Source organism: Tyto alba, unplaced genomic scaffold (assembly GCF_018691265.1).
Source record: "Tyto alba isolate M040663 unplaced genomic scaffold, T.alba_DEE_v4.0 Super-Scaffold_10, whole genome shotgun sequence".
In the NCBI taxonomy this organism is placed as follows: domain Eukaryota; kingdom Metazoa; phylum Chordata; class Aves; order Strigiformes; family Tytonidae; genus Tyto; species Tyto alba.
Genome location: NW_024881262.1, coordinates 5,026,421 through 5,088,238, shown reverse-complemented (window position 1 = coordinate 5,088,238; position 61,818 = coordinate 5,026,421). Strand labels below are relative to the sequence as shown.

Below are 61,818 nucleotides of genomic sequence, written 5' to 3'. Positions count from 1 at the left end.
GTTAATTACTTTTTGTCGTTCGAATGCAATCTGTATAGATAGTACAGTCACTGATTTGCGCTTGGACCAAAAAGTCTGCAGCATATTTAATGTTGCGTTGAACCACTGTTTTCTACCAGAGCCCTTTCTAGAAAAAATTAACTGGCCGAGGGATAATCTGGCTTTTGTCAAGTATTCAGAGACGATGGGTCCATGAGGCAAGTCTGTTCATTCAGGCAGGTGATTGCGAGCTTTTATAATTTATTTCCCCCACCATTAGAAATACTTAAACAGAGCAGTTGCATTAAACAGCATTTCTCTGACTGCTGCCCTGTGTCCTGCAGTCAGTCGCTGGCGGAGAGGTCTCTCCTCAGGCCACCTATCGATACAACATGGTACCAGCAGAGCACTGAGAGTAGGTGGTCACAACACTAAATGAATTTCATTATCCTGCAAAGGTTGTAAATCTGACATCAGAAGGACAGAGTGAGATGAGTAGGGAACTTCAGAGAGGAAAAAAAATAGGCTCTAGTAAACTGAACTACTAATTCACTGGCATAAAGCAGTTTAGCTGTAATGCTAGTGACATCGGTAGAGGTGCTTTGGAACTGCAGTTGATTCAGACTTCAGAAATAAAAATCAGGATAAAATATGTAGTCAATAAATTGAAGATTTCCCAAGTATTCTCACTAACGACAGCCAAAAGAACACAAGTGACTTAAAAAAATCATCTATATCTCTGACATGCTAACCACACTGAAAAGCAGAACGTCAAACATTTTATATTTTCAGCTCCTGGCAACAATTTATTAGAGAGCCAAAAGATCTCATTGGTACCCTATCTTTTAAATAGCTTTTTTTCATGTTGTGGTTTTGAAATTATTTTTATTCGGTATTACCCTTTGAAGAAACTCCTAAGGTTAACAGACAGATTTGCCATGCTTATGCTGAGCTGTGTTTTAATTTTTTTGAGTAGTCCCTGATCCTGTTTGTGATGTTAAGCGCATTTTAGAGGTGGAATGAATTTGGTCATAAATCACTGCACATGCCTGAGTTGCAGAAGGATAGATTAGGTCTTAATGCTGAAGGGGTGGCTTCGTTTTATTTTCTACTCTCTACAAGCAGGGTCGATAGCGGAGTCAGTAGCCACCAGATTGTATTTATGGTGGGGAGCAGGATATGAAGCGTTACCATGTCTGTCTTTCTGTTGTGCTGCTCATCTGGAGGGTCAGATCTGGGGTACATTTAGGTGGAGGTGTGTTGGTATGCAGTATGCAGGAAGAGAGTGCATGGAAAAAAAAAACAAAAAACAAAAAACAAAAACCAACCCAAAAATACCAAAACAAAAAGGGGGGGGGGGGGGGGGCAAGAGGGGAAAAAGAATAAGAACTTTGCTATCTCTTTTTTTTCCACACACTCTTCAGCCTTCTTTACTGTGCCTGTATCTGCTGGTACCTTCCACCTGGTGTGGTTTGCCATAAAATGACAAGACATCCTCTTTTGTGTGAACCTGATGAGGATGCTGCCAGTTTTTGCAGGCATCTAACTTCTTTACCCATCACCTTTACAAAGCTCGCACTAACAGGCTGTTTGGAAGGGGAGATGGTCGTTGATCTCTCTCAGCTTTCTGTTTCATTCTAACCAGACCTCCAGGCATAAGGGCAGCGTTGAGAACATTGCAACTCATTCACAAAGCAGCATCGGTGGCACCGGACCATGAATTTCAGGAGATTAGGGATGTGTTTTGTAGATGGCTACAACGCTATTACACAGATGCTTTATGTTGTTCAAATGAAGGTGGCACTAGCAACATTTGTTTTGGGGGTGAGGAATTGTCCCTGCTTTAGCCACTTTTGTCTGTCACACCATCAAAAAAAAAAAAAAAAATTTACATTTAATCTTGCCAATGTCCTCTACCTTCAGGAAGGATTCATTGTGAAAGAATGATATTGCCATAGCAACAAGGAATTTTTTCAGATGGCTATAAAACTGGTGGATTTCCAAGACACAAAAGCTTGTTCAGAGCCCAGAAGTACCTGGATAGAAAACAAAACAGATGGTAAATTCTCTACAGCTTTTGCGGAATGATTTTTTGCCAGTTAGTCTCCACTTTCCCCTATGTCCTAAATGTTTGTTTTACAATGAATTTGTGATCCGTGACAGATTCAAGACTGTGCTCGGTGGAATTGGAAGTCAGCACCACCGGCACCTGTTCACATGAACGGCTAATCTGTAAAGGACAGGAAATTTGCTAAGCTGCTCTGAAAACATCAGTGATCTTCTTTAGGTTCTCAGCCCTCGGAAGCATTTCTTAATGCTGTTATAGAAAATGATATTTTCTAAAGCTTAAGGAGTTGTGATTATTGAGAACTCATCAAGCAATAAGTCTCTGTCTTGTAAATGACTTGGAGCGATGTACCCGGCCATTACTGCAACCTGAAATTTGACTCTTTCAGGCACATTTTCTTTGACTAGGAAGAGTTTTCAACTCTGAAGGATGGTGCGCTAACACAAAAATAACAACCTACTTCTGCAGAAGGACACATACTGCCATGTATCACAAATTCTTGCCGTGAACACAAATTATTTTCACATATATCAACACTTCTGCTCACACAAGCAAAGAAATTTTTTCTTCTGATAGGAGTGAAAGGCTTCTGTAGACAGACTCCGTGTGGTACTATTTTAATTTTATTTAAGAGATAATGGCTGATGCTATTGCAATTTTTTCGTAGGCAACATTTGCAAATTTTGTTACAACTCTTCTACTGGGCAAATAATTAAAAAAAAAAAATTCTGCATGTAAACGTTGGTCTGGTTAGGCTTGTTCTGGTGAGTTCCCCTGCCCAGGGGAGGAGTGCACCAGTGTCAGCACAGCAGCTGCTCATAAGCAGCTTTGGTAAGAAAGAGTTCTCCAGCCCTGAGGTATCAATGTGTCATTTTTCCTAGAGAATGAGAACCAGTTATTTTCATATAAATGGGGTCCTCTGCATATATCAGGTATTAGTTATTGCCTTAATCATCACTTGCTAGACATAACTTTTTGCCGTTATTCTAGCCCTTTTTCTGACAGTCATGAGAACTGTCAGATTTTGTAAAAGTCACAGAAGAGGAGGCATCCAGCTCAGTCTTAACATTTCTGCATAAGGTGAAGCTGTAAAAGTGGTCAAAAAAATGTTTTACAGTTCAGCTGATTTGAGACTGACTTACTGATATTCAGGAGGAAGAGGCTGAAGTAAGTCTTTGGTTATGTAACACATTTTTGGTATTGTACTTCTATTATCTTCTGTTGGTTTTCACGATGTAAAAATTGAAGGCTTAACATAAAGAAATTATGAGGATATTTGTGGTATCTAGCTCTCATCTTGCTTCTCGTAATTTAATGGGATTTTTTCTGCTGGTTTTGATGAGCAGAGGCTCCTGGACTCATTGCCACCCAACCCAGTGAAGACAAGAAGCTCTGCTCTGGGCATACCGAGAGCCCTGCTCGCTCGACATGTCAGTATTCAGTCTGGGAGCAAAGAACTGGAAGAGTCCTTCCCTGCACAGCACCAGTAAACCCTGGGCTGCTGGGGTTTTTTACTGTCCCTTGAGAATGTTAATTTTGCCTTGAAGTTAATTTCTCTTCTAGTTTTCTGGTCCTTAAGCTGCTTGGCAGTTTGTTTTAGTGTAGAAAAAGTGATTTGCTACACCTAGCAAGGGTGCTAGGAGGGAACTGGAGATAACCTGACTTTATTTTTATGATGGAGTTTGCTAGTATCAGATTTTAATTTGTAAACAGCACGCTTTCAGTTGTAAACCACAGTTCTTGAACGTATTCATTGTCACTTAAATGGACCATTTTAAGTCTTCCATTTGCCAAATGCCTGCAGGGGAAGTAGTAACTCCAGTTAAAACAGAAAATAGTTACAGTATGCCCTGTGCATAAGTTCTAAAATGAAATGCCGTGTCTTGAGTGGAAGAAGTTAAAACCACCCGCTATTTCAAGCCAGTTACTATCGGTAATTGTTTGTGCGAGGCCCTTAAAGGAAATGCGTATTGCACAGTGTCCGTATAAAGACTGAGGCAGATTTTCTCCTTATTATTTTTGTTTGTCTTTAACTTGTGATTTAACAAAGTAGTTTACGAAGATGTATCGCTGTTCTTTGCTGCACAGTGAACTTCAAAGCAAGGGCCGTGGGACAGTGGCCTGTGGTGGCGGATTCCGACTCTTGACCCTGCTTCCAACTTGCGAGGGAGAAATGCAGCATCTTGGGTAGTAGATTTTAAAAAGGGAAAAATACAAGTTCTTTCTTCCCTCAGTGGAGAAGTGACTTATTCTAACAAAAGAATGAATCCCGTACATCTGTATTAGAATAGAGCAGAAATCTGTTAGGCTATTTGCTTTATCATATCAGATTTAACTGGTATTCAGCTACTCCTCCTTCTCACAGCAATTTTTCTGCTAAGATTTTTCACTGTCTCAGAATAAAATTAGACATTAAAACAAACAAGTACTTACACTGGAATGTTTTTCAGAAAGAATCCTAATTCCTCATCCCAGCTTTCCTTGTTTTTCATCCAGAGACAGTTCAAGTCCTTTACAGCTACTGTAGTAGTGTTTGGCACTGACAAAATGGGGAATAGTAATCATGTCTCATTTCTTTATTTCACTACTATTAGGCAGCATTTTTGGGGCTTTTTTACGGCACCAGATGATGGCAATCAGCAAATGGATGCTGAAGGGGAGACAGGAAATTCCCCACACCCCTTCACACTACTATTTTTAACTATGTGCCTTTAATGAAAAAAAAAAAAAATTCTACTGTTTTATGATGTGAAAACTAAGATATTTCTTAAATTATGAATTTGAATCAATGGCAGATAATTTGTTGGACGTGCAAATGGATGCCATAAGAAGCATAATTTCTGTTTTTAATGATTACACAGTCGGTATTTTTATTGGAGTGTCTTCAGAAATATTTATGGAGAGTCTCAGATTATGATCAGCATTTAGTAGAACGATGTAGGTCTCTTTGAAAGCAAGGAACTGTATGAAGAATGTAATATCAGTAATTGTACCTTAAGTAGTAGTTCTCTATTGAACAAATGCTGAATAAGCCCCAACGTGTAGCACAAAAGCAGTCAACTTCACATCAACTTGAGAGATGTGCAGTAGCAGTTTGACTATAATACACATTATGTGTTTAGTTTTCTCTTGTTCAAACAAATAATAACTGCAGGTAAGGTCAGCTTAATTGGGTAGGAAAATGGAATTGTTAATGTTCTGTGGCATTACATTTCACTGTGGTATTTTCTAACGCCAAGGACATTCAGAAACTGATGAAAACCCAAAGTTCACAGTAATGATTAGCATTAAGTAAATTTTCCTTTCCTTTGAATATGTAGGCTTCATGCTTTTTGGGGAATGCTGAAAAAGATCACAAAGTGGAAGAGGTATGGAATAATCACCTAAACGTAGTAAGATGTAATTTTGTGACATTACAATCTCATTATTAATAGTTAAGTACAGTTTTCATTCATTATTAAAAATATATAAAACTTGAATTTCAGAATACAAACTCTGTTTCTCCAGCAGCTGATTCTTTGCCCGTGCAACAATTGTCTCTTCATCTTAATACAACTATCACGGAGATGTATTTGAAATCCATACTAATTAATTCATGCACACTGTGACTTGATATCTAATTCTTTCGTCAGCTTGCTGGAATTGGAAGGAAACGTCTGATCTTATTTCTGTGCTGGAATGCTTTTTACATGAATTCTCCAACAGTGAGATCTTCACTTGTATTTACTTGCAGGACTAATGTTTAAGTCTCTAACTCTGTCATGCCAGCAGAGATGATTAATTTCTATTGCTTTTTGGGACAAAAAAAGGACTCCAGTGAAGCTCTTCTACAGTGAAGCTTTTTTTTTTTCTTTCTTTCTTTTTTTTTCTTCTTTTGTTCTTAATACAACAGCTGTTTTGTGCTTGCTTGTTTATTTGTTGAATTTTTTAAGACAGAACGTCAGTTTTTTCCCTCCTTATTTGTGGTATTGTCAGCAATATCCTGATAGATATTCCATCTTGTCTTTTCTCGGTAATGATCCAATAACTAGACTACAAAGTTTACACTATAAAGACATTTTTGTTCATAGCCAAATATCTAACATATGCTAACTGCTTCATCTAAAATTCTGTTGGAGCCATGACCAAGGTTATAATTTTAACACAGACATAGTTAGCAGCCACCCCCTTTATTTTAGGTAGTTATGAGATAGTAAGTACTTTTTTGTGGGCTCTACTAGGGTTTTACTCGGAGAGAGGGCTCATTTGTAGGCAACCAATGTTTACAATGATTACATTCAATTATGGCATTTTGTAAATAGTTTTCTGCGAAAACCACAGCAAGAAATCTATCTCGTAAAGACCTTTGGCATCTCTAGCAGCATTCAGGCAGAACTGAGATACCCAAGTCCAAAATTATAATGTAAACCCATGGAAAATAGATCATTGATAGTGATACTAAAGTTCCTTAAGCATCACAGTTCAGTGTCTGCCCGAGGTGTCCCAGTCTGATTAGCTTGCTGTTCACAACTGCCTAACATAACGGGGATCCAAAGCCCATCTCTTTTTGAAGTTCATAGGCCTAATCTCTTATTCATTATCAAAGCAGGCACAATACAAAAAATAAAAAAATTAAAGGTGGTCACTTAAAAAGAGGCCAGCAGTGACAGTTGAGAACAAAGCACAGAAACAGAGCCTGAAGGCGGCCTGGAAAAACCCCACTGCTAATAGCGAGAGTCAAGGGTGTTTCTATCTCAATTGCTAATTATGGAAAGGAGGGTCTTCTGGGAGGTCAAAAATGTTCATTTGAGACCTCTTTAACTGAGAAGATCAAGGGACAAAGTTTTCCCCTTTTTTGGAGGGATATGGAGCAGAGTTTTTTAGAGGTGGACACTTGTAGCTCTTAAAATGAGAACAAGAAAGAAATTCTCACATAGAATGAAATAATTTGCACAATCATTGCTTTAGATCAGCTTCCTGAGATGCTTTCCTCGCCCATCCATTGTGCACTGCATTTAGCTTAGCCAGGGATACAGATACCACGCCAGGAGCTGTGTGCCTAAAGGGAGCTAAGCATATCTGTTATTAAATTGTTGGAGGAGAGAAATCCTTTGAAAGTTTACGTCTTGCAAACTTTTACAGAACTAATAAAAGTCATTTCTTTAGACTTTCTGAATTCTGAAGGCCTGCTGCAATTCAAGAATTAATTACAGAACTGGAAAAGTTGCAAAGGTCTTTTATAATGGAGAGTTTCCCAGCAGCTGGAACACAGTAATCAGGCAAGTTCTTTTTTTATTTTTTTATTTTTTTTTAACATAACAAAGACTTTGACTACGCAGGAATCAGTTTTGCTCCATCACCTTTTCTGACCCAGCTAGCACTGACTTCAATGCTACTGACTCCAGTAGCATTTGTCTGTTGATCACAGTGCTTTCTGTACAGCTTGTTAAAAGTTATGCAGCAGGTTAGAAATGACAGCAATACGACATGTGCTTCTAGGAGCCAATATCCCTAAAAGCACAGAAAAACAGCATCTGAGCTTTTGATTCTTCTTACTTCAATATGCCATTGCAGTGGTTTAGCAATAAAAGGATTTTAATACAAGCAGACCAAAACATCCTTATCACATTTTGCACGTAGTCTACTAAATATATAGAAGCTGGAACAAATGAGCAGTAAAAGTCTAGCAAAAGTTGGCAAGACTGCAGTCGTGCAAAGCGTAGTAAAAGCAAAAGTGCAGACTTCCACTAGATGGAATTATTTTGATGATTATATTGAAAACCTTCTTCTCTAGAGCAGCATCTCTCTCTCTCTCTCTCTCTCTCTCTCTCTCCTACAGACGTGCAAATAAGCAATATTTCCTCGTATTTGTAAGCAATTCCACTGGAAGTTCTTTGAAAAGATGGTATGCCGGCATTCTGGCTGTAAAACTTGACTGTGATTGGCATTCCTTTTTGTATCTTATTCTTTCACTTTTTTATATATGTGAAATAGTTGCACTATTGCTACTACAGCTATAGGAAATAATCTGGTATTGCTGTTAAAGCTAATCATTATTCACATATAAACTGCCCATTTACTATTTCTCATATCCAATTTTTGAAGGATATATGGATGATGACATAGAAACAGCCTGGCAAGTCTTTGAAGAAGCTCCACAAAGCTATTACAGAAATAAATTGCAAAACTGAGGTGCGCTCACTAACTACATCAAGTGAATGTCAATATATAAATTTCAGTTGAGGATTTCTTAGTTTCAGTCTTTCTAGGAAGTCTGTGCATATAATTGTAAACAAAAATAATCTTGGACTTACTATCGCCTGCTTCCTTTTTTTTTTCTCATTTCAGAATGGAAAGAAACTGAGATGCTGCAGTTGTGAAATTTGAAGGAAAAGGTTATTAGCCACTTCAAGCATCAGAATTGCTCAGTTCTGTTTAGGTAAGTGCTGCCCTAAACCAGCTAAGACCTATATGAGACCTTTATTACCAGTCAGTCATGGAAAGGTAGCAACAGTCTTACAAACGGTTGTATGAAAAGCAGCACTAAGAGACTTGGGGATCTCAGATAAGAAAGTAGTGCTGTGAGTCTGAGGAGAAGAAGAATGGATGCAAGATGAGTTTAGGCTCACACCTGTATAACCCTGGGCATTTAAAAATGTGTTTTAGATCAGTAACTGGGGAGGAGAAGGAGCAAACCAAATTCAGCTCATCTTTCCCTAAAAACCCAACTGCCCGTTCCCTGTCTACCCAGAGAAAAATTGCTGTCCAAGTGTTTGAATACAGTACTGACATGGTAATCTTCAGGCTTGATGACACCCACACCTGGAAAAAAGCCACTGTTGGTACTAAACATGATAGCAAACCCCTCTCAACAGTGGATATCACTGCGCTTATCTTGCCATCCTGCTTTTCACACCAATTCTCTGCTGAAAAGCCTTCAAGAAAAGGCCTTTCATATCTAAGCTTCTCAGAGCTTTGGGCATAAGAGACCATTTTGATTTATGATGGTGAAGCTTTTAAGCAAAAGGGAAGGATGATCCTGGGCTGAGGTGGAAATTTCAGGGGGCTCAAATGTGGAATGTTTTCAAGGCAATGCTTGCCACCTGGCCTCAGCCTGTGATCAGCGAGTAACTCTTTTGCTTCTTCACTGTAATATCTGCCTACGAACAAGAAGTTGTTTCATCTTGCCTATAGTTTGGGCAAAGGTGCCACTTCTATTTTTTAATACTTGAATGCACTCGAATGCTTTAACACTTTTTTTATGAAAAGCGAAGGCTGTCTCAACACCCAGACAAACAAATGATTAAACAAAGGAAAACAGCTGTGTTGTCTTTGGCTATAAAACAGCAACTAAATGGTTAAGTCTTTATAATTTCTTAAGTTATTTTAGTACATCTATAACTTAATTTGCTTTGTACCGACCCTAGTAAAGGCTGCTGGTTTCCATCTTCTGATCTTTTATTTTCTTTTATTTTCTTAGGGTTTTGCCATGAAAGCTACTTTAATCGTTGTAGATAAATCTTCAGGTTTTGTTTTGGTTTGCTTTTTTTTTCTGTCTTTTAAGACTTCAGCTGTCTTAAGTCTTCCCATTTCATCATGTTTAAGTATTTTAGACAATTTGAAGTCCTATTTATAAATGGGTATGATTAAGATTAGGCTCTAATAAGCGCTAATCTTTCCCTCCAACCAGGGAGATAAAGCCTGTCTTAAACCTGAATGGCTTAAGACAAGTTCATTTTTTTTATCCTTACAAAGCGAACAAATAAAACACTATCCAGCAGCTGTATTCACTGGAAGCACTGAAGATAATCCCTTCCATTTATTACTGCAAAGTGCTTTTCTTTGTAGGTATCAGCCTGCTTTACCTTCAGATGTATAGGTTGCAGATTATAGACCTGCCTGGAACTTGGCAATGAAATCTGAAACTCACCTGGCCTCACAAAAAAATCTGAGATTTAGCTCTGGTTTTTGATACTTTGGCTTGAATTTGGGGTGAAGCAGGGCCAATAAAGGCACTAGTGTTTTTTCTTCAAGGCATTTGTAAGCACAAATTAATCACCCAGTCTTCACATCACCGCTCAAGGTGAAGAGTGTCTCTTTTTGTCAGGCTGTGCTGGTAAACTCCGATGCCTTCACGTGCGTTCCTCTGTGCAGTTTTGAGTTCATTTCTGCATGTGCTTAGCTGAGCCCAAGGTTGGGCTCAAGGTTTTTAATCAAACAAGGAGCTCTGGCTGAGCAAGGAAATCCCTATTTATGAAGAATGCTAAAAAATTATTGAACATGACAGTGTAGCCCTGGAGTTCTGGGAAGTGTGAAGGGCAGTTTTGACGGTAAACCGAACATATAATAGAGACCTTGATCTCAGGGTTTTTACTGAATGACAGGCTGAAAAGCTGGAGTATTTTATGACACTAAGAATGAGCTTCAGCCCACTGACCACAAGGGTGAAGTAAGCTCCTTGGATAACTGGCATCTTGCCACCACTGTCTTCCCTGACTGTCCCCTGAATGCTTGGGTTTGTCTTCCCAGCCCTCTCCTGCCAAGCAAAGAGGATTATGCTGTTCAGCGGTTGGCCAGCATTTAAATAGCTTTAATAATCCAGACCATCTTAAATGGGATCTGACATGACTAAAAGTATAACATGCTCCACAGCTGATTGATTGGTAGCTTTCATTCCATAGATGTATCTGCAGCCAAAAATGGCGGAGGAAGAGGGAAAACAAGGTTCTTGCTGCATGACAAAATGAAGCAAATAATTCACAACTAGTAACTAATGTGATCTCCTTCTGAAGACTAAAAATACCTTGCTTTTATTCAAAGTGTATTACTAGTGCATGGTCAGGTAAGTAAAATTATGTTATTTCCATTTCTGGCCTGGTCATAAGAACAAGATGTTCCAGAACAAATTTGAGGTTCATTTCCTGCAAATACTGGTTTATGAGATTTTAAAACTGGCTTTTGGTAAATGTTCATGAAAGTGCAATTTGAACTGCACGCATGTTTGTAGAAAGTGAACAAAGGGAGCTTGAGAAAAGAACAGAATTATATTTTCTGTTCCTTCTTCATTTTCTGTATTAACATAACTCAGAGCTCTCCAACCTCAGAAAGCTTGAAATCTTGGCTCTGTGACCTCACCTCCAGAGGAGGTGGTGTCTCTGCTGTAGGCACCCTGGTGCTAGAGCCCACCACTGTTGCAGAGAGGACGAGGAGAGTGATGCTTCCGAAGAGGAGCCTTCTCTCCTACTTTGGCAGCGTTCCCCTACAGCCCACCTCCCCGGACTGGCATGCAGCTGCACCCAGCGACTCGTGTCCTCTGTGAGTGGCAGGAGGCTGGATGGAAGTAAAACTGGCCAAATCGAGCCAGAGGGCCGCAAACTGTTTCATAGTTATCTGTCTCAAGGGCTGAGCCTTATGGTATGGAAACGTGGCCAGGGAACGCGACACAGGGATTTGACTAGGAATGCCCAAATGCCTGGTTTTCATCTGTCTAGAAACTGCCCAGTACTGAACTCAGCTGAACTTCTTACTTTCCCACGCATCTTTCAGCTCTGCATCTTTCAGCTCTGCAATGAGCAGGCTAGGTCCTATGTACCTTAGCTAAAGCTAAAGAGGAAATCCATTTAAAAACGTCTTATGAGTTTCGGAGTTCCTCAGTCCTGATGCAGTAAAAGCTGCTTCCAATTATTCCACAACAGGAATAAACAGCCTCGTACTTTGTTTGAAACTGAAGCCTGAAACAAATTTAAAGGATTGCAAATCCAAGTAGGAATGTGGGTTGGTACAACCCCTAAAAGTCAGTCTTGGTAAGGTTCTTTCCTGTCTGCTCAGGTGTTCTTTCTAACTGTAGCTTTAAATTCAGAGTTTCAAAAACAGCTTAAAAATCTTTTAATAAGGACTGAATAGACAAAACCCACAAAGTTAACAAATCTGGTTTCCCTTGTCGAGCAGTATGAGAACAAAGGTAGATAACAGCAACAGGAATAGCCTTAAGAAACACAGAAGGTTTATAACTTAGAGCACAACTCCACCAGATGGCTTTTAGTTGAATTTCAGTTGTTCTTCTCCTTATAAACTTTACACTTACTTTCAAGAAAAGTGACTCTGGGAGAAATTAGGCATGCACTCCTATGTTTTGTGTGATATACATTTGTGAAAGTTGATTGCAAAAATACAAAATTATGGTTTATTATGAAAATCAGATCTAAGTAAATGAAACAAACATAGAACTGAACACCAGAGAAGACACGTAAAATGGCTGAAGCTTAAATAATCTAATTATAAACATGGTGATGTATAGGATGCCAGCATCAAATTCTGCAATACTTCATATCCCATGTATGTAAATCTAATGATCCAAACCTCATACAAAGCAGGCTCTTGATACTCTTCCAGCTAAAGTACTAGATCCAAAGCTTACAAAGTCAGTATGAATCATTTAAGTTTTGGAAGCTGAATGCCAATTTTTTTGCAGAAAATTATCTTACATATAAACTAAAAGGAAAGCCTTGCATTTTTCCTAGCTGAAACTTTATAATTAAAAGTAGTCTTGAATATTGTAACAATGATTGGGACATAATTATCTAGAATAATGTATTACTGCTACATTAAAGACAACAGGTAAGTATCACATGTAAAATGCCTTTCAGTAAGGCATTATCATAGAATATGGGCTATGAGGAACTGTATTTACGTGGCTACTAATGACATGGTTTTTCTACAGGAAAGAACATGTGTAACTGCTCCAAAACAATGTTCCAAAAAAGGTCCAGAATACACAACGGCTGTTGCTAATGGCGCAGTTGCGCTGTGGAGACTGCTCTGCTCCGTCACAACACGGACAGGACAGAAGGACGCAGATGCCGGGGTTTAGAGTGATACAGCTTCCTCTGTATTCAGCCACTGGTTGTTTCTAAAGGTGAGGTTCATGTAAACTTCTTCTGAAAATAATCTTTTTTCCTTATGCCAATGTCACTTTTTACTCTGAAGTCCTCATTTACTGCCAGGTAAGAGAGCCTAAGATGGCTCCAGTCTTCACGGTCTTTGGAATTATTTTGTTAAAAAGATAGTAATTTATTTCCACTTTTTCACCAAAACATTTTTGGTCAAACAGAAAACAACTCCAAATTTGTTTCAAAGAAGAGAGCATTAGGACGTATTTTTAGATAGATACACATTATGCAAACTACGGTTCCTTCTCAAGATCAAAAAATCCGTATGTGTTTCCACAGGCTTTCAACACAAATTGCCTGTCAGGGTAAAATCTTGAGAACTGTACTCTAACTAGGATGATGAAGGAAAATTACTGCCAGACAGATTATATAGTCAAGAAAAACCGTGTAAGTTATTTTGTGCCTCCTAGCTTGAATACATATGGGACAAATGCAAATTTTCCAAACAAAATACAGCTTAGAGTGCATAAATTTCAAACAGATAATAGTTTGCACTTATTAAAGCTTCACTTGGATCATAAACAGTGCTTTTTCCTGAAATGTCAGCTTTTCCGTAAAAACTGTTTTTTCCCCTAAAGGAGCATCAATTATAAATAATGATCTAGCCACTAAAATTGAAAGGGCTAGACTTGAAGCAAATAAACTGAAAAAATATTATTAAAAAATTATCTTGCCATGCACTCTAGTTATCCTTTGAGGGGATGGCATGGGAGTTATTGCTTATTGGCAGATACATAAATACTTGGTCTGGAACAGCCAAGAAGTCATGCACAGATCTACAACCGCATGTACCTACAGGGTGGGCATAGGTTGAGCTTTTCTGAAAAATTAAATGTCACAAGCAAGCCCTATAGCTGTCTGGGTCCCGAGCACTAACTAAAAGTTAGTCTTAGCAGCGGATAATGGGATAACTCGTATGAAAAGCTATTCAAAGCCTCTTTGCACTCAGCTAGGTTGATTTAGATTTAGCTGCTCAAAGCATGGCACTAAATCAGCAGACAGAGTGTATTGGTGCCTCCCGAGACGAAGTTCTGAATAAATGATGTTAGAATAAAAACAGGGAAGAGCCCAGATACAAAGATAAACCGAGGCACGTTTTGCAGTGGCTTTGGGAATAAAGATTGAAATGAGATGGGAACGCTTGCGGCAGCAGCAGGACATGGGTGCTGAGGAGTGGACGTGGCTTCTTTTTGCAGCACAGCTCTGCACCAAATGGATTTATCTACCGAAAGGTAGCTCTATCTCTGCTGGAATGGGCGGACAGTCAATATATTTTGAGACAAATCCCCCCCGGCCAAGCTTTTCAGGGCATTGCCTATCCCTTCTGCTGGGAGGAGCGCAGTTTGCATAGGCAATAGCGTGAAAACACCAGCCATTGTATTTTTGTTTTCATTGTAGAAAAGCCTTCGTGCTTATGTTGGGGAGAAAAATGTGAAGAAACTACATCCTGAAAACTTCGAAGTCAGGGCATAGAAGTGCTGTAAGCGTGCTCCCCTTTCGGGATTTTTGGAGGGGCTTGCGGGCCCGATGGCTGTTGACAGTGCGTGTGGTGGCCGCAGAGGCACATCTCCTTGCTGCAAAGGGACATTCAGGGTCAGCTTTAAAGGCAGTGAGTGAAATTTGTGGCCCGGCCAGCTGGAGGGAGCCAAGAGAGGCGGAAGCCTGCCTTGGCTCCCCTTCAGCGCTGACTGCAGCCCGCAGCTCCGGGGCCACACAAGGCGGCCATGGCCGCCGACTCCGTGGCGGGCGGAGACCCCCCCGCCGCACGGAGTAGTCTCTTCCAACATTCCCCCCACCTCCCGCCTAGGGTCAAATGGACTCTCCTCGCCGCGCTGCCATGGGAACGGCGGCAGCGCTGAGGGGAAGCGGGGCCGGAGCGGCCCGGCCCGATCCCCGGGGGGGTGAGCGGGGAGCCGGGCCGCGGGGGGACCCGGGGGTGGGGGGTTCCCCACAGGGGCTAAGGCTCCCGCCGAGCAAGCGCGTCCCTCCCAGGGAGTTGCCGCCCGCCGCTGGGCTGAGGGAGCGTGGGGGGGGGAGAGGTGCGAGCGCTGCCAAGGCCTGTCCGGGAACCCGTCGCCTCACAGCTGGAATTTGTGATCGTCCTCAACACTTTTCTCTTTCTCCCCCACCTTACAGCTTTCTGGGTTTAGGGTGAAATTCTAGGCAGTTTCCTGCTTCCCTGTCCTTCCTACCCCGTGCATCAGTCTTTTTAAAAACAGAGCCATCAATAACGAAATAAACAAAAAAAGCCCACTGCTTTGACAGCAGGTTGGTGGGTTTGTTTTTCTTGGAGTTTGGTGATATTTTTTTTTTTTTTTAATTTTTAATACCATTTTTGTCTCTCCTTCTGGGTTGTTCTGTATTTTCTTACAGCTGTCTTCTGGACTGACTGAAATCTGTGAGCCCTGCTTAGCAGAAACTAGAGTTTGATAGAAGCATTAAAGGCAAGTACTGACTTTGGTCCATTCATTCACTTGGTTTTATCCCCACCTGCTGCTTCACTTGCTCTGTTTGCTTCTGGGCAATGCTTTTGCTGGAGTTCACAAGGCAATTACTGTTGCTATATAATGTGGATGATAAGGCATGATCTCATGTAACATACTTGCTAAGGTGATTATTTTTTTTTTTTTTTGTAGACTTAATGGAGACACAGAGATCCATTCTGCTAGTGTCTTTCATGTTTGAAGTTACTTGAAGTTGAAATAATAGGTTTTGGTTAAACTATGGAAGTTTGGTTAAACTGCAAGATGAGCAACTGGTAGAAGTAGGTGTTGACTTCTCAGGAGTCATTGAGACAATACATCTTTCCAGTGTGTGACAAAATTGCTCAGTATGGGAAAATAATTAAGGGAAGGTATCATTTTGCTATTTTAATCAGGGTTTCATGATTTTATTTGATGCATGTTGTATACAGCATTAAACGGAAATGGAGAATTTGTTTAGAAATAGTGAAGTTTGAAATGGTTGATGTCACAGATAATCGGGGCATGGAAAATACGAGTTTACTGTGAGAGACTGAGATTACATTAGCATAACTGACTGCTGGATTTAGATTAGTTGTTAGGTGCAGATTTATAAGGCAATCAAAGTTTGTACGGTTTTTTTTGGTGTTTTTTATTAATGTGACTTTTTTTTTTTTTTTCCCCCACTAATCAGTGAAATGTTAAATGCTTGGAAGGACCAGAGGTCTGAGAGTTTCAGTTGATATAATTAATGGCAAATGGGTGGAGAGAACTGCTAGATGAATTTTTTGTTGCCCTAAGAATTCTTCTTCAAATGAAATAGTTTGGTTTGAATTATTAGTAAGTGGATAGGACTCAGTCTAGCATGAAATCCATGTTCATGGTTATGATAATTGGGTATGGGCTATTATGTGTACAGTAGTATCCCTTTGGATTTTATGGGTTTATTGATGTGAGAAAGCTTTTGGAATTTAGTCTGCTCTAGTTAAACTCCTGTAGTTTGAAATAAACTGCAGCCATCTTCAGCTGTTTTTAAGTTATAAAGCTATCTTTAAACTGATTAGGAAGAAATTTGAGCTAAGCTGAGATACAGGATGTATGGAATTTGTGTTCATTTAGCTATGCAGGCTTTAAAATTGACTTAAATTTCATTTAGCAGTTTCTGGTTTGTTCAGTTGTACTGCATACCTACTAGCAGCACAGAGGAATCTGCTAAAATGATGAAATTTGAGTATTAGTGTGTGTAGAAGAGCAGGCAGAAAGGACGTGGGTAATTAATGCTTGATTTATTTATGTTGATGAGCTGCTTTATTCTTTGCCTCTCTGGAAAATTGTCGTACATATTAAAGGGATTAGTTAAACAAAAAGCACACAGAAAAAGGGAACTCTATATTTAAATGACAAGTCTGTTTCAAAGTACAGAGTTTGTTTCAGAGAAGTTTGGGTTTGCCACATTTGTCCTTGCCTTTGGTGGCCTTCCCTGGCTGTCCCGACAGCCTGTCTCCTGGGTACTTGAGGACAAGCTAAGGGTGAGTATTTCCCCAAGTCGGGTATGTTTAACTGTGAGTGTTGCAGTCTCAGGGATTAACAGCAGTTCTTATAAAAAGTAGGATTATGTTCTAATACCTGGTAAATGAATTTAGGTATTTTTTTAGAACAATTCAGGTTGTTGATCACCTTCTCTCTATCCCCTGTTACTTATAACTTGATGCTTTTTTTTTTATCCACTCAGTATTACTGTCTTCCTGAAACTTTGTAGACGGTTTTATCGCTGATAGTATCACAAGTTTTAAGTTACCTCTTTAAATATTTGCTTCCAATGGAATATGTTAAAGTTTATTTAAAAATATCATTTATAGGAGTTAACTGCTTTCCCTTCTTGAGCTTGGTAAGCTGGCTTCAGTCATTTACATCTGTTTTTAGTATTAGATAGTCCTTGGGCTACGTCAAAACCAGTGTGTTATCTCTGCCTGTCTAGAGGTGCTAGTCCTGCTAGCACACATTCACCAATAGAAGAATCATCTTCTATTCTAATAGAATCTTGTTTTATCTGAGAACGTGATAAAAGAATGATGGGTTTTAAGCGATAAGAAAAAAAGGAGTGCTTGTTTTTTCCAGCACAGTAAGGAACACGTTTTGTGCGCACATCTGACATTTCTGTCAGCACGGAAATGTCCCTGCTTTTAGGTTCCGTGGCACCAGCTGTTTTAACTGTTGGTAATGTGCCATTGGCAGGTGTTTTGCCTCATGGATGGAGGTATTATTTGGACACATTTTAACTGTATTAATGGTTATTTTCAGGTTTATGTGCAAACAGGCAGCTGAGCTGTTGCTGTTGAGATCAGTTACACATTCGGTGTATTTCAAATACTGAGCTTCCCCACATCATTTCAATTAAATCCTGCTTTCAGCTGGAATCTGATAGCCAGCAGTTGAAGAACAGTTTCCAAAGTCCTGTTAGCTATAAGTCTCTGGACCATAATGTTTTTTTATCTTTTCCATGTGCATCCCAGCAGCACAAGTAAACGTTCAGCTTTGGCACTGTGCTTGAAATCGAGTGTTGGCATGTTTCTTCCAGCAGCCTGCTTAGTCTGTACTAGTTATGCTGCAAACATTCTAGCGCAGGTAGGGTATGCATGTTAAGCTTCAGTTTGGACTCCGTGCTGTATGAACTTGCTTGTTGGAAGAGTATTTTACAACCTGGGGAAAAAAATTGTCTTTAAAATATCACTGTCTTGGAGTTTTGAGAGCAGGGAGTAACTCTGCTCTGCGAGTTACCGTATTGTCTTGTATCAGTCTGTATATGACACAGGACATTTATCTTTCCAAATCAGTTGAGATGGTTTGACTTCATAGCCATTGATACAATTTTCTCTTTCGCTGTGCTTTCTGTGGGTTTGGTTCAAGAAAGCTGTGTTTTATTTAATATTAAACTGCTTTCATTGAACTTTAGGGAATCATCTGAATGAAACAGACAAGTAAATCTTTTCCCTGGTATCATAACTGTAATAAAAAGTTTTTCTTTCACTTAAATTTAATTTAGAGTTGCTCTAGGGTTTTATTGGTACTTCATATAAACAAGTTCTGTGCTCCATTTCTCTCCTATGCACTAATAATTTTGGATTTGTAACAAGTTTTTACTGTTTTAATTTCAATCAAATTCCCATTTCAACAGGTTGCTAATTGTAGATCAGTGAAATTCTCTTTTTTAGAGAAGATCATACTGGGCATCATGAACAGCAACAATTTTGTAATACTCCCAGGCTCAAAAACTGGAACCTCTGTGAGGTTAAAAGCAAAGTAAGTGCATTTTATCTGATTGTGATAGAGATGTTATTTCATCATTTTGAATAAGTTTTAATGCAACATTAAATAGAAGAGCTTATTTGTGTAAGAGCAAGAAGAATCATGATGTTTCTTTTCTAGTGTTTTCCCTGTGGTTTTATCCTTAAGCCTCTCTTTTCTTAGGCTTTAATCTACTTTCTGAGTAAGTTCTAGGTTTTATAATTCTATATATCTAACATATATACTTTGTAAACAAGCAATACTAAAGAATTCACTGGGATAGTTTATTTTAATATAATTATGCAAGAAACCTTTCTGAATACAGGCACAATTGTATCAGTTTTATGTTGGCCACTCTAAAGTTTGGATTGGAGTAGCCATATCACTGTCAGCATACCCCTCTGTAATGAGGTATTCTTGTGTCCCTGAGTTTGCACCTGGCCTGCCCTAAATTTTCCAGAACTGTTTTCAGTCTTGCTGGGAGTTAGAATGGTGATGTGCCTTTAATGACAAATTTTTAAACTTTTTTTTTTCTTGCCGCTTTAAACTTCCTCAGGTACCTTACTGTCTTTCATGTAATTTCTAATGAATATTTTAATACTTTAATTCCTCCAGAACTGTCAGAGAATTGCAGTCGGAGAAAGTGCAGTTGGAAGCAGAAAACAAAGAGATGGAGAAGAAATTAAGGCAACTACAGTCAAACATGAGCAGAGAAAAAGAAGAGAGAAAGTAGGTTAAATTTCTGTTTCAAATAGAGGAATCCAATGAGATGCTCCCTTGACATCTCCCCCTGCCCCAGATGGGATCTCTTGCCAAGTCTGGAATTCACAGTAGTGTTCAGTCTCCTCTCTCATCTTTCTTCCCGCTGATAAATGTGCTTTCTTATTCTTATCCTATTGCTTTCTTATTTTTAAACTCTCATGTGATTTTTTTTTTTTCTTTTGGAAGTAGAAAACTAACAAATCCTTCTTGGCAGGGATATTCCTTCAGTGGCAGAGATCCTTCTTCCTCATTTAATCCCTCTTGTCCCTTTCTCCCCTGTCCAATCATATTTGTCACCTTAGTTTTAAAGCAGGAGACAGAAAGTTTCTCTTCCATTATTTCAGTCTAATTTCCTGAAGTTTCTAAAGAGGATGCTGTTCTTCATCTTTGATTAATGCTTTGATCCTGTGTTGCATGCATCTGTGTAGCTTCTCAGAAAGACATCTGTATGATGGAAAACATGACTTGGAAAGTAAGCGTAATGTAATGAAGCAAGTGCTAGGGTGGAAGTTTAAATCTCTCAGCTCTGTTACTGGCTCACTCTGAATGCTAGCAAATCTCTGCAAGATCTGCTTCCTTTTTTTTGTATTTCTGCCTGACATACCATGACACTGGAGGTACAAGTGCCTTGGATACCTTGGTGCTTTAGTCTTGGTAATGCTAAGGGTCTGCTGTTTGCAACTCTGTAAACTTTTGCTTGAGCTGTTGAGGTAATTTTTTCCAGAGAACATGGGGCACTTTTTTCCCCACATTGTTCTCCTGCAGTTGTTCTTGTCTTGTTCTCATGGTCCTGTACCTTCAGACCCTGATAGTGTTGTTATGGTGAGCTCACACGACAGGAATCGTTGGTATTTGCACCATTGGTGGGAAGATCATTCCTCTTTCCTCCTCTATGTTTTCCTTACCCCTTGTTTTGTATACTTCAGTTTGTTTTGCTCTATGTTTGTTTTTCTGTAAAACAAAGTAGATCAGTAATTTGAAAACTTGCTAAATATTATGCAGCATAGTATTATGCTGCATGCTAGAGCCAAAGATCACTGTTTAATCTCCTTTAGTCTTGAATTCCTCTTGACTATCTTCCATGTTTGTCATAGTAGTCAATATCTAAACAGACAGTCACCAAAATCTTAATTGTAGGTATGTGTTCCTGGCTTATTAAAAGATGCTGGCCTTTTGCTGTGCTGGATGAATGCCCTGGAGCAAATTGGGACAAGGAACACTTGTCTGAAGTGTGTTCCTGTTACATTTTTATTCTTCTAAAACCAACCTCAGAGAATTGATGGGATTTTCTTATGTTTAAAAACTTAGACCAATTTGATGGTCTAAAAATAAGTACTTTCGTATACATTTAATGTATTATTTACTACTATTAAAGTAGATGTGTGAAGCAGGTTTCAGTGGAAGGGGAGGTGTTTGTGTTTTGGGGAAGTGATGATTGTAAAGACAAATATTTTAGTGATGCTCTGTTCTTATTTAAAAAACTGAAGAAAAACCTTTATGCTTCTCTTGCTTACAGAAGACATCATTTGTAAGTTCTTCCTTGTTCTTGGTTCATAGGAAATCAAGTGCTTATCGTTGGAAATCTGGACAGGCAGGACCAATAACCATCCAAGCCCAAGTTTTGTCACAAAGCAAAGAAAACAATAATAAGGTAGTAAACTATCAGTATATTTGCAGGTAAAGCTATTTAAAACAAAACAAGATTTAGAACTAGATTTATGCTACGGAACATGGGAGTTTTAAATACTGTAAAAATAAAAGGTTAATCACCTTCTGAGTAAAACTTCTAATGGTTTATTTTTCCATGCCAAGCTTATGGTTTCCTTTGAACTGGAGGAACATAAAGTTCTTTTTGGTGATTTGTTTTTTTAATTGCAATATATAGCAAATTATCATCACTTCTACAGATTTAATATTGTAAGTCTAATTTGGTAGTGAGGGAAGTCATCAGAAGCCTGTCTTTCAAAGCTCTTATGTCCATTATGAGTTTCAAATACAGGGCTTCATGTGAAATTTTGAAGTTCTCTATCTTCATAGATAAAAGCTATAAGAAAGGCATACAACATTAAAATATACTACAGTTAAAGTTTTTCTTTAACTTAGTCACTGTGTAATGGCATCTGAATTCACAGTGGAGCTTCCATATGACTCTGTGGTTCATTCTCTCCTTCCCCCCCGAATCTGCGTGTCCTATAAAGCTTTTTTATGATGCTTCTGGATTTCTTTCAGTAAGTACACAAGAAGACTGAGAACCCAGCTTGCCTCTTGACCCACAGTAACTGGAAAAGTCTTACATTCATCCCTTGAGGACTGGTGCCAGTTGGTCAAGTGTGGGTTAAACAGATCTTGAAGCATTCTCTTGGACAAGGACTGGAGTCAGTCCATTCTCATGGACTGAGATTGAAGGCTTCTGAGCATTTTAAAATGTGGAATAGGTTTATCAGTTGGCTCTTGTTTTATGATGTCCTTGTTCAGTCCTAAAAGGAGGGATGTAGAAATTCGCTGATGGATCGTGGAAAATTTGTTCTCTTTTTAATATGTAGACAATGGGGTATTTTCCCCTTATTTCCTTTTGGAAATGACTATGGAAATTTTGCTCAAGCTCTCAAAAAATATTAAGGATAAGGCAGGCATATGGGAATGGTAAAAGTTGTTCAAATTTGTAAGTAGCTGAAGACTGGACCTTGTAGGGAGTGTTACCACTTTGAACTGTAATAACTTAGTATTTAATTCTCCGGTGAAATAAATTTATAATTTTAATAGCTTAGGCTCTTGTCCTCGAGGCTTTATACGTCACGGAAGCAAGCATTGGGTGTATCCATCATCAAATAATGTTCACGAGTGCCGTTAAAATACCAGTTGTGATAACAGAGCTTATGTTCTTTACTTGTCCCATGAATTAGTACGAAAAATCTGTAGGGGATCCCCAAATCCAAACTATTTCAACTTAGAGATACTTCCTCTTTCCTTTAGCAGACATTGATGAGTCTGGAGAGGCGTGCAAATTGGACCAAGTGGGACATAAAAAGAGAGTTTTCTCTTATGATTTTTTTTTTTCTGGAAGCTAGCCTACATATGCTGTGTTGAAATGAGAGCTGTTAATTAAGAGAGACCATTTGAAAGTGGCTGAAATAAGGCACACATAAGTCTGAAGAAAAAAACCAGACAATGACAACCTCAGACTAAGCTGTCGCAGTTCCTATTTGAAGTCTTTTGAAGCAGCAGCAGTTTGGTGTGAAGGTCTTCTCAGCCAGTACACTCAATTTCAATAAAATTGCCTACTTGTCTATGATGAGAAGAGAGGATCAGAATGAAGAGGTTTTCTTTAACCCACCTTTTTCTCTTTCCCCTTCTCTGAAACAAGCAACTCAGAGCTGTTACTACTTCAAAGACTTCAGATTTCAGCTGTGATGGCTAAGGAGAAGATGCATGGGACAGAATTTTCGAAAGGGCAAAATTAAAATGCCTGAAGATGCATAAGAATGCGTAGAGGAAAGTGAACAATTAGCGTGGGCTCTGTTTGCAGGGAAAAAACAGAGAAGCAAAAATGTTGAAAATGATTAGTTACTGGGGTTCTAGTTCATAGAAGGGTAATGAGGAGAAGCAGGAGGTAAACAAACCAACACCTTCCCCCAGCAAGAAACTATAGGTAGATCTGTGTGCAGCAGGCTTCGCAGGCTGCCAGTGGGGCCGAGGGCACCAGGACTCTGGAAGTTGTGCAGGTCTGTGCCTGGCTGGGCAAATGGGGACGGTGCCACATCACCGAGGAAACTAGTCACAGACTTAATGCCTGTCATGATCAATACAAGGAGTTTTCTCTCTAAATCCATGCTTGGCTGTTTTCCTAGAAACATTTTAATTCTATAGAAGTTACACTTTTATTTATTTTTACTAGCAACTTACATATATCTCTCTATATATGTAAATATTCTTCCATATAGGTTTCTTCGGGAAAGGTGAAGTTGCAAATACTCAAAGAACAGATGCAAGGTAAAGACATCTTTGTTAACTAAATAAAAACTCACAAACTTCCAGTAGAGTGTCTGGTTTTTGGAGGTTGCTGCAATTAAGCAATAGAGAAATCAGAGGCTGGAGTACAGTGTTTGTTGGAGTGCTTTTGTTTGTTTTTTCAGAGTCAGTGGAAGAACCATTTAAGCATGAAATGGCAAATGCTGTAGGTCATGAAAAACCTGAAGTGAAGGGGATAGCATATGGACTAGGTGAAATTAAGAGTGCGCTCCTGGTAAGCAAATGATTTAAAAATTACTCTATAGCAACAGAATATAATGTGTATGTATAGTGGCTTTGTGGCATTGTCTAGACATACGTGTGTTATATAGTGTAATATGTTGTGTAATAGATTACCTTGGGTTTGTCCAGGCTGTAAGCTCTGTATGGTCTGCCCAGCCAGGCTGTCTGACCTGGAATTCACTCCAGGTTCCTTCATGAAGAGACCTACATCTGGAGGTACCTACGTGCAGATCTGAGCAGTACTGTAGCTCTTCTGTAGGGTACAGCTGTATCACGATAGTCTGTGGAAGTCGTCACGCTAGCTGCCTCTGCCCCTTCCGTAAAAAGGAATCATTTTGATGGCAGTGTTGCTACTTTGAAATGATAAAAGTCAAGGAGTCCATTTGAACTTTTAGCCTTAGCTTTTCTGGTGAATTGAAGATTTGTCAATACCTTATTTTTGCAGTTTGTTCTGCTGCGGAAAATAAGACTCTCTAAAATGGTCAGCTTGAGGTGCCATAGCGACTATTAGATGTGCAGCAACTTAAAAAGAGGAAAAAATTGCCTAAATATTTGAGATTAATTTGATCCCACCTTATTTAAATATCTCGCTGGAATTGAAATCATACTAATAGATTTTTTTTGCATTTATTTCCCAAAATATGTTGGTGATATCCACTTTAGGATTTCTTGCTGTGATAACTATTTAGTGTGCATAAGTAAAAGGGAGGTTTTATGCACTGATCTCACTGAATGGCAAGGAAACAGATTAACAGATTCTGTCATCAGAACTGTTATCAGTTCTTTAACAGGGAGTTTCTATAAGCTGTACTTCTATTAATTTGCCCAGCATGTGAGTGTAACTGAAGAAGACTGATCTCTTAACTGAAGAATGCTACTGTATGATTAAAATAAGACATATGGTTTCAGGCAAACAGGTCAAAATTGAGTGGTCTGTGAATATTTTTTAATTTTTAAAATAATTTGATAAGCACCAGGGCACATTTTTAGTTTTGACTGTTTCCGGAGCTGGCACTTGCAGGCTGTGTTTAGAGTGCAAATTAGTATTATCAAGTATGAGGTGATTTATATTTAATAGAGATTTTGCCTTTTAGCAAGTATAAATAGGAGCCTCCAGAATATGATACAGCCCCGTACAGTTGCATAATAAAATAACATTTTTTTCTAAAGAAGTAGCATCTCTCTTAAAAAGATCTTCTACTTTGTAGTATGTACCATGATATATTCATATTGCTTTCATAGCAAATTACAGCAGTTGGAGCTGCTAACACTCGAAACCGAAGGAACAGGTATTTTATTTGTGTAGATTGTTTTCATGTTTTTTCATGAGGGAAAAAATACCTGTGGATTTTAAATTTCTTCTAAGATTCCCTGGCACCAAAGCCACTGGGATTTTGCTTCTTTGTTCTTTTTTTCTCTTCCCCCCCCCCCCCCCCCCCCCATTTCATTAACCCTCACCGCCAAATCTATACCCTCTCAGTGTACTCAAGCTGAACATCCCCAACAGTGCAAACTGTGGGATTTTTGTTTTTTTTTTTTTTTTAACCCTCTTTCTCCTGCGAGTTGCTCCCGCGCGGTCCCACCGCAGCCTGTGGCCGGTGGGAGCCCCGCCGTCCCGGCCGTGGCGGGCCGCCAGGCGGCGCTGCGCCCCCACAGGACGCTCCGGCCGCAGCTGAGGCCCCGCCCCCTCCCCCACGCGGGGGTCCCGCCGGAGCGCGCGCGGCGGGAACGGCCCCTCAGGTGGCGGAGCCGTCATTTGCTTTGGCCCCGGCGTCCCGGCCCCCTCGGGTGAGGCGCTGCTGCCCGGTTCCTCATTCCCGCTCCCGTTACGAAGGGGTTACTGCCACGCTACCGCGTGGGGCTTGCTTAGTCAGTCAAAAGTTGTTTTGTGTTTTTTGTTCGTTTGTGTTTGTTTGTTTTTTTTTTTTTTTTTTTTTTTTTTTTCAGTTAAAAGTTGTCATGGAAGCAAACAGCATAGCTGTTTTATTGCGATAGTTATTGAAAAAAAAAAAATCATGCTGCCTTTTCTGTTGCCTTGATGGATTTTATAGTTATGCACACCTCGGAAAACAGTTAAACTGAACCAATGGTGGTGTTATGTGGTTGGAAATATGTAACAAATTGCTGGGTGAGGGGATTTTTACACAGGCTATTTGAAATACTCTTATTGGTGCATTTGAGACTTCCAAATTGTTGGATGTTAAGCAGTCTAGAAAAAAAAAATTTGTAAGTACTAAAATTGGTCAAAGGTGTTTGTTCTTTAGTCAAAGACTATTACATACCCTTGTGAGTATTTAACAATCTGTGTTACTTAAGTACAATTATAATGAAGCTTGAAACTCTGACTTCCTGCTTATAATTAAGTCACTTATTTCCAATGCTACTGTCAGCATTCCTGATTCTTTCATATTGGGATTCCACTCACAAAGGAATACAGTGTGATGGAAGTAAAATGTTACGCAGTACAGTGGACACTTAAATTGTGTGTAGTTTTATTTTTCAGTGCAGTAATACCCAGCTTCTGACATACAACTTTGTTGCATATCTGTTATGGAACAATAAAAGTTTTATAATTTTATAATGAGGGTAGTAAAGTTTCTTCCTAGAATTATTGTATAACACTTAATTGTAACGAACTTAAATTTCTCATGCATAATATCTGATTGTATTTCATACATGGGTTGTAACAACTTTTTTTGGACCAAATTGCACATGCATTTTAGATTTTATCTTTTGTAAAAACCACTATGTTTGTTATTGTAAGGTTATTCCAAATTTGGTTTTGATAAATGCCATGATTCACTTTTTTAAATACCTTTTCAAATACATATTATTATGCTTGTTTTAATTTTCGTTCATTCCTGCGTTAATGGTGACTGTTTTATATCTGGACTAAATGAATCAAAGAAAAGCCATGTCAGAAACTTTATGAAAAAATGTCTGGATTCCTATTTCATTGTTACGATTCCAAAGACTCAGAGTTACTTTATAGTGAGGATGCGCACTAGCGTAAGCATAGAAAATGTAGATACATCGACTTAAGACCCTATTTCATTCCTACCATATGAGATTTTTATTAAGGCAAATTTTACTTTTCGGTGATGTCACTGGCTAGGTCATTCAGTTATCCTGCTAAAATTTATTTGATCATCTCATTCTTTGCAGAAATAAAATCCTTTTAGTAATGCAGTAAATTGTTAAAGCTATTGGTCTGATAAATATGTTCTTGCTGAAATGATCCTTGCTTATAGTGTGTTAGTAGAAAGATTATGTCATTTGATGGAAAAACTTCAGGTGAGAATTTAAGGCAGTTGCAGAAGGATACACCATCCTGTGAGTAATGAAGAGCCAGTGATAAATAATCTTTTTGGGATGATGTGATATCCAGAGTTAGGCAGTGGATATAAAAGTTTTTCCACAAGCTATTTTGCATGGATATAAAAATAATTCACCACACACAACTAAATGCAGACTGTTTAGGATTTTATTTTTTTTTTTCAATAGAGTGTAGCAGATCTTTTAAAGCTAGGACTGGAAACTGAGTGGTAGTGATAGTAAGGTATTGGTGATAAATCTTGACATTTGTAATGCGTTCTCTTTTAGACCTTTTTTTTTTTTTTTTTTTTTCTTTCCAAAGGGATAAGCTACTTATCTCATTTTTGGTGGTAAACAAACTGGATTGAGATTTTGGAAGTTTATTTGTGGGGATTAAAGGTCATAGAGCGGTTCAGTGGAAGAATACAAGGATTGAAACAGAATCATGGAGGGCTGTGTTCACTCCAGCTCTGTTGGGAGAATTCCACCTTTGTTGTTGTGATTCTCTTTGTCCTGCTGCCCATCTTCTTCCCTCTTTCCTCCAATCCTACTCCTAGATTAGTTAGAAACTGCCCCTTAATAAGGGGAGCTAACAGAACAGTGCAAGAATTAGAAGCAAAAGGTGTCTTTTGCATTTGGAATAGAAAACAGCTGTAATCCCATTTTTTTCAAAGGGGGAGAAGGATATAACAGTCCAAGTGAGGTTATGTAATTCTTGATCTAGAGTTTTTGCTTGTGTGAGTGAGGACGAAAGGCTGTGTTTAGAGAAATTATGCAATAGAAAATTTCAATGCAATCACTCTAGCTGTGACAATCTAGAGAAGTGCTTTCCAACTTTCCCGATGGGTCATGTTGCTTCTGCCCTGGACTCTCTCCTGCCCCGTTCCTGACTGCTGCTTTGGGAGTAGGTGTTTTTGATGCCTTACCAACTGAAATAGCAGAAAATTAGTGTCTTAGTTCAACTGCTGGGAAGTTTAACATGAGGCCAGAACAAATTAGCTTTGCAATTATTCTCTAAAATCAGTTTTGCAGTTCTTGCTTAAGTACTTTGAAGCAATTGAGAAAAATCTCAATTAAGATGTTCATGTTGTTTATACAAATAACACAGCAGGGTGAGCCTTTCAAGTATTGATATGCTATTATATACTGTGTGCCAGAGTACCAAAAAGAGCCATACGTAACGCAACTGTGCTTGCTCAAAGAGAGCAGATGTATCAAGCTATGTCAATAAAATTATCTCCTTCAGAGGAATGTGACTTCTACTGTAATGTTGACATTCTTTTCTTCATGTGGTGAAAAAGAAATCAACACACTCTTTAGCTATGTACTTTTGAATGCGTGTACCATAGGAGACAGAATGAGCCAAGGAGAAGGGCAACCACAGAGGGAAATTCCCCTCTTTTTTCAGTTTAAGGATATACTACTGTGATCTCCATGTGTGTTAGGAACATGTTGTTGATAGTGGGGAAAAAATGGTCAGTTATGGATGGCTAAGGACTATTAAGATCGAGGAAAAAGACAAAACACACCTGTTCACGTAGCAAACTTTGAACCTTATTCATCCTACATTGTGATATAAGAATCAGAGGAAGACTGCAAAAGGGAAAAATAACTGCTCTTGGAAGAGGTTAGTCTCCCTGCATACTGGCTGGCATGTCACAAGTGCTATTTAATGTGCAACCAGCATCTGCAAAGTCCCTGGGTCGATTATAGTGTAGAGTAGGTGGAAAGGAGGAGATGTGAGTACTTTCCAGTTTTGCAATGGCTGCTTGACATTTTTGACTCTTCCTGGTTACACTTTCTGCCTGTACCTGGACCGCTCTTGTGCTTCTGTGGTAAGAATATGTACCTTACTTGAGGATTTTATAGACAAGGGATCTTCCTTCTGGTCTTTGTGCATAGGGCAGGGACGTAGGAAAGGATGAACATAAGGTACGTTTTGTTTTTTCTTGATAATGATTCAAGAGTTGGTAATCAAAAACCTTCATATTACATTTTCACAGTAATTTTCTTTCTAGTGAAGGTTGCAAATCAGTGAAGTCCCAGTGAGTAAAACTTAATCTTCTTCTGTAGCTATTTCAGTCAAACTCATCTTTATAGTTTGGATTTTACTCGACTATTTTTTGTGTGTGAACAGATATTCCAGTTAGTTCCTTAAATGAACATTTTCCTCATGTTGACCTTTACAGATGTGCTTCTGTCTACTAAAAAGCTTCAGTAAGCAGAACTTTATTAATAAAGAACATAGCTCATAAATTAGTTTTAAATGATTTGTGCTGCATAAAAGGCCTCGCTTAGTCTGTCTTGTGTAGTACCTAATGGAATATTCAGATTATAGAATTTCTGCTCACACATTTGCACACTGTCGATTATTGAAATTATTACATGCTTATATCACTATCACTCTTCAGTATATAGTTACCTACCTGCTTTTAATATGCTGTTTGTTGGAGTGTTTGAGTATATTTATAATAAATTTATGGTTTCATAATGTTTCATTAACAGACAGAAGCTGATATACATGTTGGAAAGCTGAAAGTCATTGATCGCTTCTTCAAGGAAGTAAATTTGAATGAATCGAAAATTAATCATGAGCAGAAGAAAGTAAACAGCAAGCATCAGGTCACATCAGACAAGTTTTCATCTCTCTTAACATCAGTAGGCAGTGCTGAGGTAGTGTACAGGTCGGGGAAAAAAATATTCTTTTTGTTTAGGACACCTTAGGTAGACTGGCCTTTGGTTTTTCTGGAGTGTGGCAAGTGAGGGATCCGGCTACTGGCCTTGCACAGCCCACGGGCCCCTGTTCACGAGGGCTCTCAGTGGCTACTGCTTTCTGTCTACTAAAAGCATTTAAGTTCAAACTTTTTGGGTGTGCTTATACAAACTTATTTATTTATTTATTTTGCTGTTAATGGAACATTGCAAGTTAGTTGTGAGCAAGACCACATAAAAATTGAGTCATCTTGATTTACCAGGGCAGCTAGGCTAAGCCGAGAAAACAGGGTGCTGCATTTCCATAGCCGACACTAAAGATGTTGTTGCTCTTGTGTGTAACTGGGGAGAGGATTATCATCAGAAGTGCTGTATTAATGATGTTGTGGCACTGATTTAGGAGCCGTCATCAGAATCAGCCTGTACAGCCCTTGAAAAACAGGACGGAGGATTATTACTAAATGGTGTATTTAATGAGGAGGAATCTGCAAAGTCTTTTCAGGAAGCATTGCTTCAATGGAGAAAAGGTAATTGTGATCACAGAGAACAACTGCGTGCCAGTGAGGTCCTATCAGGTAGGATTTTTTCTGTTTTAATCACATTTTAAAAACATTAGGAGCCATTTTGGTGAGAGAACAGATTTTTGTTTAGTGAAGCTGGATGTTCTATTAGAATAGTAAATGTTGATTCTTAAGTTTTCTTTCTTACGTTCCTTTATAAATTAACAGCAACCTCTGAAGTTTTTTGTAATAACGTGCAGATTAGTGTTTATCTCAGTTCTTGTAATGAGCAGTGGCGTTGGCCAGGTTGTTTAGCTTGTATCCCTGCACTTTTTTATGGCATTCTCACGTGAGACTTTAATATGAGCTGTAATGCTTAAGCATAAAGTTACAGCTTTTAACTGAGACAAGGAATGTGCATGGCTCAGGGTTTTGTATGTTGTATCACAGTGTATTTTCTGCTTGCCTTCCACAGGCTTTTAATATTTCTTTGTCCCAGTGAAAAGATGCAATCAGTTGAAGTATGCATGGAAAAATATGAGAAAACCCTCTTGTCTGATTGGATTTGTGCAAACTAGTCTCTTTCCTCTAGTCCATAGCTGGTTGTTCTTTGTGTATTTATGTACAAAAAATCTTACACTGATTTCCTTTTCTCTTTTTTTTTTTTTTCCTAATATTGGTGGCTGTTTAAATTTTGGACTTATGCAAAGACTTAGCTATGCATAGACTACTAATGTGACATTCATTCAAAAATAATGTAGTGAAATAGCAAGCTTATAAATCTGAATAGCTGTATAAGTGTTTTTTGTTTTTTTTTTTTCTTTTCAAACAATTCTAATAGAACCTGTGGGAATTTGTGAGGTACAGACCAATCTTACAGTTATGAAGGAACCTATCCAAATTGAATTCAAGGATGGCCTGAGCTACATGGAGAAACTGTTGCTTAAGAAATACAGAAGGTATTGTTGAAATTGCTGGTACTAATAAAAGAAGTCAGAAATACAAAAATTCCATCAAAACTTTAAAAATATTAGATGTATTAGCAAGAGTTAAGGTGACTTTGTACAGGGTGCTGTATTTTAATAAGCATTATAACCAGACTTGATGGCTTAATATTTCAGAATTACTGCAGAGGTAATATTTGGAGGGATTCTCTTTGCTACCAGTTTATTGTAGAATTTGAAGACTGGTAGTGATACTTGGTTGCTTGATTTTGGGACATTTGCTACAGAGAAAAAAGGAAGTACGATCTTCAGGATAATTTTATAAATGTTACAGAGTTGTTTTGTTAGGCCCTGAGGTGTGAGGTCATCTCCATGAAATCAGGAAGAGTTGCTGCTTTTCAGTAGCAGTTAATAGTGCTGTAGTAAGTAGTGTGGTGTTTTTTTTTTTTGTTGTTGTTGTTTTGTTGTTTTTTTTTTTAATGATTGTGATATTGCATGTGAAAAAATGATGACACTTTTAAGATTGATTTCTTTCCCTTTTTTAGAACTCCTATTAAACAAATTTCTGGGAGTTGCGTTAAAGATTTAAGGCCTGTGCAAACACCAAGTGTACATCAGGCTGTGTTTGGAGGAGGGGGAGAAGGAGATGATGATGATGATGTCAGTGACTTAACAGGTGTAATAGATTTCTGTTTGTTTTATCTAACTTAAATATGTTTTTTTGGGATTGGTTTTGTTTGCTGTTTGCTGAACAGTTACACATGTAAGCAGTTCCTGCTTAGAGAAAGTAACAATAATGAAAGAAATGTATAATACTTAATAAAAAATAAAAAGATTGTATTTTTATAATATATATTCATATTTATTACATACATTTATATTATATGTTTATAATATACAATAAATATACTTATAAGGAAAAAGGTAATACATCAAATTAATTATATTTCATAGTTGAAGAGGTGAAGAGATACTGGACATCTGTTTTTAGAGAGGCAGAACCCAACACTATTTCTCAAAGTCGAGAGTCCTCTTTGAAAATTGAGTTCCTTGATGATGTAAGTATATAATAAAGGATTTTATTGAATCTTCACAGTGGTCTGATTTGTTTAAATATTGATCTTTTAAATATTTAAAGTAGCAACAGTTAAATAATTTATAATTTTAAAAAATATTGGCACATTGTTTATTTTTTCCATACAAATGTGAAAAATTTATCTTTCCAAAGGTTCCCTGTAGTTTTTTTCTATTGTGTCCAAGGACCTTTACTATATAGAAATTATACAAAAGTAAAATCTGCAGGCTTTTAATCACTTGAGTTAATGTTTTGGGTTTTTTTTTAAATGTTAATCTATTGCTGAATATGTTTTTGTTTTGGTTTTTAATTAGTCTTATGACAAAGACTTGGAAGAATCGTCTAACTTCTTTGTGATGGAAGCTGAGGCTGTGGGAATGAATAAGCAAGGAAAAACTGAACCACTCAAGCACTGTGGAAGGTATCAGAAATGCAGATATTTGGAAAAGAGAATAATCCTATCTTCTGATTTAGGCACATTCGTAAGAAACCGCTGCTTTTATTTGCAGACCGTCATGCTTCATATGAAAGAGGCGAATCCTTGGTTGTAAATTGTTTTAAGACATGGTTAACGTACATTTTCTCATCCTTGGCACAAGGCATAGACTGTGCCAGTATCGTGATGTTTAGTTCCTGCCTTCACTTCCTTTCCATTTCTTTCAAGATCCTGTCTGTGATTGCTGGTGTTTGTCCTTGAAAGTTTTTATTTGAATGACCTAATGATTTGATGACTGATTTGTAAGACATTCTGAGAACAATTTGGCAGTTATCAGCCATAGGACACGTTTACCATTAAAGTTATTGAATAGTTAGTTTGTATCTTTGACTTTGTCAGTGAGCCAACGAGGTGTATTAATTGTCTGTAACTAGAGAGACATCGCTTTGGAATGACTTTATTTTGTTTGCTTGATCACTCCAATGTTAAACCGTGTAAGGTACATTTCTTTATATGTCTATGTCCTGAAATACAGGTAATAATCTCGATTGTAATTGGTCAGTGTTGTGTACTTCTAAGATACTCTCACTCAACTAATTTTATAATTCCAGGCAAAACTCAGAGTCCTAATACATTAACAATACGTGTGCAATTCTTCTGGTCTCCCAAAATATATTTATGATTAGATGTGGTCTGGTTTTTTTTATGTTGCTTTCTTCTGGTCTTTCCTCCTTCCTTGGTTTCAAAGTGGTTCAGCAGCTGCAGATCAGAACAACACGATACCAGACCTTTTGTCAAGAGAAACTGCAGGCATAATGGGAAAGTGATCTTGTCATTTAACTTTCACAGCTGACACTCAATATATTTTACCTTTTCCTCTTGACAGAAATCCCGTTTCTTCTCAAGAAATTTCTCAAGGTAAATTTGGAATATATTTGTATATATTTTGTATAAATTTTGAAATATTTGTATAATATAAATGCAAAGATATAAGCACAAAAAATAGTGTATGGAGTTTTATCATTCTCCATATAGGATATGCTAGTCAACTGTGAGGGCTGTCTGAAAAAAGTAATTCAAGACTGTGAAATTATGTACTATTCCCTGAGCTCTGTAGGAGCCTTGGCCACAATTTAATGGGCTGTGCAAGTGATTTTGAAATGATAGGCATTCAATGTGACAGTAATCTCACAGCTCTGAGCTCATATTTGAGGGAGAGACTGCCCCAATGAGCTGTATACTGAAAACAAACTTGTTATAAAGCAAATTAAGTGATCTTGCAAATCTGTCAGTTTGTACTGTATTAGATTTAATGCATGACACGTGTCCTTTTTATACAGAAAAACGCTTTTAGATAGATCGGTTGAGAAACTATAAATGGTTACCTGTTCTGCATGAAAGATCATCATTTATATATAAGTATTCCAGTGCCTGTTGCATGTCAGTGAAATCACCAGGAAAGTTTGACAGCTTTATTTTGTGGCTCTCTTAAAGGATCCCAAAGATCATACTCTGTGCCTTAAGACTATGTAAAATACATTGTCACTTTTATAATATTAAGAAATAAGTTCTAATGTAAAGGTAATTAATTTCTTATTCTTGCAAGTACTGAACAATTGCTCCAGCACTTCAGACCTAGCACTTGTTCTCTTTGTGCTGCTCAGCTCAAGAAACTGCTTATTTAAGTCTTCAGATGTGAAAAAGCAAACAAGAGCTGACTAATGAGATGTGATTTATGTGCTTCTTTGGGCACAGGATAAAAAAAATAAAATGGCTATGTCTTCTACAAACAAAGAAAAACAGCTTGGAGAGTCATTCACAGCCTGATAGTATGTATTTCAAGCCATTATAACGCTTTTAAAGAAATTTTATGAAGTTGCTACTATTGCAGTTCTTAAGCTGCTTCTGGTTAGATTATAGCATCCTAAATGTGAAAAATTACATTAGCTTGAAGCAGTGGTTAGAAACACGTTAAGATTGTTATTAAGATCTAATGTTTTCATAGATAATGATGTACAGGAGCATATGCATTAGATACAGAACTGGTACTGCTACCTGGTAAGTCTAGTCCGTGTATGGTGGCAGGAAGCTAATGAAAGTTACCTGTACTTGTAATTTTGTGGCTTAGCGGTACCTTCAATGGATGTTTCATATTTTAAGTTCATGAAGAAAATATAGTAGGCTTGCATCTTATAATTCATACTCGTTTCCATTAAAAAATTCATCATGTTTTCATTATTTTGTCATACTCTTGTAGAAAAAATGGTTGTCTACAGTCCTCTTGAAAGAAATGTAGTGCAAAAGGAGAGTATTAAACTGAAGACTATGAGAAGATCATTTAGCTCCTGTAAACTACCTGAGAAGACCTCTAACCTTCCCGAACTAATGAGCAATAGATATCTCCTTGAGAAAACCAATGAAGAGTCACAAGAACTGGACAGCGTCTGCAGTAGTCAGAGTTTGGGTTTGCCTGTAATTACAAAGTCTTCAGCGGTAAAATATTACATCTTTAATTGCTACATAGATAATTATGTTGCTTAATCTGATTTCCCAGTTTAGCATGAGGCAACATAGCATGTTCCTGAATCAGCTGAGAGATAGTGATAGTTGTGTGGTTACCATGAAATATGCTACTGCTTTTCCCTGTTCTTCTCCAGAAACCTGGCCCCAAACCAATCGGGATTATCGTTTTAATCAGAGCGTTGTCACTGCCTACCATATTTCATATGTAGGGGACGAAGGCATCTGTGCTTTCCACTTTGTATTGTCAGTCTTCTGTTGATTTTCAAAAAAAGCAAAAGAAAGACCAGACTAGTTTTGGACAAAAAAGGGTGTGTTGCGGGAGAAGACAGCTCTTCCCATTTTAGTATCAAGGTCATTTCACCTCTTGATTGTATGCCAAAAATTGTAGGTACTCTTACCTAACCTAGATTATTCAGATGTTCTTTTGCTGAAAATAAAATTGAAAGCAAAAAATCTCGGAGGAGTTTGGGACATTAGATTTGAAGTCCTTGTTAAACAGTATTACTTCAGTTGATGTACACAAAGATAAGTGGAAACAAAGAAAAAGTGCTTTTTATGTCTATAGCAGAAGAATAGACTCAAACTCTCAGAACATTAGTAATTGAAGTTTATGGGATTTTAAAGCATATATCAAGCAGAACCATCACCCTTATGAATATTTATTATACCAGGCTATCAGAATCATTCCAAGTTTTATGAAATGAGCATTTTATTAATATAAACGTGCAAGGGCAACTTACAAAGTTTCCTGTTTCTTTTCTTGTTTCTAATATCTTTGTGTTTTATTCAAGTTGCAGGATGTAGCAAAAAGACAGAAATCTGGTTCTACACAGTATTGGGGACTTGAAGGTTTCTTTGTTGTAGGTGCAAACCCTAATCATGTAGTGCTTGAAGCGTGTTCTTCACCGTGTGCTGACTCCAGCCCTGTGGACAGTAGTATCCCATTCCCAGGTAATGGCGTACGAATACAATCCTCAAACGATATACATATTTGTCACTGTTGCTGGAACACAGCCTTCTCTTCATCTAACTTGGATCTAGCTTGCTTTTAGAAATCACTTTGGGCTTACAGTCATGCCAACACACAGGAGTGGTGCTGTGGTAAGGTAAAGTAAACTTACTACCTTGGGGTAAATTACGACAGTATAATGCCTTAGGTTTATATGCTTCTTTATATCCCCTGAGAATTTGGTTCCAGTAGGAATTTCTGCTTTTCTTTGTGCATAATATACCTCACAAAAAAATGCTTTTAATGGTGTTTTAATGAAACGACATGTGAAATGATTGGTGAACATGAATATTAATCCTTTGAATTTAGTCTTGTTAATGTGATATTTATGACTTTTTTTCTTTACATTATGTGTAGAAAATTTGTTGTATGACTTCTTTAAATCACACATACTGAATGAAGCAAACATAGCGACAGTAAATGCGTATTAACACAAAACCTGCAAATAATTTCCTCTACTACTTGTTAATTTCAGGAGATGGGAAGTGGGTTGCTGAAAGGAGCTTAAGCAAATATGCCGATAATTCTATAGTTCGAGGTGTCTTAGATAGTCAGTTGAATAGACCTTCAAGTGGTTTGGAGACTCAAAACAGAATTTCTCCCCAGATGGTAGCATGGAGTTATTACCCAGGTAAGGACAGCAGCAGCTTTGAGGTCCTACTTTAACAGATTAATTTTTCTTATGTAAAAAGTAGAAACACTGTGATGATTCTATTGAATTTAGGTTATTTTTATATCTGCTTCTGTGTATTTGCATTTTGGGCATAATGGTTTATATACATGGCATTGTTTTCATAAGAATGGGCTTATGAGTTAAAAATGATCTCTTACCAGCTGTCACTAATAATTCTTTTTATTATGCTTAGTTTCTACTCCTACCTCTACCCCATTACTCCCTTCCTAGATTGAAAATTTAAATGATAAACTGTCTAGTACAATGTGGTTTTGAGCTAGTAAAAGATTTCATCATACTACTGAAATAAGTCTTATTGCACAAACTATAAGAAACAAGGAAACACGTAATGCATAACTGCATCTGCACTTTTTAGTTACTTTTCTCAGTTTCAACAGTCTTCATCTCAAGGAATGTAGCTTACATTATTTCTCTCATCTGAAGCAACCAGTTTGGCATTTCAATTTTAAAAATGCTATGTGCAGAAATTGAAACTGTCAGTTTTGAATACCAGAAAAATATTTGAATGTGTCTATATTTTATGTTGCCTTAAATTAAAAAAAGACAAAACCAAAGTTTCAAGCTTTCTACACACATTCTTCGCCTCTCCCCTTCCCCAAAATTTGTGCCATCGTACATACAATTTAAATCAAATTTTTTTTTTCTGAAAGATACCCCTGAAGCATAAGGTGCTACTTCCCAAGATAGTCGTAAATTCTTTATTATATATATATATAATATAACTCTTTATTATATATATATACACACACATTTATTAATTTACAATCTGAAGAAAAAATAATGATCTGTTCAGACCAACTCATAATTTTAACTACAATTAATATCATTAATGAGCCGAGATAAAATTATCTTTGTGTGTGAAATCTTGAATTATTAGAACTTGTGACCTTTTCTGTTATTTCAGGGAATGATTTTAGAACACCTTGGTCAGCAAATATGCCACACTGTAAACTAACTGGAAACTGTCCAACAAGCACACAGCCAAGACCAAAGAGTTCACTTAAGTGTGTGTTTAGAGTTGAGAGCGAGATATCAAAACACAAATACCTTGATGTAACTAAACAAGATGAGTATCTTTGGGAATATAATGCTGACCAAGAAGCCCTGCTTACTCTGGAAAAAGAATTACAAAGTTATACAGGTAAGTGGCAATACTGCTGTTTTGTTTTGTTTTTGTTTTTTTTTTTTTTTTTTCCCTCATGCTAACAGGTAAAATAATGAAAACAAGTAGCTATTTAATATGCCTTCTCAGATCTAGCTGATGCAAAAATGTACTAAATGATTTGATGATGCAAGACTTTTGTGGTTGAACAGTGGTTTACTTCCATTTGATCATGTTTTAACCTACCCTTAATTTAGTAGAAGCAAACTCTTTCATGCAATTTCTTTAATTTTTTTTTTCAATCCTTTGCATTTTGTTGCAAAAATCTGCGGGATTGCTAGGTATTATTTCATATCGTAAATTTCTTTTAAATAGTTTTCCTTTCTTTGGATATTTAATAATGAACATCTCAGGTGGTGTTAGAAGCTAGATGTGATTTGATGCAAGGGTAGCAAAAAGGGGAAGAGATGAACAGGAAAGGTTATAAATCTATCCTGATGAGAACTGCCACTAGTAAGGCATGAAGACATGGTATTACCTATCATTTGGGGTTTGACTCAACCCCCTTTCCTCTATCTTTTTAAACCCATCTCCTTGGTTTTTGAGGGTAGAGGAGATGGTAGGTAGACAAGATCAGTTGGTTATGGTTGAACAGAATGAGTGAGTTCTGGTTTTATTCTTTGAATACAGGAAAAAATAAAATATTGTGATGCTTCTGTTCCATCTCAATGAGGAGATAAGGCTGCTTATGGCACAAAGAGTCTCAGGCACTTGACCTGACAGACTGCATCGCTTAGGCTGTGCCGTGGTCCCTGCCCTCTGAGTGGCTGTGGTGCTTTGATATTGGCAGGTCCTGGCTATGATGCATCTTCAGTGTACAAAAGTAGTCCGGATTCCAGAGTGTTCTAGCTTTGAAAATGTTTTTACCTTAGGTTTTGCTGTATTTTTTCACACCTCTCTTCTGAGGCTTCCAAATACCACATTTCAGGACAGCTGTCCTTCCTTTTTTGATACGTACTCACCAGAACCTGTGTGTTTTTTGGAAGAGTTTCTCTTGTTAACACTTGAAGAATGAACATTCACGCTGAATATGCTCAGAGATGAATAGGGGGGAAGTTATTGTTGAGTTGTCCCATTCTTCCTCTCTCTTTTCATTCTACTTTCTTGGAACACTTTTCATTTAATTATAAGTCCATAGCAAAGACTTACGGCTAGCTGGAAAAATAGTAATGTATATGTATGTCTGTTGTATAAGAAGTATAGACCTTGACACCAGCTGATTATCTATTTGTTTTGGTGGATATGGGATATATCCTGTTACTCTGTTTTAAATATGTGTTACCATTAGTCAGCTACCCAAGTTCTAATTTGCTACTCTATTTTGAGCTTGCGTAGGTATTAGTGGGCCCTATATACAAGGTTGCATATTGTACCAGCATAAACATCTTAGAAGCAAACCCTCTCCGTATTTCAGGTCATGAAAAACGTTACAGCTTGGCTTCTGAAGATACCACCTTCTCCAGAAGACACTCGGAGAGGTTATGTAGAAATACTACAGATTTTCATAAAAACCTGGAGCTAAAAGACCACAGCAGATTTGATACTCTCAGGTAAGTTAAACTTTCTGATATTGTGAAATGCTCAATATGCCAAACGGCTTTCCAGGACTGAGATAAAGCCAGTCTTGACTTTCTAATTGTACTTTACGTGCTGATTACAAGTGTCAGCATGACCTAGTTTCTACCTTAGCATTCCAAGGCAGTACTCTCAGGCAGCTCAGATTAAGAATTAAGTGATATATTTTGTTGTTGAGACTCCAAACTATAAATTTTTGGATTATATTTTATTTAATGCATTAGTTTTTGTTAATATACAGCACTAAGATTTACAAAGTACATCTATTACAAATGATCTAAGTTCTTTGGTTGTCATATACCTTTAAAAAGAGCAGTTGTGAGCAGGTGAGCTAATAAGATTTAACTCACCATTGTCTCTGATATGTCTGTTGTACTGCCTTGGAGACTAAGGAGATGACTGGAAACAAGGAAGTTCCCCAAAGTTCTGTCTGTCATTGGTTTCTTACTATGATCTTGTAACTAGTAAGGGTCAGCAAGACACTCTGAGGTTAACTGCATTCTGTCTGAATATAGGTGATTCTGTTTGGGTTTATTTTTTTTTACTGTTCATAATATTGAAATTGCAGGTCAGTAGAAAACTAAACAGTACTTGCAAATAGTGCAGATAGTAGAAATGAGACCCATTTTCTTAGCTTACCTTTTTCTAGGATGTGGGATGTCTCTGTTAAGGCACAGTAGTGACAATGTTATTTACTTGCTACTTGTTTAAGAGGTGACAAAACTGAAGGGAAAAAATGAATATAGTAGCTTGTAATGTTACGTACACTTGCAAAATATACAGCAAAAGCTATTTTCATGCCTTTTAGTTCTACATATGTGAACATATGTCACTAAGGCTTAAAACAGAGTAGCTTGAAGAATCTGAGCTACTGAAAGTCACGGTGGTATGTTTTTTTTAAGGGGCTGGGATGAAAGCCAAGTGGATGATGAGGAAGAAATTCTGGAGGATCAGCAACAGGTTCTTTCATTACAGTGAACATGCAAAGAACTTTCTGCAATTTCTGTCTTTACCTATCATACAAAAGCAAGAAGCAGATGAAGAGGTGTCTTGAATGCTGCTCACTATATTATTTATTAAGGATTATTTTGTAAAACTGTTAATAAAAATTCTTTAAAAATCCCTTGATTTTGGCTTTTTTTATTAGTATGAAGAAGTAACAGAATAAAAGAAAAATGGTCTTGTGCTATTATTTTTTAGGATTTCTTATATTGTTTAGTTTTTATTCAGTATAAGGTTCCCCACTTACAGATTTAATTTTATGTCTCCAGATGTAGTTTTACATTGCCAACCTGAGAGGTAATGTGCAAGAGGCATTAACGGGGTGTTCTTAAATTGGGGGTCTGAATATGGCCAAGTTTATATGGTGAGATGCATAGTAGAAAGTGTAATAGGTCTAGTATACTTCACTCCCTATCATATATTTGACCACTAAGGGATTTCCATCTTGCAGAATAAAATTAACAGTTTTACACAGTATGTTCTACTTCTGCTATACTCCTTAATTTCAGCAGGTACCATATACTAGCAGTAAGCTTGGCTTCCTCTGCTCAGCATCGATGGGAAGTCGGTTTTCTTTCTGCACTGTACTACTTGCACTGTTCCAAGGTGCCAGTTTGGAGGGAGCTACGTTCAGCATACCAAGTTCACCGGCACTGTAGGTTGCTGTCTTACAGGCCTTTTAAAATTAAGAGAAGAAAGATGAAATACGGTTAAAAGGTGATGTTGGGTGGTTTTGATTTCATCAGACCATTTTAATTTCTCTGATCATGATGAGCCTCAACTGTACTTGTGAATTTGTATAAAAAGGTTTCTTCTTCCTCTTCTCCCCTTCCCAGTTAATGTAAGGTTAAATGCAATTAATATAACTTCAGTGAAAGGTCACTTGGCTGTTACATGCTGACACAGCCACCGAAACCTCTTTACATTGAAGTACTTTCTGCTCTCCCTTTGAGGAGATGCTGAACTGTACCCAGTGGTTGAGTAGTTTTCTGTGGAGGTGGCAGGAAGTTACAGTTTTGAAAGGATCTAAGTGGTGTCTTTTGGTAACATCTTTAGGGTTCTCAGACACAGCAGCATGCTTCAGCATTCTTTAAAGATTTTCTTCTTTCATCATGTTCTATTTGAACGAGGCAGACACTTTTATTTCCTCTGCTGTGGATTTTAAGATGCTTTTCAAAGCACCCTAAAAGCTCCTCCCACCTCCCCTCACCCCCACGTTTTGATCAAAAGAAGTGCTTCACATTGCAGTCACAAAGATTTTTGTCTGATTGTGTTGGGAAATTTTGAATGTGGGATTAATTAAAAGCTTATGTCTGACAATTGTTCTTACCCATTTATGGGTAAATCACCTGACAGGACTCTAAAATTAATGGTAATTGTTATTCACAGAAACTTTCATATAGAAAGAGAATCTTTATATATGTTCTACATCTTCCATCTGTGTTACATACTTCTCATAACTGATTTAAATGAGTTTATAGAAGACTAAATTCAGAGGGCAACACTGTATATACTTTTGACCATCTTGTTATCCTTTTTATATTTAATGAAAAGCTTATGTGTCTACTTTAGTCCTTCTTCACCACAGCAACAGTGATCAGTAAGTTACAAAACTTCATGTCAGATACTTTTATTAAAGTATTAAGGTCATGACTTCCATCACTAAATTGGTTAATTAGGAAATGTAGTATTAAGAAATTAATTTTGTTTATAGCCTCAAATGTTTAAAGATGTCTTTGAGTGCTCATCTTAAACTTGTGATTCTGCGTACGGAGGTGGCAAGTGACCTTCATTAATGTATTGGTGGAAACATTTCAGTATATTGTTTAGGTTCTGACAGTTAAACATATACTCATTTGTATTCTCCTCACACCCCAGGACTCTAATATAGTATGCATTTGTTGTCTGTCCTTCCATCAATTATGCACTAATATTAGGCAGCATAGACGGTAATCTTTTCAACAGTTTCTTTTACAGGAAAAAGTACTTCAGTATCCCTAATTCATAAAAACCAGAGCCGTTGGACTGAACAGACCATTGATTTGATTTCCTGCCTCATTTCTTGTCTTTAAGGTGAGGGCATATTTTCCACCTCAGTTTTCTTTATAAAGTTTACCATATACTGATGCTTTATTATAATAGTTCTTTGCCAGAAATTCCAAGAATAAAACCAGAAAGCAGGTGTTCTACTTTGTAAGGCCAGTGCTTTTCTTTCATTAATATAACCTTTTGTTTCTTTTTGAGTTACTTTTCCAAATATTCCTATTACACTCATTTCCCTTGCACAGGTGGGCTGACTGCTTCCATGCTGTTCTCAGCCTTTTTTTAACTAGAAAGCCAGTGGAGCAGGTGCTACTGTAGTGCGTGCCTAGAGCCCTCAACAGCCAGGTTAATCCTTCGTGTTTGTGCTTGTTGGAGATAACTAGAAAGTCACTGACTGTTTTCAACATCTGATTTTAACAGTTTTCCCTTCCCATCCCTTTTTCTTGAAAGAAAAAAATGCTTCTGATAATACCTCTAACAACCTTTGGACTAAAAATAAGCTTTCTTCAATGTATTAGTAATCTCTTTGGTTAGTCAGTGATGGTTTAAATCCATCTCAGTTTTGTATTCCTCAGTTTAATACACTTGAAGATGTCTTTCTTGTGTTTATTTTTTTATTTTTTATTTTTTCCACTCTCTTCAAGATATAGTGGTGGAACTGATACCCTGACTAGAAGACCAAAAAGAGCATCTGAACTGATGCAGTTCTGTGACATTCATTTCTCGTTTTTCTGTTGCAAATAGAACAAATCTAGTGTTGAAAGCTTGCTGCTTATGATTATGGATGCGGTTTAATGTACTTCTCTGCATTTCTGCCTTGATACGAACACAATGTGCAAATGTTTATTTCGTTCTGGTTTGGTTTCTTATTATTTCCTCCATGCCTGTTGTAGGGGTGGCTGGAGTTGAACCCAAGCGTCAAGGGATTTGCACAGAAGAACGATCTTCCTGTCCATTTAGAGAAGGAGGAAAGATAGGGGGGAAAAAGTGGAAGATCAGTTTATTTTTCTGACCTTCTAGAGTGAGTCTACATGTCTTTTTGTGCACATTAACTTTTGGTAACCTGATTTTACAGAACATAAGTCCTATGAATTAGCTTGGCAATCGGTGTGGATTTTGAAAGAGGCTTTCACACATTATATATTGTACTATTTTAGGATTCATGTGGGCACACCTACTTTTCGGCAGTCTGTCAGACTCTACAGGTCTGTCTCTGTTTTGCCTTTTTAAGAGTGGCCGTTTTCTGCTTTCCAGCAGCTCTGGAATAATATACATTGATGTAAGACTGCTTGGTGGGCAGATGGGCTTACTGGTTTTGGTGGTTATACAGTACAGGAATGGGTAAACCTGGAAAGGGATGGATTACTGGAGAGATTTTGAGGGTCCCTTTGATACCTTGAGAATAAACGTTTCCTTTCTGCCCTTTCAACTAAAGAAAATACATGAGGCATGATTTTTTTTTTTTTTTTTGGTGATGTTTAAATATCAGTACTCCAACACTCAGTGCTTTTTTTTCCCATGATTTTTTTCTTAAGAACTTCATGTGAGGCCCAGGAAAAATCTGACTCCACCACTCTTCTGCTTAGAAACTTGTTGCAAGCATATTTACAACCAGAGAATGGAATAATTTGGGAAGGAGGAAAACCTAGCACGTCTTCTGTCCATTGTCAAGCTTTATGACCTGTACTAAGAGCAGTGTACTTGTGCAGTTTATGTGTCAGAGTGTTGCTGATCTAAGCAATCAGGGTTAGTGTATGACAATAATCGGATGTTCCTGGATGCTCGGAGGAACCCTTGTGCTTCACAGAGATCTGCTCATCTCTGATGGGGAAACTCTACCCATTTATTGAGATTTTGAGCATTACTAGCCCCAGTACATTACAGAATTCTTCCTACCAGTCAGTATTTCTTTTATACCCCAAACTGATGGTGCATTGAGTGGAGCTCATACTGTTCTCTTGAAATTACCTTTCCCTGTGTACCTACTAGATTGCCTGGCACCAGTGCATGACTTTTACAGGTAAATCTATCTGGTAGCAACTTGCCAAGTATTTTTCAGTCAGTTTTTATATCTTGGTGCTTTAAATATCAGTTCTTCCTCCAGCTTGCCAGAAGAGAAATAGCCAGCATAATGATAAAGGAATCGTATGAAATTTGTGTTATTCCCAAATTCTATAATTCCAAGACTTCCATTCCCCTTCTCTTCCTCTAGGTATCTTAGTGCGTTCCAGACGAGGTCACAGAATGGCTGGTGAAGTAGCATCAGACTTGCAGCATCCATCCAGGCTGCTGTGCTGTTGCACCAGATTCTGACGTACGTCTATGTAGGTACTTAATATGAAACAGCCATGTTTCCTTGACCATTAATGAGCAAATTTGCAGTGTCAGATGAATGTGCCTTGTTCTCAGAAGGCAGACAAACTTAACAGCTGTTAACTTCAGTTCAATGCTTATTTCTAAAGCACTTACCTGGGAGTCCTTGAAATATTTTAATAGCCTGCCATTTGGCTGGCTGCCTGATAATGTCTAACTTTGTTATTTTTTTTTGTATAGAAGGGGCACTCATCCAAGTAGTCAAGTTACAGAAACCACGTGAAGTGCTGTCTACTTCTGCTAATGTAGTTGGCTGCACACACAAGCGCGTGTTAAGGTTGGAAAGTGAGAATTGAGATTTTCCTGTTTGTGTTTCATTTCAACCAGTTCTGGCAATGAATGAATTACACTGAAAACACTGGTTGTGACTCTGCTTGTGCTGGTACTCTAAAGATCTCTGGTACATACTCTAAGACTCTTCATCTAACAAAGCAGAGCTCAGTTTTACTGTTTGAGATACTGTCATTTGCTGCATCTCATTTATAAAAATTAAGGGTTATTCTTTCCTCCATCATAATACAGCTTACATGCATCTCATTCCATTATCAGAAACACATAAAGCCAATTAGTTTTAATTTATCTAGAACCCTTAGTTCAGGGAAAAATACATCTGTCTTTCATTTGAAAAATGAATTCTGCAAATTGGAAACCATCAACACAAGGGCATTTCTAAATTATTTTGGTTGAGAGAAGTGTTCCGTGACTTTCTATTTAATTAGGATTAATTAGGTGGTTGAATATGCTTATGCTTTTTGTAAGGGAGGGAAACATGATAATCTACTTTTATATTAATATTAGGGATCAGTTAACAAGCACAAGAAATGGAAGCCTCAAAAAAACAAAGCTAATTTTTCATATATTGAGGGTTGTAAAGAACCTCAAAAAAAAGCTATCTTTGATTTAAGTAAACCAGAGGGATTTCAAATGCTGATTTCCAAAGGAATTAGAACAGAGATGTTAAGGGACAAATGATCAGCAGAACGTTTTCCTGTGGTTTTGTTTTACTTCAGTCAAAAGTGATACTTGCACAGACTTTTTGAGAAGCAGAGGTCAGGCTTTGGAGTCTGTATCAACAGGTCATTTCAGGTTCACTTCTGAGTAGCAGCTAATTAGGAAGGCAAAGTTTGCAGTGGCAAGTGTGGGCCCTTGGTGGGTTAGAATTAGACTCTATACTAGTTTAAATAAAATGTCTGGGAAAAAAAAAAAAAAAAAGGTCTCAACACCAACCCCTCAGCAAATCCTTTGGGATTTGGCCCAGTGTGTACATAAAACATTTCTCTGAACCTAATACAACAAAAACTACCTAGTATTAATATGTTGAAGAATGCAAACAGAATTTTTAGGGTGTTTGTTTGTTTTCTTGGCAGTGTTTTAGTTATGGTACTTCTACCATTTTTCTAAAAAGTATTTTGCAAGAAGAAATAGTAAAACTCCATGAACTTCTTTTCTTTTGTCTAGTGTGAGTCTTCCATGTGTTTCATTTACTACAGATTTGTCTGTAATAGGTTGAAACTTCCTGGCTAAAGGAACTCCTTACTCCCTTGGGAGACGCCTTCCATGATTTTCTGCTGCAGTAAGTTTTTCTGTACCATGAGTAATGGCAGTGGATGCAGGAACTCTTAAATAAGCAGTTGCATGAAGATACAGAAGTGATCCTTGTGAGTTGAGAATTACACTTGGATCTACTTGAGGTTCTGTTTATAACCATAAGTGGCTGTAAATCGGGCAATCCATTCTGTAGGAGGAACTTGATGCGATAAAGAAATGGTTGAGACAGAGGAATGAAAAACTCTATATTCCTTCGCTGCACCATGGATTATATGCCAGCATGATTTGCAACTTTGAAGCTTTTCTTCGTAGAAAACTGTTCTGAGGGAAGGAAGAAGAGGGCAAAGTATTTATCCAGTTGTGTTGCTGGGAGAGCTTCAGTTTCTCAGCTGAGTAGAAGACTAACAATGATTCCATCTTAAAGGAGGGCGCCTGTCTAGTTTGGAAACCCCTACAAGTGTGAAATAGGATCTGGAGAAAGCGTAGGACAGCCTTTGCTGGAGGTTTTGAATGAAATCAGTCCAAGTGTCTGCTGCGGGAGAGATACTTGTAGTCCTTAAATGGTTTTCAGTGTCTAAACCTCTGTTCTGTGTCCTGATGTGTTTTTCTGCAGAAACTAGTTCCTTGCTTTGTGCCTGTGCATCCTGTGCCGACACTTCCCACGGCAAGGCAAAAGTGGAAGGGAACTTGTCTGGACAGATGTGTCTCAGAAACATGAGAGACTCCTTCCATGGTGAAGGAGGCTGAGACCACAGGGCCTGGAAGGAAATAGTCCCTGAGCCCGTCTGCCTGTGTCACGGTGACCTGGAGAAGGTACAGATTCACCGCTCAGGCTCAGAGAGCTCATCTGTGACAGTGTCTAATCCTTTCATAAATATGGGGGCCCATGATGCGATGCACACAAACTACTTCTACCGATGCTGTTTCTGCCCCAGAGCCCTGACAAAACATTTTATTTTTTTTTTTTATTGGAAGTTTGAATCATTTCTACAGGGAAACCTGAAGAAAAGTTAATTGAATGTGGCTCTGTTTGAAAAATGTGAACACTTTTCTTAACGTACTATGAATATATAGTCCTGAAAAAGTAATGCTCAGTTGCACAGTTTCTGTCTGGCTACTGTAGCTTACCAAATATATACTTTCTCCACTAGCATATTTCATTTTCCTATTTACTACGTTACATTAGAATTACTGTTAAATTATCAATTAGAGCTATCGTCTTGCTTAAAACACAGCTACTGTTCTTGGCATTATTTGCATTTAGCTGTTGAAGCGCTGTAAAAATAGATTTTTATGATCACAATTAGAACACCAGCTATGCAGCGGAAAGAACAAAGAGCTTTTTTAAAAAATCCCAGAAACTTTTGAGGCAAAGAGGTACCATATCATATGTCCTCTTTAATTCCAATCATTAAGCTTTCACAGTTTATTTCTCTCTTGGCTAACTGTTCTTATACTGATTTTTTTTTTTTTTTTTTTTTGGTTAGTATATCTGTGAGAACAGCACTAAAACATGCTAATCAAGGTTAAAGCCTCCTTCTGCTACACAATGTTCTTTGTAGGTGAGATGGCCTGTGATTCAGAAAAATTGTCTGTCAGAAGCAGGCCAGAAAAGATGAGGAAACAGAATTATAACAACAGTTTTTAGAAGAGAAAGAGCTACAATTCCAGATACAAGCTTTCTTCTCCAATGCCTCTCCCTTTCATTTTTTTTCTTACCTTCTGATTTTTGCCTTTTTAAAGGTGAATTTGAGAGCTTGTGTCCATTTAAAAGATGACAAGTTGGTTTTGTTGTGTATCTCTTTGGAGAAGGTCAAAACAGGAGCAGAGGTAAGGACTCTGATTACTTTTTACAACCATTGGTTAAAAGAAGAGAGTATCCTGGCCTCCCTTTCAGCACAGATTATGCAAATGGCTTAATTTTGAATGATGAAATCTTAAGAACATCCAGGGACATCCTATCTCTTCTTAATAAAGTCTGCAGGATTCTTGCCAGTGAAAAAGCACATAATGTTCTTAGTCACATTTTTGCTTTCACTGTTTAAATGACTTGGGAATCCATTTTATAAAATGTACTACATAATGCAGTATCTCTCTGCATCGCTGTAATGGACTTCACTGCCTGCATTAGCTACTGCATACTGGACTTCATCTGCTTTCCCCCCAGGCAGTCACCCTAACGTACAGGATAGCTCAGGAAAAGGGGCTTGGAGCATCAAGAGCAGTGCCCATACGTACTGTTTGTGAAGAGAAGAGCTCCTGGAAGAAATTTCCAAAGTCTTTCAACTGTTGTGAACTTTCTCGAGTATAGGAGACAGGGTTCAGGCTAAAAACCTGCCTGAGAAATACAAAGCAGAGGAAATAATTTTCCAAAAAGTGTTCTAGTACAGAGAACATACTCTCTGCCTGGTGTGATCTGGTGACTGGCTTGACTTCTGTTGTAAGCTAACCATTAAAACCTTTCTACATTACCCAAATTTTACAACCCCCTGTCCATCTTTTTTTTTTTTTTTTTATTTAAAGCTATCAGTGGACTCCTAAAATAATTCCCCAGACATGCAAAATTTCATCACTAGCATGTATTGTCATAGTAGGTGCTAAGAGCGACCATCAAAAAGTTTTCACATCCTGCTGTCTAAATTTCTTGCTCTTATTTGTAGTCCTTGCAAGATTAATGTGGAAGGTAATAACATCTTCAGTGTAGTTGTAGGTAGATGAATATTTTCCATGCAGGAAGCTGTAGTATTAAATAAGAGCTTGGTTATAAATTAGTCTTTCCTCCTTGAGATGTAACCAAGAGTGGGAAAACTGAAACTGGACGAGAGCAATTCCAAATGGTGTTCATGTGGCTCTGTTTCCCTTTTCAAACTATTTGCTATTGAATGCTTTGAAATTTCATCCCTTGTATGGGTTTGAGATGGAAATGGGGGTGAAAAAAAAAAAAAAAAGGAAAACAAAAACAAAACCAAATTCCATTTTGATGGAGTACAGCAATAAACTTCAATTTCAATGTAGATATTAAACAAGCTAATTAGATTTTTTAGTTTTCAAGCTGGAAAGCTTAATAGCCAATACGGAAAGACATTGCTAAATTAAATAGATTAGAATTTGCTCTGTTTGTAGGAAATGCAGAAGGGCTAGAGACAACAACCTGCTTTGCATAGAATATTTTTGTTGGTTTACATTTTTAACAGAGATATTGAAGCAACTGCAGGCATTTTCTGCTGTCTGTTTAAGAACTGGTTAGATTGTGAAATTCTTGAGTAGGCTGAAAGTTTAAGAACTGGTTCAACCGTGACATTATTAGCCAGGCCAAAGCTGAGATAGGGTAACTAGCAATAATGGTAAGTAACATCTGTAGTTATGAATATTATTGTTGCTGAGTCAGCTTTAATTTTACTAGGAACTTTTTAGGCCTTGTTGGCAAGAACCTATTTCCACAGTAAATTTCTGAAATTAACAATATAATTTGTATTTAAAGGGTACTGGAAATTGTCCCGGTGTTTTACAAACTGCTTGAAAGAATAAGGAGATATACTGTTCTGAGGAGTTTACAGTTTAAAATGCTGTTCACTTCATCAAAAACCAATACAGAAATGTGATGATTACCCTTTATTTTTTTCTAGAATGCACTGGGAACATGAGGTATCTTTTCATAATTTAACAGACATTTATAACTTACAACACTTCAAAAGACAGTGTTTTATAGTTATATGCAATTCCATTCTGCAGTACAAATTAAAACTTGCTTAACTTTCTTAGATAAGCATCACCAAGTAACATTTCTTATGCTGCATGAGATGACTCTGTTCTGAAAGTCAAAATAGCTTTCTAGAGAATATTTTGCATGTTAATTTTTCCTACCTGAATATATTTGGCAGTGTAATTTCAGGAGAGTTTATGAGTTTGCTTATATAACTTATGTGTATGACACTTGAATATACTAATAAACTTGAAGTAAACCATTTTTCTTCCACTTCCCTGAAGTATTTTATACTGAAACTTTGAAAGTTGGGGTGTTCAGCTTCTGTATTAATGTCTCTTGCATTTACATTGTTCCTACAATGTGAAGGTGCAGAAACAAGAATTGTGTAGCAGTACTAGGACCATGGCTTATGGCACTGAGTGTAGGGAGTGTTGTGTGTGCTTAGAAAAACGTACTGCACAACCTATTTCACAGCACTGGGGTTTGCTTCTCACTGACTGGACTTCAATCTGTCTGCAGAGTGGTTATTGTTACTACTTTGTATGACATCTACATTTAACAGGGCAGCTGAAGAACTATAAAGTTTCTTTCCTGACATTTTTTTAAACAAAAGAGAATGCTTACCGCTCAAGAAAGCTTTTTTTTTTTTTCTTTTTTCTTTTTTTTTTTTCTTCCTCCATTTAGCCAAATATCAGAAAAAGAAATAACTGTAGAGTTTTATTAGTTGCAGATAACTTGCCCGGACAGCTGTACTCTCAGCATGTTGTCAAAATAGAACTTGTCTCAGAAGCCAAAGCAGCCTAGGACGCTGATCGATTTAAAACACATAGCAAAAGTTATGGGCCACTGCAAGGTATTAACAGTGTGAAGTATTCTGCCAGGGTGTAGGAATATCACTGTCATAGTAATGTGGTATTTTTCCTGCTTGTTGTTAAGACTCTGTTACTGATTTCTGCTGTGCATTCTGGAAAGGAAGAAAACAATTAGTTGCAGTAATGTTTAATAGCAGTTCATCAAGTGAAGGAGGATGACTAGGGCCAGATGTCCTGTCCAGGAAAAATCTCCTGGGAAGAGGGAGAACTCCACTGGGAAACCTCTGAAGCTGGAATGGCAGCTCCTTTGCATTCTTCCTCCAAAAGAGATATCTTAATGGTTGTTGAAAAGCTGGAAGAGATGAGCAGATCTGTTGCTTTTCTCTCGGGAGCCCCCCCCATTCTATTACCACCATCATTGCCCATGCTAGTTTGATGTGTGACTGTCCTAAAAATGTCTCAGTTTAACACAAAGGTTAACAGGCCTTAAGTTAACAATGCATTTTTAAAATGTTTTATAATCTCTTAAAATGTTTCTGTATGAATATAAATAAGAAAGGGAAAGGAGCTAAGCCTTGTGAGGCTAAGCATGAGCTTTGCTTCATGTGAAAGTGTTTGATTTGTCAATTTTGTGTGACTTGCAAAACCACAGTGAGATTTTCAGATTATTGGACAACAGGATTTGAGTGAAAATGAGCAGTTAAATATGGGTATAGGCACAAGTTTAAGAAATCAAATGGAATAAAATGAAACACTTTTAGAAATCTTTCTGAAAGAGATAGCATAACCAGGCAGTATGCATGTTACTGGCAGCATTTGTTTTCTGTATGGTGAAGCTAAATTGGATGTGAGTGACTCCTCTACTGACAGAGCTTTTTTGTTTTCAAGTTTTCTGCAGGCCCTTGCCACAGCGGCGTAGCTCATGGTGCAGAGCGCAAGTTGTTTGCTTGGTGCCCACTTCACTCGTGGAGTGCTACATGTCAGTGATTGCGTCCAGGAATTCAACAGGTGCTTGAAGAAAAGCCTGCTGAAAAGTGCTAAATATGTGTGCTATTGCTATTTTTCCTGAATTAAAAACAGGAGCATAATGTCTCCTTCTTTCAGTGATATCTATTCTATGTTTGACTCTTCCTTTCAATTCAAGTTCTGTCTTATAATGTGAAAATCTTCCTGTGCTTTTAAAAGTCACTCATAATTTACAAATCAGTTAAACATTTTTTCATGAATGACAACCAAAGATTTGTGCCTGCAAGTATCACCGCATGAAATGGGCTATTTAAAGCAAAATCTGTTTTCTTCAGAGAGAAGAGAAATGCTCTGAATTTGAATGATATGTCAAAATGTCAACCAAATTGTCAGCCAAGTGTGGCAGCTGTTCCATTCTTAGCTTCATGTTATATAAAAGATAACTGAGCAATGTTGTAGCTGGTTTTATTTGTTTTGTTTAGTGAAAGTATTTTTTTTTTTTTATTAGAAATTACTTTTTCAGTAATGCTCTTTGACAGAAAACAGCCAAACTTTTTATCTAGGTTTCTGAATAAACTGCCTGTTTCCAAAATCATCTGTGCAAAGCACTGTGGGTGCTGAACACCGTTAGAGATCTAGCCCGGTATCCTCCCACATTCTTCTGTGCTTTCTTTTCATGTTCTCCAGCCACCCTGGCCCCCTTTCATTCCAGTAGTGCTAATCAAGATGCAATATATTGCAAGAGAAAGCAAATAAACCGTTATTGTGTAAACATTCGCAATTCCTTCTCCTTTTTCTTTATCTCCTGTTGTAGAAGGCGTTTACTGCTTGTCCCTCAAACTTTGCTTCTTGTCCTTAATCTCTCATTTTTCTTCCCATTGTAGCTGGTAATGAACAAACGGAGGGAAGAGAAGAAGAGACAGGAAAAAAGATGTGGCTGATTGTACAGCAGAGTTTGGTCTTTAATGGTAAGTTTTCAGTTTCGGGCATTTGCTCCAGAAAATTTCTGGTCTCCAGGACTGACATATCCAGGCCTCTTCCCCCACCCAACCACCCCCTCCACCCCAACCCTTGCTGGGTTCTTGCCTGGCCAAGGGAAGGTTCTCCTGATTTTTTTCTCGTTTCCCTACTTGTTAGGCAGTGCCTTGACCCCTGCTCCTCAGCAGGCTCTCTGGCTCCAGCCTTTGTTTCATTCATTAGTGTTCCTCTCTGGGAGGCAGCCCTCAGCAGGGATGTTGCTGGTACCTTCTAAACACTTCATGTGGATCTCAGGTCAGGAAACTAAAATAAGTGATTGCTGTTCTTTTGTGTGTATGACAGTCAAGAACTAAAAGCTCCTACAAGAATCACGCAACACAGTTCTTCCGTACCAACTCTAAATTTGGAAAGATGTGTACACTTCCATCAGATGAGAATTATTTACTTATTCTGGGTCATTAGAAATGTAGTATCCAGTAGACAAAGCCTTATTAAACTCAGCTTGGGTTCCAGGTTATTTTTTAGAAGATGAGGGGAGTGGGGAAAGGAACGGTAGAGAGAAAGACAGAGTAGGTTTAATTGTATGGATGCATACATTATGTGTATATGATTCTGAAACGAAGAAATCGTTTAATATTTTTTCACAGAGAACTAGGTTTAAAATGGAAAGATTACATACTGCAAAAGCAGCAGTGTATTTATAGATGCTTAACTTGATGTTCATATGTTTTCAGAGTGTGTGTGTATAAAAGCAGTATAAATACCCTAATAAAGGCAAATGATTTGTAGGAAGATTGTGGAATATGTAACCGCTTTAGTATTATGACTTTGGTCAGATTCCTTTATGATACCTACCTCACTTAACCCAGCCAGAAAGATGGCAAACAAGCTATGTCTTGTAGCAAAACAGGCACCACATCTGTAGTTGAGTTTTTCTAGGTAAATGATATTGCAAAATGTGAGTTTTCTGTAGGGTTTGTTGAACCGAATTGACCTTTATAACACATCTTTATTCTCTTTAGCAATTCTCAGGTTTTGAAACAAATCAATAAATTGAGCAGTAACACTTTGCAAAGACCAGATGGTCTTCACCCGATACTTCGAAGGGAATTAAAATGTGAAATTACCAGACTGCTGCTGTGGTATACTACTTAAATCTGCCTCAGTGCATAAGGAATAGCAAGGAGTAACTATTACACCAGCGTTTTTAGTGTTTCAGTGTATAACTGAATTCAAAGACAAGTGAGTCTGACTTATTAGTACAGCATAAGAAAAAAAGTAAGGTTGTCAGGGATGGGTAAACATATGTTAGAGGGTTAGCACTGTAGCTTTTATGAAGATAAACAGTACCTGGAAGACTGTAGTTCTGTGGAGAACTTAACAAGTTTTTTGATGTGCGTGACATAATTTACATATTGTGCATAGATTTTTTTCAAAAAGCCTCTTAAAAATTATAGAAAGCTTTTAGGAAATTGAACAAGCAGTGAATTAAGAGAGCAGGGCTTTTATGCATTTGTAATTTTTTTTTTTTTTTTAAAAAGGAACTGAAGGACAGTATTGTATGTTTTCATGTGGAAGAGAATTACAGGGCCTGAACTATGTAACAAATGTGTTCTGGAAAAGGAGGTAAATAGGTGACAATTTGCTGTTGATACAAAATGACTCAGAATATTCTAATTAAAATTGACTGTGGAAACTTAGAGAGATGATTGGATGACAGAGGAAACGGAATATTGATGAATTACTGTCTGTGGGTGGGAAGGAACCTTAGTCAAAGTCATGGATGAGTTTTGAATTTTCTAGCTGGGAAATAATCATTGTCTATAGTTCCTTGAAAATGTTAGTTGAATGGCAATCAAGCTGCCACATATGTAATTCTTTATGTAGATGCTAGTTATGCTACATTGTTCAGTATACAGTGGCACTGTTGATGTAATGTTAGGAGGAGGATTCAAATTCCCTGCCTACTCTAGGAAAAAAATTTCTCCATTAGAGGCCCTAGAAGGCCTGTATCAGCAAGTCTAATTCTTATTTTGCAGGCAGCATGTAATTTTTTTTTTGGTTGGTTGGTTTTTGCTGTTGATATGTTTGGGAGGTGCTTCCAGAACCTCACTGCTCTGAGTCAACTTAGAAACCTTCATCTCACTTCCAGATTAACTTTGGTTTTATTTATTAATTTATTTGTCCATCTGAAGTGTATTTAAATAAATAAAAGTAAGTAAATGAGCAAAATTATATGTTTGGGTTAATGCCTAAGCTATAGTAGCACTTTAGTTTAGGATTGAATGTATTGCACTGGTCTTCTAAGGACGACCAGTGAACACTGGCTCTGTTGTGTAAACCCAATACTTTGCGGGCCTTGCTAACGACTGTAGCCTTGAGGAGGAGCTAAAAGATTGCTAAGAGGGGAACATCCTTCCCCAAAAGGTGCCAGAGGCTGGATGATTGCCCAAGAAGCATGGAGTCAGCAAAAACTGGCGGTCACCAGGGGAAAGGTAAAGGCACCAGGGGGACATCATGACCACCAACTCAATTCAAGATCAAAAAGACTTGCCCCCCCACACACACCTGTAAGGAGCATGTGTGCTAATTTACAGAACAAGTGAGGCTAATTTAACTAATCAAGGAGGGACAAAGTGGTAAAAAACCCAATGGTCATTACAGTAAATGTGTATTCATGTAGTTTGAAGTGTATAAGTACCTCAGAGTTCTTGTGTGGTGTGCTAGCTTTGTGGAATCACCACCTAGCAGCCCTCTTTGCGCAAATATGGAATAAACTGATATCTCGGCTCTGTGTGTAAGATTGGCTTTTGCACACCTGGTAACGATTCCTGTTTTGGAGGGACAACAACAGCATTTTTAGTTTAAATGGATTTTCTCTCCATTAGCGCTTTTCTTTCAATTCACTGTATCTAATGAGAGGCAGCAATTAAAATCCCCCCAAAAGGTACTTTGATCAAAGATAACACTCTCTTTCAGGAGATCCCCCTTGGTCCTTATAATAGCATATGATTAATTCACCTTTTTATGAATACAGCTATGTTTTGTATAAAAGGTGTGCCAGCTACATTGTTTAGTAATGTAATTAAGTGGTTTAGAAGATGTTTGATGCAGCCATCCACATGATGAAGCGTATGACTTTTGAGATTCCACGAAGACTGACTATATAATGCTCATAAAATTCCTAATTGCATAGATGCGAAATCTGGCATTTGGCAGAGCTAGAAGAAAACATTTGGATGCTTTTGATGCAAAGGTGCTTGTGGAAAATTATACTGCAAAGCATCGAGTGATATGAGTATATAATGGCACAGTCTAAGGAAATAATGAAGCTCTCAACAGAAGTTGGTATATTTTGGAAAAAATTTTCTGTAGTTTCTTAGTTTCTTATTCCTCCAATAAAACTTGGTGCTTACCTTTAACGTTCAGACAAGATGCTTTAAATAATGGGATTTTAAGACAGGCACTAAAATCCAAGTTTATCTAAAAGAATGGTCTTCTGTAGCACGTGACAAAGAACTTTTAAGTTGCTAAGTGGAAGCTAAACAATTTTCTCATTATCCAGTGTTCAACTTCATGCAAGGATAGATAATTTCTTTTACCAGTAGTTCAGTATCTGGAAACACTCTATGTCCAAGCTAAGGGAGTGGTTTAGTTACAAAGCTTTTTGAGGGCTGTATTATGTTGCAAATCTAAGGCAAATTCAATAAATAATAAAGATTTTCTGTGTTTTTCACAGATGTGATTTCTGTAATTTCATAAACAAACATAATAATGGAGAGAACCTTCTTTCTCCATTGAATAGAGAACAGTTAATCTTGCATTTGACAATTCTGTAATCTGATTTATATCCAGTTTACTGCTGGCCACCTGTGAACAATTTTTTTGTTTTTAAATCTTGAGAGCACTCGTTTGTCTGTGAAGGATGATTCCCTTGGTCTGGCTCAGGATCTTGGGCCAGCCACAGCAGCTGGGTGCTTAATTCAGACGCTTGGAGTTGCTGAACCTTGATTTTTGGTAGGGGTTTCAGTAGGCTTGTAGAACGACTGCTGCACTTGTTTAAGACGGAAATTGCCTTTCATCCTGTGGTGTTTGCTACCATCCATCATCTCCTCTGAAGGTGAAGTTATGTCCCATTGCGTGCAAAATGAAAAGTAAAGTAACCTGACTGGCTGACTAGTCTTGTAGATGCTAAAATGAAAGAGTCCTTAACTTCTGATAATGGTATTAATATTGTTTTTTTGATTTACCGGTTTCAATTTTTTGGGGAAGGTTGGCAGGCAGGGCGGTTCTCTCCTGTAATGTGGTACAGGTCTCCTGAAAATCAGCTTAAATATTTATGTTATTTTTTCCCTTTGTTCAGTGGCTATCCAAGTCCCTGGAGTAATGCCATCAGTATGCCTGTGGTGCACTGCTCTGTCTTGCTTTTTCATCATATTCAAACTATTCACCTGCTTTTGCTTGCTCAGTGCTTGGCTAAGGTTGGCTGAAGCTCTGTAAGGGCAGTGGGTAGAGGGAGGTTATCTGAAATCCTGCAGACATTTCTCCTTCCTCTCTTGGTAGGATGGCTTATTATTCATTTGAACAGCTTGCTTTATCAGGTCTTTATTGGACTCAGAACTCTTCTGAACTTACCTGTTGCACTGGTGGCCAAAAATATTCTTCATTTGTGTGTACATTTTAGGACTTCTTTCAGGACCAAACATATCTGTCTGTAGATGACTTTTAAGGCTTCTAGTTTGGCCTGTCGAGGCACATGGTGTGTGTGACATTTGCCTTCTGAAAGCTGAAAAGATTTATGTCCAATATATATTATTAAATTCTGTGCAATATGTTCTATGTGCCTAACATGATCATACATCACAAATTCTCTTCTCACTGTGTGACTATGCATCTGCTTCCATGTATAATATAAATGGTGGATTTCAGAGGGCATTTAGAGTGAGATTTTCAGAAGCATTTGAAGCAGATGTCACTCGGTAGTTGTCTTGGTCTAACACTTCTTGAGAGTGTCTCAATCCACGTATTCAGATATGATAGATAGCTGAAGTGATAGTGAGGTTTCTGAGCGAAGAGAACTGTTGATAAAATTAAACTCTGAAGGCGGTATTGTGGCAGAAGTCTAAATTCCACACGCTTACCCCTTGCACTGTTGTCCTGTCTAGGATGTGGTTGATGCTGTGTTTATGTACAGGTAGCATATAAAGCAGAGGCTAAAAGCTGGGCTTGGACTTTCCCGGAATGAAATTACTGTTTAGGAGTGCTTAGTTTAATATAGACGGGGGGGTTGTATGTGCATTTTCTTTAGATCAGTGCTGCATATTTTTGTAGTGTATTCTGAATATTGAGATGGGACATGACACTCCGATTTGTGAAAAGAAAATGAAATAAAGGAAGGTACGTGAGCTGAATTAAGTAAGCCTATTCCTGTCTTGAATGATAAAAAGAACAGGCACTGGCTGAAACACTGCTCTGAAACAAAAATTCACCACAGTCGGAAAGTGAAACCTGAAAGCCCTGTTACCGAACAAATCCACCAAGATGATTTGCTTTGAGAGAAGATGAAAGGATGCTGATGGCCGGAGGTGCTAATATTTTGGTTGCCACAAGTGTGATCAGCCCTTTCCAGGCATCCGCAGTCCAAAGCCTCCAAATGAAGAGCAAAATGAAACAAATCGCAGTAAGAGTGAAGCCCATTTTACAGCAAAGACAGGGGCCTGAGAGTGATGCTGTGTAAATTCTCCTTTACTGTTGCATAACATTCTAAACTGCCATAAATAGACCCAGATGCAATCAATTTTAAAAGGTGCTACAAAAGAACTAGGAGAGACATCTGGGAACAGATTTTCCCCTTTTGATTTTACCATTGCTGCAGGATACTGCTTGAAAATACTACACAGTCTCTTTCTTCTGGCAACAGAGAAGGATTAGAAGATGAGGAAACCTAATAACTGACCCTTCACCAGCACGAGATGCGTGGAACAAAATTAGAGCAGTCGGAAAGGATAATGGAAGCTAAAGCAGCAATACTTTTGTGAGAGTCGAGCCACAAAGTAGGGGCCTCAAGGCAGCCCTGCTGCTTGATCCAAAACCAGCTGCAGCTCTTCAGATACTGAATTAAATGAAGAATCCACTGGCAGAGACAATGCTGTCTGATGCATGATGGACACCTAGTGCCGTCAGTGCCTTAAAATCTTACACACATCCACACCCATGCCTTTACACAGGCACCCACACGGACACTCGACTGCATTAACTACAGCAATATCTTTACGATATTATTTACGAATATCGTGATGCAGCTGCACTGAGACATACGGCCGGACGGATGACACAGGGCTTTCAAATATGGGGGAAATAATGGGCAGCACCAGCAGAGAGCTGTAGAAGGAGGAGCCATTTCATGCCTCATACCAGGGCAAATGCCTGCTGTGTCACATCATGGACTCCAAAAACTGCCTTTGCTGCCATAGGGAAAGCAGAGATAATCAGAACAGTGTTCTAGATAAGAGCCATCACTGGGTGAACTGTGGATTTAGCTTCCGCAAAAACACAGGTTTGCCTGACTTGATATTTTTTATTTATTTTATTTTTGATTTTCATGTCTGAGAGAATTGTTAAAGTGAATTATGCCATACAACGAGCTTTGGGATGCCTAGGGCAACACTCAGGTTTTTAATATTTTAGCTGTGGTGTGTCTGTAATATTTAAAAGGACTCCTTCCTTTCTAAACTACAAATGTTTTATACACGTGCTGATATCAGAAATACCTCTGCTTCTCCTGTGCTACCTCCACTGATACTGATGTTACTCGTTTTTCACTCACCTTAGCTCTAGTCAGTTGTTATTGCTTAAGGGCTTGAAAGAGATGATTACTTAAGTCAGGGAGCAATTTAGCATAGGTGGAATGTGAGGAGCTTTCTAAAGGAAGGAGATAATGGAGTTGGTTTTAACTCTTGCTGTACACAGCAAAAAAATCTTGCCCGTCCTTCACAGGCAGTGTTTGTCTCTGTCAAAAATGTCCGTGCTTCTTGCTTATTTATTCCGATTTCTTCATTTCAGTTTGGGTAGGGAGTGAGGCAGGAAGTAATTCTTATCTCTTACAGGAGTAGCCACATCATTTCTTCCTTATTGTTTCTTTTCATCTATCATTTGATTTAGAAAGGACCATCTGTGAGTTTGAATAAATATTTAACTGCAGGGAGTAATAAACCAATGGTTTATGGATGGTAACTTTTTTGGTGACTATTTATATTTAGTCAGAGACTCACAGGGAACTATGGAGGCCTTCTGCTGCCAGCCTAGAACGGTCACAGTCCTAGGACTGGTATCAAGCACTGCTTAAAGGCCTGATGGGCTGCTCAGATTAATGGGAGTGCCTGCTCTGTGCAAATAAATGTCATCTGTACAGATGCAAATACATAAGTCTAAGACCAGCACAACTTAAGGTCAAGTTCATTGAGACACACACAAAAAATATTTTGTCATATAGGAATAGGTTAAATGAATAGGAGTGAATAAAGGCAGCTGCAAGAGCTGTTTGTTGTGTTATATTTAGGTCCATGTCCAGGTATTTAGGTCTTTGCTTCTGATTATATCCAGATGTTAAACATGGGGGAGAAGAAACCCTGCACCATCTTTCTCCTCTGGTTGTCAAACTGTTATTGACTAAAAAGCAAATTATCCTTCTTATACCCAGGATGCCGCTATAAGCCGGATGCTGAAAAAGATGCTGGAAAAATCAGTGAAACAGTAGATTCCCTGATCTGTCATACCTCCAAAGTGTGGTCATTCACTGTAGTCCCTCATCAGGAGAATCTCTGAGCCCATTCAAGGTTTCTGTCATGCTGAGGCTGCATATCACTAACATCTTTTTATTTCTGACTAGCAGAGTCTGTTTGTCTGATGGATCTGCTAGAATGATATTGTTTACCCCAGTGTATCTCTTCCCTAAAATCTCACCCTCTTAGGGAAGTGTGTGTTGTAGTTCTTAAAAAGCAGGATTATTCTGGATGTTGCATTTTTATCAAGGAAGGCGTAGTACTACCCTCAGTACTGAATTTCCTCTGCATGAAAATTACACTAATTTTAAAATACAATAATTTCAATTTTATATTGGGAAATGTAATGAAGGCTTCTTTTAATTGATTGAAGATTTTCTATCAAATCCTTCAAAGAAAGAGGCCTCCTCAAAGAAGCCTTTGATGTCATGCCATTATTTAACTCTTCATTAACTGTAATATCTAAAAGTGTTAAAGCCCACTGGGAAGAGATCAGAAAGAGGAGAAGGTTGTGCTGCCAGATTTTTGTTGAAAAGGAAAATGAAAATAGTGTCTAAAGTGTCAGGCTTTGAGTATTCAAGAATATGATATTAAATGAATTAGAGTACTGAAAATGGCTTCTGATGCTGAAGATGTCGTCAGCCTCAAAAGATGTGACGTAACTTCCTAGAGCATTTTGCTTTGAGTTATTAAAGGAAAGGAAGCCTAGGAAAAAAGGAATATTTCTTTCTTCTGCAAAAGCAGAAGCAAAGGCTTGAGTACCTTTTCAAGAGAAAACACATTGTACAACATCAATGCAACAACAAAAAATCAATAGGAGATTCTGAAGATGCTCCTTTTTGTAAATTCAGCAGCTCTACAGGGAAAAAAGCGCTGATCCTTTGAAAACCGTAAGAATTACTGCCTCTGAAGAAATGTTAGCAATGTAC

The 61,818-nt window shown here is 37.9% G+C and overlaps 1 protein-coding gene across 10 annotated transcripts; it reads left to right on the top strand.

Annotated features, from left to right (window-relative positions):
- Nucleotides 1–14,790: 14,790 nt before the first annotated feature.
- On the top strand, nt 14,791–40,802 carry ZBBX (zinc finger B-box domain containing). Of its 10 annotated transcripts, XM_042799901.1 has the most exons (21): nt 14,791–14,876; nt 15,112–15,243; nt 15,349–16,966; nt 18,613–18,737; nt 19,338–19,451; nt 21,042–21,135; nt 23,426–23,474; nt 23,618–23,727; nt 29,556–29,723; nt 30,163–30,337; nt 31,104–31,221; nt 31,752–31,882; nt 32,161–32,264; nt 32,596–32,702; nt 33,604–33,635; nt 34,975–35,210; nt 36,032–36,191; nt 36,725–36,880; nt 37,848–38,084; nt 39,520–39,655; nt 40,583–40,802. In XM_042799901.1, the coding sequence occupies exons 3-21, from the start codon at nt 16,835–16,837 to the stop codon at nt 40,656–40,658; spliced, it is 2,460 nt and encodes an 819-aa protein (XP_042655835.1). In that variant the 5' UTR covers nt 14,791–14,876; nt 15,112–15,243; nt 15,349–16,834; the 3' UTR covers nt 40,659–40,802. The 10 variants fall into 10 exon arrangements, with proteins under 10 accessions (XP_042655835.1, XP_042655830.1, XP_042655824.1 ...); XM_042799896.1 differs by lacking the exon at nt 15,112–15,243 and having other exon boundaries at nt 14,806–14,876; XM_042799890.1 differs by lacking the exon at nt 14,791–14,876 and having other exon boundaries at nt 14,957–15,243.
- The last annotated feature ends 21,016 nt before the right edge of the window (nt 40,803–61,818 follow it).

Coding starts and splice junctions, on each gene's coding strand:
- ZBBX (XM_042799883.1), top strand. CDS start 17,919: ATGTTTTTTTATCTTTTCCATGTGCATCCCAGCAGCACAAGTAAACGT. Junction 36,192..36,724: donor CAGTAGTATCCCATTCCCAG/GTAATGGCGTAC, acceptor TGTTAATTTCAG/GAGATGGGAAGTGGGTTGCT. Junction 38,085..39,519: donor AGAATTACAAAGTTATACAG/GTAAGTGGCAAT, acceptor TCCGTATTTCAG/GTCATGAAAAACGTTACAGC.